Here is a 72,089-nt window from a genome sequence, read left to right as displayed (position 1 = left end):
GGCGTACTCTAAAATCGGTCTTATAAATGTCTTATAGGCGAGAAGCTTAATCGGGGTAGGAGCTAGTTTTAGGCATCTTTTAAGAAAAAATAACTTGCGTAGTGCTGCTGCGGTAATGTTATCGACGTGCTGGGTCCAATTAAGGTCTGCAGTAAGCGTCACACCTAAGTATTTATGGTCGTATACTCTAGTCAGTACGGTGCCGTCGACTGCATAAGCGAAGTGGGAAGGATCTTTTCTTTTAGTTGTCGTAATCACGGCGGATTTTTTTACGTTAATTGACATCTGCCATAGCTTACACCACTCGGATATTGTGTTAAGGGAAGCACTCAGAGTAAGGTGGTCTGCATAACTATTAATTTCCTGGTATATAACACAGTCGTCGGCAAAAAGTTTAATGTTAGAATTGATGTTCATTGCAATGTCGTTAATATAGATTAAGAATAGCAACGGTCCAAGAACTGACCCTTGTGGTACGCCTGATGACACAGAAACAGTTTTTGATGTAGCGTGTTCAAAGAATACAAACTGTTTTCGATTAAGCAAGAAGTCCTTAAGCCAACAGGTAAATGGACTGTTACCCAAGACGGCTTCTAATTTTGCGATTAATTTCTTATGACATACACTGTCAAATGCTTTTGAAAAATCTAACAGGACCATATCTGTTTGACTGCGGTTGTTGAGGCTATATGCAAGGTCATGTACAACTTCGGTCAATTGTGTAATAGTTGATAAACCGTTTCGAAATCCATGCTGGTTGGGAGAAAGAAAGTGTACTCCTTCAAGGAAAAGTGTGATGTGTTTAAAAATAATGTGTTCTAGCAGTTTACACGATGTACTTGTGAGCGATATAGGCCTATAATTGGATATCATACCTTTATCTCCTGATTTATGTATTGGTATGATTTTAGCTAATTTCCAGTCTGACGGTAATTTAGCGAGCTGGAAAGACTTCCTAAAAATTAGTCCGAGATATTTACTACTCCATTCCGCGTACCTTTTAAGAAATTCGTTCGGAATGTTATCGGGCCCACTAGATTTCTTGGGATCAATTTTTAACAGCAGGTTCATGATACCGGCATCTGTAATGATTAGGTCATCGATGCTTGTGGTAATGCGCGAACTGACCGAGGGTACATTTTTGTTTTCAACTGTGAATACTGATTGAAAAAAATCGTTAAAGGAATCAGCTTTCTGTTGTTTTTCTTCTGCAGATAGTTGTGCCACTGCCACTCTTCCACTGAAATGTTTCCAGAACCTACGAGGGTTATTTGCAAGGAAATTCGGTAGTGTTACGTTAAAGTAATGATCCTTTGCCGCTTTGGCCTTATCTCGGAGATCACATTTAGCGTACTGCAGTTTTAATGTTATCGACTCGCTTGGGTTATGTTTTGCTGTTTTACGAAGCCGATTCACGCGACGTTTTGAGTGAATAACTTCTCGCGTGATCCATGGGTTTGACCTCTGTTGTTTCCTAATTTTTCGGGGAACATATTTGTCGACACAAAAACATACAATTGATTTGAACGTAATCCAGAGAGTATCTATGTCACATGATGCGTCACACGCGAGTTGTGAAAAGTTGCTAAACTCGTAGTCTAAATGTGTTAGTATGCTGTTGTCATCCGCCTTTTGAAAGTCAGTTATCACTGATACTTCGCTACGATTTATTAGGGTGTTGCTAACTGGTAAAGTACATAACGGTATATCGTGGTCCGAAATGCCTTTAACAACACTCGATTTAATAGCACTGATCGGGAAGTGCTGGCTGAGGAGGATAAGATCCAGAATGTTTTTTACGGCACCTTGTGTGCGTGTAGGCTCATTCACGATTTGCTGAAGGTTAAATGCAAGCATAATATCTAACAGAGAGTCAGAAGCTGATGACGAGTGGTGCAAAGTATCCCAGTCTATGTCAGCAAGATTGAAATCAACCATCAGCAATATTCTCGAATTTCGCACGTTCTGTTGCATGAATTCTTGAATAGCGGATAGGTTTTCATGACCTGATGACGGGCTTCGATAAACACCACCCAATGAAAACAGTCCCTGAATTACACGCGAGTTTACAAAAGACGCTTCAGCTTCCAAATTGTGTGGCAGAACTTGGAAAGAAAAGCAATTCTTTATCAGCAGAGCAACTCCACCCCCCTCGCGTCGGACGGTCCTTGCGGATTACAGAATAACTTGGTGGCGCGATTTCAAAGGTCGTGGACGTCGGGGGTGAGCCATGTTCAGTGATAGCCACCACATCAGGATCATATCAAGCAACAGATTTTCGAGAGCTTCGATTTTGTTTAGAATACTTCTAGCATTTATATTCAGTACAGTTATTTCTTTGACTTCGCGTTTTGGCGAGTGTAAGGCCGCCCCTTCGTGTTCGTCCTTGTTTTGATAGAGGATAACTTTGTCATTTTTATCATCATTCCAAATGAAGGCTTGACCATTAATATAGAGTTGTCAAAAGCTAGTGACACCTTCTCGTGTTTTTGTCGGTTTTCTTTGCACTTTCCCAAAGCCTTTTTCTAACTTCCCGTATTTTACGCGAGAAGTCTTCACCAATCGACAAACCAGAGTTTTTCAATTTGTAACCCGTTTTTAGTATTGCATGTTTTTGCCTGGAGTCAAGTAGTTTAAAAATAACTGGCCTGATTTTATTGGCTGAGCATTTCCCAATCGGTGTATGCGTTCGATTGTAACTGGTTCAAGCTCCAGCTTTCCTTCAATAATACCTTTGTTCACTGCTTGTTCCAGGCGTTCACTTGTTCTCCCTCCTGTTCTGCTAAGCCGTACACAATAAGGTAGACCGGCGGCTTCGATTTTCAAGGTCATCTATTCTTTTTTGCATAGTTTCAATTACCTGTTTCATGCCTAGTATTTCATCTTGATAAGTTTCTGACTTTCTTTTCTAGTTCCGATATTGCGTCAAGCTTCTTATCAATGTCAGTCAAACGCTTCTCTTTTATCTCTTTAATGTCGGCAGCGATTTCTTTATCTGTTTCGCGATTTGGGTTAGCTCAGCGCCGGGGTTCGTTTCAATGTCACCCCCAAGGAGCAATAATTTCTTCACTATGTCTACACAGGTTGACACAATCCCATAAAACTGCTGCGGGCACGGCAGCACGAGCAAGAAACGGTTGTCCGATCGAACGCAAATTTCATATTCCTTCCTCACCTGCACGATGAAGACGAAAGGATTAAGCGTCCGCATCGCTTGAATGCTGCCGTGCCCACAGCCTGCGTTGCTCGGTGCGTGTGCTTTTGTAGTCGCGGTTATCCGTGGTGGCGCTGCATGCAGGTCGAGTACCATGGTTCCCTCGTAGTGACGCAGCCCAGATTCTACTGCCACGAAGGGCAGGATATCTGGCACGTGTAGGGTCGGTGAGTTGAATGCCTGCGCAGTCCATGTGTCCGTGGCCAAGATGGCATTTGCATCGTTGACAGAGCACAGCAAGCCCGTGAAGCGCTGTACAATCTGCACGATGAAGACTAAAGGATTAAGCGTCCGCATCGCTTGAATGCTGCCGTGCCCACAGCCTGCGTTGCTCGGTGCGTGTGCTTTTGTAGTCGCGGTTATCCGTGGTGGCGCTGCATGCAGGTCGAGTACCATGGTTCCCTCGTAGTGACGCAGCCCAGATTCTACTGCCACGAAGGGCAGGATATCTGGCACGTGTAGGGTCGGTGAGTTGAATGCCTGCGCAGTCCATGTGTCCGTGGCCAAGATGGCATTTGCATCGTTGACAGAGCACAGCAAGCCCGTGAAGCGCTGTACAATCTGCACGATGAAGACGAAAGGATTAAGCGTCCGCATCGCTTGAATGCTGCCGTGCCCAGTTAAGAAAGCGATGCGCGCGGGGCCCGATTACGCTATCGCGTTCTACTATTGGCAAGTTTTTAATACGGCTACTCACACGTGAGAAGCCGTATCAATTCCGGTAACGTCATTGACCATATTTAATGTTCCGTCTTAATGTTCCTTTAATCAAACCAAGAAAAGGGCGAAGGAAAACGAAGAGTCACGGTGCGTCTACGTCTGCGCTATAGTACTTGCTACTTTGTTATACCGTCACCACAACGTGAATGTTGAAGCCAACGCGACGCGACAATATTATGGTAGCATCTGCACTATGCGAATTGATTATTTTCAAAGTAAAAAAGCCGCAGTGCCCGTATATAACTTTCTAATGCAAAAGAAAAACAAATAATGCAACACGGAAACTTCTGAAGACTTTCTCTGCGTGCAAGGGATGGAAGTGAAGAATAAATTGCAATCCCTGACATCACACTGACGTTGTCTTCTCCAATGCTTTGACGCTGACTTAAAGAGTTGTATGACGTTGCGTTCGAGCTTTCTCGTCCATTGATCAATACCGGCAGTCGAGGAGGCAATCGGCGGTCTCTCTTCGGTCGTCTGGGGGACCTCTCCAGACTTGGTGGATCCGACTAAATTTGTTACTTGTTGCTGCAACTGCAGTGGCCTACTTTCTTTGTGTTCCTATTGTTTTTGTTACGCTGTGCGCTGTTACACACACACACACACACACACACACACACACACACACACACACACACACACCACACACACACACACACACACACACACACACACACACACACACACACACACACACACACACACCACACACACACACACACACACACACACACACACACACACACACACACACACACACACACACACACACACACACACACACACACACACACACACACACACACACACACACACACACACACACACACAAATGCACGAGCGCTTTTCCACGGAGACATAAGAGAGTTTCAGACTTGGGGATCCAAGAGTCTTGGAACCCCAGAAATTGGCACGAGCCGCCCGGGCTCTTGCGCTCGCGTTGGTTCAAGGCCCAAAAACTGAAAACTATAGCGTGGGTCCCCAAGGCGTCTTGGGTCGCCAGCGAGACGACGCAGGCACGAGCCACCCGGGCTCTTGCGCTCGCGTTGGTTCAAGGCCCAAAAACTGAAAACTATAGCGTGGGTCCCCAAGGCGTCTTGGGTCGCCAGCGAGACGACGCAGACACAGCGCGGGCCACGACGCAGTATGGCCCGCGTCTCGCGTAACTTTAATTTCCCCAATTGCGGCGTCCTTTGCGTTTGACCCAACTGAAACTCTGCTGTTCCTCCGAGCTCAAGAGCAGCCTAATAACGCTACTTGATGACCCAGCGTTCCCCATTTCTAAAACTAAATGCGGACGCTTATTCAAGAAACGCGCCTCCATGCCCGTCACCCCGCTCTGCCCAGTATATACTTCAAAATCAAACAAGCCCTTTTAAGCTTTGTCCACCGACATATAAAAAAGAACGAAATTGCAATTTGCAGCCACACGCCTTCGCCGACGAGCTTCCTGATTTTGCATTTTGAACGAATATTGATTTGAAGCTGATGCTGAGATATAGTTTATCTAAAGAGGGAAACTAGTTCGCTTTGCATGGACGAGCAGAGTAACTCAGTGCAATGGTTTCTTCCACCGTGGTCGTAGTCATTATGATAGGCATTCGTCTCGCCTGATCTCGTGCTCACCGTGCATCGTGAACGAAAAGTTGTATATGTAGGTCGGCAATGTAATTGGAGGTCACTCACTCAAGAAATGTATTTTGCTGTGAGGGCCCACTCAGACTGGCCAAAATTTTCCTCAGACGGACTTACTCGAACACAGGCTCGCTAAAGTTTTTCTCAACCGGTCTGAAACTCGCCAACATATTACACAGCCGGACTCGTGACTTCACTTAATTGAGCCTCAGTGAGTCGACTCATGAGTCCGTTAGCACAATTAGCTTTTTCGATCACGGTGTCAATGCTCTCACATAATCGGTGCTCTCCGATATGTCTGATCTTGTACCTTCCATAGGTCGGCAAAAAATGTGGAGATCACCTAGACTCACTCATGAAAATATATTTTGCCCACAGGGATCACTCGGACTCAGACTCACCAAAATTTTCCTCAAGCGGACTCACTCAAATTTATCACAGCCGAACTCACTCGGACTCAAATTCACTAAAGTGTAACTCACCCGGAATCACTCAGACTTAGATTCATGGCTCGATCTGAGTCTGTCTGAGTCTGGATGAGTGGACTCATGAGTGAGTTTTCCGACCTATGGTACCTTGAAATACGAGTTATCAGTGGTTTCAATCCAGTAAAGGCATTTTTATTAAATACGAGACTCACACGAGATATTTCTGTCAAGAACTTCCCGCGAAAGAGACTGCGGGAGAGGTCATGGCCCCCTTCCCGCAAGCTCCCACCCCTGATCAATAAATATTTGGGTGGCACATGAACGCTAGTGCGTTGAGATATGTGTGAATAGACTTGAGTGTAAACATAAACCGATACAAGGCTGATAGCAATGCTCAAGATGAGTAGTATGACTACAGGTCGGCAATAAAAGGTGGAGTTCACTAAGACTCACTCAAGAAATATATTTCGTGCTTGGAGATCACTCGGACTCAGACTCACCAATACTTTCCTCAGCCGGGCTCACTCGGACTCAGACTCACTCAAACTCGAACTTAAAGGGACACTAAAGGCAAATATTGAGTCGACGTTGATTGTTGAAATAGCGGTCCAGAAACCTCGTAGTGCTACTTTTGTGCCAAGGAAGTGCTTATTTTGAAATAAAATCACGTTTTAGTGGTCCGCATCGCATTAGCTCCCTTGAAATCACCCGCATGAAAGCGGTCTTTCTCACGTCAGTGTTGCCGTGCCCAACGTTTCCCGCCTTTACTGCGCGGCGGCGTGCACCATTCGGGCATCCGGCAACATCATATGCATACGGCCTTTTGTCGAACTTTCTGTTAGAGCGACTTTCACGAGCGCGCAAAAAACACGCGAGAGTACGCATACCGAAACTACCACTAAGACGCGACCGCGCAGTTCGGCGAACACGGAACCTTTGAACCACGCGCGCCGTTTCCCATGGCAACGCCAACGAGTTTCTTTTAGGGGCGAAGCTCCTTAAGGCGGCACCCGTTCGTTCCTCGTAGTCGTAGTAGTAGTCGTAGTAGTCGTAGTGCGTAACCAGTCTTACGCTTTGACCTCCAAGGTGGTGCGGGTGGGAGATTTTTCCTGTGCGTTGTTGAACAATAAAAAATTCGTAGCGTTTGCTAAAAGCCGACTTCTTCTGTCTCTCATTCCCATTAGCAGCCATTCTTTACCTCCAAGGTAGTGGCTGGTGAGATTTCTCCTGTGCGTGATTAAACAATAAAAATTTTGTTCAAAACGCCGTTGATTGATGAAATAAACCAACGAAAGACGCCAGATGTTTTGTAAAAGCAAAACGAAAGAACGCCAGATGTTTCTAAAGCAAAACGAAAAGACGCCAGCTGCTTAACGAAAGATGCCAGATGTTTTCTAAAGCAATGGTTTTCTAAACAATAAAAATTCACAGCGTACATGTAAAATTAAAGTGAGCTGCAAGTCGTCATAGCTCATCGAACCTTTAGTATAAACGCACCCGATCTCACGTCGGTGATGATGTGCTGGGCAGAATTCACGGAAGATTCACGGTTTACCGATGAACCTCCGCAGCTTCGCCCACTCATCATCATTCACTCCGTGGATATGCTGTGATTTTTTCCATGTATCAGGCAGAAACGAACAAGCAGCATTTTATTACGTCTCTTGATGCATGAAAGGTTCTCTTTATTGCAGCTAGTTTGATTACGAGTGATTAATTGTAGTCGGTCTCTTTCACGTCATCGGGACCATTTCCAAAATGTCCCACTCGTGGCGCTCATCGTGTGATACGTTGCATTTAGCTTAATTCCTCGGTAAGTAGGGCACTGCTGTTGGTAATATTGCCGTTTTAGACGTTGCCATACTCTGACATAAATTACAGTTAAACAGTTACGAGGGAGCGTTGCGCAATGCAAAAGAAAGAAAGAAAGAAAGAAAGAAGGAAAGAAAGAAAGAAAGAAGTGCGTCAGGCACACACACGTCACGTTTGGCTTGCGCCGATTTTCCCGATAGGGCAAGGTCACCTAAATTTTTTAGGGCAAATTTTTTTATACTTTTCCGCATGATAAAGTAATTGAATATAGAACCCCCGTGGAGCACTTAACGAAGGCCTTCTGATGTTTCTTCTGACAACCGCGTCTCTTGCCATTGCAAATGCGCGGGCACAGGTTGGCGAGCTTTTCCGGCGCCGAAAATACTAGCGAGACACCATGCCTTGCAGCCACCTTTTTAAGGTTGTGGGAGAGCTTATGCACGTACGGCATCACATGAAGCTTGGAACCCGAAGTGTCCCCAGCAGCTCCATCCCTTTGTGTTCCACTTTTCAGCTTCTGCAGAAGTGACTCGGCGACCGTGGTTATGACCGACGAAGGGAAGCCCGCCGCCTGCAATCGGCTGATCTGATCATTAACACTAGTGCGCATGTGGTGTGGGTACGACTTTGACAACGCAGATTCTAAGCAAAGCGAAGCGATCCCTCTTTTCACAATCTTAGAGTGCGCCGAATCAAATGGTAAGATTCCCTTCTTAACACGAGGGTGGTAAAGCCAACAGAAGTGATCAAAGTTCCACTGTAGCTGGAGTTCTAAGAACTGTAGACAGTTCTCTGTTGGTATACCTCAGCTGTGAATCGTAGTCCACGTCCATGTTGTTTAAAAGTACTAAAAACAGCATCACACCCAGAGCATCACACCCAGAACAGCATCGCCAACCTGTGCCCGCGCATTTGCAATGGCAAGAGACGCGGTTGCCAGAAGAAACATCAGAAGGCCTTCGTTAAGTGCTCCACGGGGTTTGTATATTCAATTCCTTTATCATGCGGAAAAGTGTACATCGGCCAAACCGAAAAAAGAAAGATGCCTTAATGACCGGCTAAGGGAGCATGCTCAAAAAAATTAAGAAAAAAGAGGATAAGTACGCCCATCTTGTGGCACATGCTGCCGCATGTGGTTGTGAACCACGGTTTACAGACACGCAGATTCTGGGAAGAAGTGTCAAATTATCCGCACGTGTATCTTTGGAAGCATATTTGATAGAAAAGAATAAGGATCGTTGTGTTAGCGAGCCGTCCGTGGTTTTGCATCAAAAAGAAATATCTTTTCTCGAGACAAGCTGTTGCTGCTAGCGGGTTATCTGCTTTCGTTTTTTTCGTTTTTCTACGTTGATGGGTGGTGGCTCGTTCCTGCATCGTTTATTGTTTTCTTGCTCATGCGCATCTTTGTTGGTCATTGCTTTCGCGCTTCAACGTGTACGTATATAAGCTGGTCTGTCATGCACAATAAACAGTTGGTAGTAAGCGCTGTGTGTGGTGTGTGATTCTCTGAGTGCTTTGTGGAAATTATAAATTGCGCTAAGTTTCTTTCTTACAATATGACGAGTTACCAACTAGCCAAACAACAAGTTTTAATAAGCTATAGTATAGGCTCGTGTGTTATCTTTCAATGGTTAGTTCTGAACGAGGAGGCGAACCGAAGGGACCAATTTTTGTTAGCCGCCGCCACATAGACGCTCCGCGTAGTTCTTGTCATTCACTGGATCTAATAACTGATCTGGATCTTATTGGGTGCATTGCGATGCTGGAGCCCTTGAAAAAAAAAAAAAGGTGAAATGAACCGTTACAAAACGTGGTCCTCAAGTACAACACCGCATGCGAGCAAGAAATTGAATAAATGGATGCAGAAAGAACAGAAGAAGAAAAAAAAGTGATGAGGTCAGCACCTGTTGTATTATTACCTCCATGGGGAGGCAATCAATGGGAAACCTCGGTCGACCCCGAGCTTCGTGCCCTCCTTCAACCGTGGACGCTGCTCGCTTTTCAAACACGCGGACTGTTTCGCGAGGCGTCAGTTCTTGAGGCCACGCCTTTCCGACACCCAACGCAGGAGCACTCGGGAAGCGGAAAACTGCAATTTACCTACGGAACCATTCATCTGCGTTCCTTTTCTTTTTGGCAGCTCTTTTGTGGTGCGCCGCCGCGCTGTAAGAGAGGGGGAGAGAGATGCGGAAAGAATCGGTCGTGGCGAGGAGGAAAGAGAGGCGCCAATCACTGCCGTCGAACACCGACAAAAGCCGCGTAACTGCAGTTGTTCAGACTCCATCGCCAAAGAAAGAGCCGAAGTCAATCAGTTGCAACCGCCACAAAATGGAAACGCGAAGCCGAGAATCGTAATAAAAATACATCATAATTAGCATTTTGCGAGGTACGTGAAGCGCTGCCAGAGAGTTGAAAGAAAGAAAGAAAGAAAGAAAGAAAGAAAGAAAGAAAGAAAGAAAGAAAGAAAGAAAGAAAGAAAGAAAGAAAGAAAGAAAGAAAGAAAGAAAGAAAGAAAGAAAGACATTGAATCGACGATGAAAGGGCAAGGCGTTGCGAACTTCGAACAGGTGGTGATGCGAGGCGCGAGGGCCGCAAACGAAGCGCCCTCTGGAAGTCACGTAACCGGGCCGACCTCCGTTGCGTGGCACAAAAGCAAACGGAAGCCCGGTGCCGCGCCAACATGACGTGGCCACTGGAACACGAAGAAGAGGCGCGAGAAGCCGTACATTGCAGCAGCTCAAACGTACGCAAGCGAAGAAAACAATCGCTCTCTCGCCGGGCACTGTTTGAAGGAAGAATAGACGAGATGCCCTCGCCAGCAGCCAACCGCCCTTCACGAATCCCGTTATTAGGGCTCTCGTGTCTTTGCCGTCTCGGGGCACAATCTCGGGCTCGCTTCTCTTGTGTCCGTGTTCGCACGCCTTGCCTTCTTTTATTATGAGCCCTATATTACGATTGCGCATATATAAGAAAAAGGCCAGCGTGTACCATCCTTATCGCAAGAAAGAAAGAAAGAGAGAAAGAAAGAAAGAAAGAAAGAGAGGAGCGATGAGCGCATGGAATGACAAGGTGTGATCGTCGAACCTCTGCGTATCGCAGCGTCCCTTTGCTTTCCGTGAAATATACTTCTTTCCCAGTCCCTCAATATTGCTCGTGAGGTAACAGCCGCTCTCCGCAGAAGAGGTGTGTGTGTGTGCGAGCCACATATGCCGTTTCCAGCAGTCTTTCAAAGAGACAGAAAAAACAAACAAAAAAAAACAAATGAAACAACGGTAATAGAACGATTTCACCCAGGCGAGATGACTGTACCTAGCGGGATAACAAGTCCCCGTTTCACGTGTCTTTTTCTATGCTTTCTTCGCGCCCTCACATTTTCCTCGAAATCTGTATTCCCTCCGTGCTACGCGGCACTGGCTGCTCGCGTGAGCCGGGATTGGGTTTTAGCGCCGGAGCCAAAATTTCCGTGCGTGAAGTCAATTTCCCGCCTTTAGGACGTGGCGCGCGCGCCAGCGTATGGCGCCGACAGATGGACAAGCCTTACGACGAACACCCGCTACAGATCGACTCGCACGAAAGAAACTCTCGGCGAAATCGTCAGAACGAAAACAAGCGAAGAAACGCAGAACGGGGCGCGTCTGGCTAAAGGAGAGAAGGAACCGCGGATTGCGACCGCGTGCAAGGACGCACTCACTGGCGCGAAACTTATCGCCGCTCCAGAAATGGGAGACGATCCGCATATAGCGGGATCGTGCGCTACGCCAGGGGCGCTCGCATCACGAGACGTGTCAGATGCCGCTGCTTGCCGTATGTTGTTCCTCCGGTGCCGGTGAACTCATGCGCGATGGTCTGCTGCGGTGGTACGTATATGGACACGGGCAAGTCGTCGTGGTCGATCCCCGCAGCACTGGCGCGTGCGCGTTCAGGCTAAGCCAAATGTCAGTGAGAGGCATTGTGTGTTGTTATACAGCTATCCTCTATGGTTAACTCTCATAGTAACGTGATAAGCCGCACGCGACGTAGCTGCAGTATGGGTGAACCAGTACAACCTGTGTTTTTACACATGTGAACACAATCAGCATCGCCGATACTATGCTGTCTTGAGTTGAAGAAGTATAAAGACTTGCGAAAACATTACTTACAAAACTTCTTTCGTGAATGTTGACATGGTCCTTCTCTTTGTGTCCCCTTTGTCATAATATAGTATTTTGTTTATCCTATATTTTCCATGTAAAAATGTTTTAATAACGTGTGTTTAAGTTGTCTCGTACAATAAGTACGCTCTTCTTATGTCTATTGGACCCCGAATTAGCCGCCAAGGCTATGGGTCCAAACAGTATTGTGTATTGTGTGCATGAAATGAAACAAATAAATAAAAAAATAAATAAATAAATAAATAAATAAATAAACAAGAAGAAGAAGAAGAAGAAGAAGAAGACATGCCTTCAGAACTCTTGTAGTGCTCCCCTAGATAACCTAGTGTTGCGGAGTTGTCACTCCGGAATTGGAATGACTCCGGAATCATTCCACATTTTCGCGACCCCGGAATGGAATGGGAATGGAATGAGGACAACGCTTGGAAGAATGGAATGGAATTAAGCGCTTTTTGCACGGAATGGAATGGGAATGGAATTAGGTCTTTCTCCGAAAATAGAGCACGTTTTCGTCTATGCGCTGTTTTTCAAACTTCAAAAATTATTAAGTCAGAGCCTCGAATTTAACAATAAAGCAGTATTTTCAAAATGACTTGGGGATTACAAGCATCGTACATTTATAAGCAACGCGCCTACCACAATTCTGTCCTTGTATAGACTGTGTTCCTCCGAAGTTTGTCTCTGTTCTTCGCGCAACCGCGTTTCTGTGCCGTTGGTATCCGTCGTGCGGAACTACGGCGGCGGTATCACTTGAACTTGGTAACGTGTTTTGCGTACTTTTCCAGTTCTTAATGCATCTGATGGCATCAGCTTTATGTTCATTCTTAACTCGATAAAACTATCAAGGTGCCTTTCCTACATTGAGGAATTACAGGAATGGAATTGAGCTGCTCGACCATTCCCGGAGTAAGAATGGGTTAAGTTTTTTTTTTCATTCCGAGGAATTGAAAGGAATGGAATAGTGGTAAGTTCTAATTCCCCGAAATGGAATTGGAGTGGAATGGAGGCGCCCATTCCGCAACACTGCTTTCCACTGCTCCAAACTATTTACAGTGCACTTACCCAAAAACCTTTTTAAATTATCTGTCTTTCTGTTGCATCCCTATGAGATGTAGCATGAAGTTGGCAAACCGACGCACCCCGGACAAGCGTCACAGTTGAATTGGAGCTGATAAAACACGCGCCAGAACGAGGATAAGTATATGGGGAGTTCTCAAAGTAAGGAACGTGACAACTCCAGCCTTCGCTACCTTGTGCGATGGGTTAAATTGAGCTTATAAACGCTCCTGTTAAAATGCTGCTGTAACGCTTCTAGGCTGGCAGCACTATGAATGTTAAACCATGACGACTTCTTGTGTTGCAGAGTTAACTCGCACCGCGGCCGTGCGTAAACGTGGCAACTGAAAGTATCGATTCATGGTTAATCAATTTTCTCATCAAGGGAGCGAGAGAGTGAACGTATTCTCAACAAAACTCTATGCATGCGTGCGGATAGAGCGAGCGTGTCATCTCGCCTAATCGCAACGTGGTGGGTCCCCCAGCTTGTCCTGTGACCTTAGCCTGAAAAAAATGGAGGAGGCGCTGCCTTAGCCGACCGTAGCGTCGTTATACGAGATCGAGATGATCCTTTGAGTCGGGGCTAGACAGCCCTAGCTCCAATTGTCGTGTAGTGGAGATCCCAATGCAAGTTTTGGTGGGCGTACGCATACATGTCCATACTATGTTTCGGACCATAACAGTTTAATTAGCAATCAGGCAACAATATAAATGGCTTGTATGCGAAAAATGAATTCTTTAGCACAAAAAAATATACGCTATATGTGGAGTCGGCAAGTGTTTCAGATGCAATACTAGGTGTGGTGTGTAGAATTTAAATCATGTCTTAAATAGCCGAGTTGCAGAGCTGTAAACTTCATAGTTTCGTTTTCTCAAATATTTTGCAATTTTGCAATTTTCAAGAGTTTCATGAAATAACCAATGACGGAAAGGAAAAGAAAAACGCCAGGCCTGTGCAGAACATGCAGGACAGTCACCGCGTAAGCCAGAGGAGCGATCCTTCTAGAGCCCGTTCTAAACTCTCTTTGGGCGACTATTGCGAGCAGAGCACTGCACGGGCCCGGGCCGTCCGAAGCGTTTTCCGGCGGGCCCGGGCTGGGCTCGGGCTTGAAAGTGAGGGCCTGGGCTTGAGGCTGCAGGCCGGGACGGACTCGGGCCGGCCTGCAGTAATTAGTGCAGCAATTATATTGTACGTGGCGATTACGTTTCCGTGACGACGTTAGAATATGAACGATTTATATTTCATCTGCTTTTGGTGGCTGTTCACCATATATAACTTTAACGCTTTTTATCTTGCTGCAATAAATTATTAATCAGGAGCCCCTCTTAAAAAGTTGTGTAATTAATGTTTCCAACGCGAGTGTAGAAAATAGCATTCCAGAAAATTTCCCGGGTTTGCTTCCATCCGCTTTTTTATGTTAGTCGTACATTTGTTTTAAATAAATTTTGTCGCTATTTTTTTATTTTCACTATACTGTTATTGTAATGACTTGCCATGTGCCATATAGGCAACATTTCATTTATACTCCTCGGTATTACGTGCCAGAACCACGATATAATTACGAGGCACGCCTTAGTGGCGACCAGATTAATTTCTACCAACTGGAGTTCTTTAACATGCACCTAATTAAAGATAAGTACACGGATTTTCTTGTATTTCGCCCCCATCGAAATGCGGCCGCCGGGGCCGCTGGAATCGCACCCGCGTCCTAGGACTTTACAGCAGCTTAACCGCTGAGCTACCACTGCGGGCAAAGCAACATTTCGATGCATGTACACGCCGGATCGATCCGATCGCCCGCTGCAAAGCGCAAGGCATCATTAATAATCATCATCAACAACTAATATCCTCTAGCGGGCCCGGGCCGGGCCTGGTCATGAACAAGCGCGCCCTGGATAAGTTTATTAATGAACGCCTGGGCCCGGGCCGGGCCCGGGCTTGGAACCACGGGCCCGGGCTGGGCTCGGGCTGGGTTTGGTCATGTACGCCCGGGCCAGGGCTTGGAACCACGGGCCCGGGCTGGGCTCGGGCTTCATAAAGTGGGCCCGGGCCGGGTCCGGGCGGAAAAATCAGGCCTGTGCAGTGCTCTAATTGCGAGTACAGTTACAAGTTAGCCACTGCGCCACAAATCGTCATCCTTTTGCGGAGCATGGAAGTACCCACTATGTCGTAATTCCTCATAGTGCGAACTAGTGAGGTGCCAACTACGCGTCTGTAGGGCGCTATGCACACCAACGCAGCTTCTCACTCTGTTGATGCTGTGGATGATGATGATGATGAATAATTATCGCTGAGCCCTTTGTGATCGGTGGTAAGCTTTTAAGTGGATGCTTGGGCGTGTTGGTACTACATAGCGGAAAGAAAACAGCGCAAAAGACGGAGCACAAGAGAAAAGGGACCATACAAACCTTTTCTCCGTCTGTGCTCCTGTGCTGTTTGCTTCGCGCTGTTTTCTTTCCGCCAGCTAAGGTTTACTCCACTCACTCGTTACGCAATTCACGTTGTGCGACGCCTGGCGTTGTTTTACCTTTCTGCAACGCAATATTGCATCTGTTAACGTGATTCCTCGCCCGACATGACGCCTGTATATTGTCTTTTTGTGAGGGAGTTTCAAGCACCGGCGTGGCTCTGTGGGTAGACGACGGACACGGAAGATAGCTGCGTAGGCGGCGGCTGGCAACTACGCCACCAAAATCGGCTGCTGTTGTGAGTTCATAACAGCTTGCGCTGTCAAAAAACCCTGCTTTCTGGAGTGGCTATGGTCGGGTGCAACTTTACAAAGCAGTGGCATGTCCGCCATGCACAAAAGTCAGCACCAATGAGCGCGCTCGGACTGACGTCATAAGCCGGACGGTCAATGACCCCCGCCGCGGGAGAACATCAATCAATCAATCAATCAATCAATCAATCAATCAATCAATCAATCAATCAATCAATCAATCAATCAATCAATCAATCAATCAATCAATCAATCAATCAATCAATCAATGCCTATGATCGATGCTTTATTAACGCGATAGCGTTAAAGAGATTGTTGGTTGTGAGCGAAAAATCAACATCTTGTCCGTGATCGAAAAATCGAGAAAGATGCAAATAAAATAAATAATAACAATCTTACGTTCGAGTGAGCATTGAACGCTGGCCGTCTACGTGGCAAGCAGGCGTTCTACCTCAGAGTCACGCCATTGCTTGAAATTGTTTTTAAAAAAATGCCATAATAATGTCATGCAGTGGAAGGAGTCTCCTTAACGCATGTAATATTGCGTGGCAGAAGCGTAGACTCGCGCCAGGCATCACAGCATGTGAATTGCGCAACGATTGGGCGTTTTAAAGGCCCACCCTTTACAAAGAACTCAGACATAATTAATCACCATCATCATCAGCAAAAGCATCAACGAAGTGAGCAGCCGCGTATAGGTTCGCGTGTTGCCTTACGGACGCGTAGTGGGCCCTTTTCTGATTCGCCAAAGGAAGAATTGTGGCGTAGTGGGCACTTCGCAACTGTACTTGCGATGGGCATTCTAGGATAGTTTGAAGCGGTCAATGTTACACGCACAGTCGTTCGTTTCCTTACGGCACTGTTGAGGCATGCACCGAGAACCGAAGGCAGGCTAGCAATTGAGAAGGTGGTGCGCGCGGTGCCCGATTGCGCTATCGCGTTCTACTCTTGAAGGCCAAGCTCAAGCGTCCTCCAAGTTTTGTACAATTGAGATGTCCCCGCTATTAACCGCTAGAAGGGGGAGGCCACTCTGTCGCTTTACACGATCGCTCTCTCAACTCGCCATCACTGCGCTTACTCATCCCCTCTTGGCCACACATCTCAACAATCATTTGCCTAAACTGGATTCGTGCTGGGGCCAGGGGAAAAAAAAAAAGAGGCAGCCAGCTTTTTTGATCTACAAATGCACCTTATTTAATTGTAGCCACAACTGCAATACTCGTGGGCGCTCCGCAGGTAACACCGCTACACACACAAAAAAAGAGAAAAAAATCCGTATCTTGCACTGGAGGCGCAATGCTAAAAAGACAGATGAGCTGAGGGGCACCCATGTAGTCCTCGCTTTTCCTGTTTTGTTAAGTTTTGCAAATTTTCTCTTTCTTTCTTCCTCTATTTGTTTCTTCTTTTCTCTTTGTTTTGCTATGTCTTTTCTTCTCTGTTTATTTCTATTTATTTGTTTCGCTCTCTGTTTCTTGCTCTTTCATCCCTTTCTTTCTCTCTTTCTTTCCCTTTCTCGCTTGGTTCCTCCTTCATTTTACCCTTTTCTCTCCCTATCTGCCACTCTATTTCTTTCTCTCTCTTTCTCTCTTTTCTTTCTGCATATCTTTCTCTATATTTCTCTTTTTTCTCATCCTTTCTATGATATGCTTTACTCTCTCCCCTCCTCCTTTACCTTCTCCTCATCATCACATCTGTCCTCATCATGCTCACTTCCCTTTCCCACCAGCAAAGCATTCATACGGTTCCCATAATGCTTGTATACACTCTGTAGTTGGGCTTGACCAATGCCTGTGGCGCATACCCGCGGACTGGTTTTTCCAGTCCACGAATCACATTTTACGCCCGGCTTTCACAGTTCCGCTGTTAAAAATGCAGCAATGTTACTAAACATCCGTGACGTGCAATTAGTTAATAGTACCAACATGTTCATGAGTAGCTCTAATAGCTTAGGAAGGGTAAAATGCTAGTCTGCTATATCGACTGCGCAATGTCTCAACGTTCGTCAAGGTAAAAGACAGCTTATGTAACGAGTCCCAAGAGTCCATCTTATCCTCGGGCCACGGTCTGGTGGCTCGGGTCGGAGCTGAGAGGCGCTTCTCGAAGTCGCGGCAGAATTCATACATGGGGTCCTCTCGGCCGTCGCGGCGGACTTCGCGCTCCAAGCGCCTAAGGACTTTTTCCTCTCATTTTTCAGGGGATCAAACGACCAGACTCCTCCAGTGGATCTCTCAAAGGCAACCAAAACAATGACGTCAATCTCTCCGTCGTGATGCTGCGGTCGCTTTTCGCGGGCCCCGACTCCGCCCGTCCCTTGCGCTTAATTACACGGTCCTTGCTTATTGTGCGACATATGTTCTTGTCGATCAACGCGTGTCGGCCTAAGAAACGCCTCCATAGCATACAATAGCGCAAAACCCCCTCTCAAAACAATGCAACCAACGCATAATAGAGAAAACTCGGCCTTTGGAGAGGGCAGCGGGCAAGCTGTTCGACGACACGTGATATATGGCCGGTCAGGAATTTCGACACTTAGACAAAGCGCGCCACCTAAAATGGTCAACGCGCAGTGTTTTCAGCGCTGCGCAGAAAAGCCTTTGACCCTTTCTCGCCGCCACAGTTTATCCATAGGGCCTGGCAACCAGATGTGTCACAGTCGGTCCTCAAGACCCGTTGGAAACCCCGCACCTTCCCTAGCCTCCCTTGAAGTCGCCGCAGCGTCAATTGAGACACCGCAGGCGGTCAAGCGCATACGACACGATAACAGCTTCCGGTAGCTGCGAAGGCAATGGTTCCTTTGCTAACGGGGTGTTTAGGCCTTCCACAGTACAGGGGTGGCGGCGGCTTTGCACAAATGAAGTCAAGGCGCTCCGCTGTCCCCACGCCACGGATCTGAAGGGCGCGTGCTGCGCTTCACCACTGGTGGCCACATATCCGAGGTCGCCGTCTTCGGATACACCGTGTCCGCGCGGCGGGCTTTACAAGGGTCGTCGGCAATAGTATCCAGGATACCCTTCGACGCCTCGGGGGTCGTCTGTGTTGGTTAGAGAAAAGGGAAGTAAACACTCTATACCACGTGTGGCATGCCGCATTCTCGTGGTTCACCAACAGCGTCTCTCCCAGGACGTCACACTATGTCCCGGAAAAAGAAAATGCACACAAAACTATTCGAACTAATAGTATTTTCCTCTAGTACCTTGTCCAACACAGAATGAGTATTGTCGGTAAGCAACGTGCCTCTTAAAAGATATACAGTTTAATCAGACCACTGAGCCACCGCGCTGAGTCGCGAATGAAAGTACACCTGTTATGTTATTTTTTGTATACAAAGGAAGAGGTGGAGTTTGCCGTGTCACGGGACGTATGCAGTGGATAACCTGTGTTTTGTCATGGTAACACAAAAAAATTAAGGCGCTTTCGCACAAATAGTGCCAAGCCTGAAGAAAGTGCGGAGCTAGGTGGCCTTCCTAGTTTCTTTTTCTCTTTCTTCCTATCTTTTTCTGTCGTTTATCTCTTTTTCTATGTGTTTTTGTCTCTGTTCATTTCTACTTCTTTGTTTCTTTCTCTTCTATTTCTTTCTCTCTCTCTATTACTCACTTCCTCTTTCTTTCTATCCCTTTCTTTCACTCTCTTTGTAGTCGTTCTCTCACTCATCAGAGTTATTGCATCCCACGCCGGACAAATCGGTGCACGTGTTCCGAAAGCGAAGCAGAAGATGAAGAAGAGGAAGAAGAGAGCGCGTGCTCATTCATGACGATGACAGTTTTTTTTTTTTTGCTCTGCACGGACTAACGGTCGCCTTAAGCAGCCCGGCTGTTAAAAAGTCGCAGGGTGCCTTATGCATTCGCCTAAGACTGCGACTCGAAGGCGAAAGCCATCTTCTTCACCTTTGTAATGTATTGATCCACATTGATTATTCAGTCTATTGGCTCCCACCCTCCCAAAGCTTTGTGCTCCAAACGTTGCTTTGCACTGCCTCCAAGATCGGAAGTATTGCAAGCTTTCTGCACCTAACCTGGTTTTGCACTGCCTCCGTGATAGGCCCACCTTTGACCAAGCGACGAAGCCACGTGATGACGTCATCCTGTGACGTCACGTTATGTTACGCTATGATGCCGTCACAAGTTTGTCGAGCTGTGGCGTCGTGTTGACGCCGTATGGTGACTTCTTCACTTGATTTTTTTTTTTTTTTTTTGCGTCACTCATGTCGACGCCGACGGTCAATTTTCGCATTTGATGAGGTATGTAAGGCTTTCCCTTTCATAAGTATACACGGCAAAGGAAAGGTTGTCGAGAGAAAAGTGTGGTGTGGTTCGCAAGGGACAGAAGTTATTGATATCGCTGAAAAGGGCCATCGTTATTAAGTGGGCGAAAGTTAGACAGATACCAACAATTATTTTGGAACAGTTATCACCGCAAGTGATATAAGCTACAATACACTGAGCGTATGCAGGATTCAACCAGATTTGCTCAAGACGCTAAGGTCGGCTGCACTTTCACGCCCAGACCACGTGCTCATACCTCCGACGTGAGTTATAACGGTTCATATCGGAAGTAGCCGAAGGCGGACTCGTGTCTATAGCTGAGGTTCCGGTTGCCGCGCTTTCACGTGAGAACTGCGAGAACCGCGCAGTCACTAACAAGCCTGGGAACGGCAGTTGTATATTCCAATACCGGGCAGCATGAACGACCACTCACGAGACAAGATGCGCATCATCGACACCGGCAAATCGGCTCGTTACAGGAAAATGCCCTCCAGGCTTCCGCGCTCAAGTTCGTACTGTTTTTTATCTTTCTGTCTGTTAGTCTCTCTTTTTTTGTAGTTCTACATTCTTTTGTTCTTCTAAATGTGACGTTCCTGTCGAGGGGGCGGCAGCGACCGCACCGATTTTCAGCTGCCTCGGGTCTCTCGCTCTTCGGGAGCGACACTCGCTGCGACCTCTGCGCCGACGTCTCTCGGAGCGGTGATCGGAGTACAGAGCGAGAATCACCTGCCTTCCTCAAAGAGCCTCACGGAGCGAATGCACGACGTGGCTGCGTGCGGAGCGCCGTGTGCAGGTGAAACTTCACGGTGCTCGGCCACGCGAAGGGCTGCTGGATCCTTCGGCCCGAGTGCGGCACCGCCGTTACCTGAATAAAGTTCTCTGTCTGTCTGTCTGTCTGTCTGTTGGCCCCCGAAACACGTATACGTTGCCGCGGTGGGCACCGTGCGAACGTTCGTAAACGCCCGTTTACTCGGGTGCGCATAGCGGAACGCCGATGCATAGCCGAACCGTTCGATTCGGTTAGAACCTCCTCCGATACGCTTTTTCCTTACACGCTCGCTTATTCTCCGATACGAAAGTGAACGGTTCCCACGACGGCGGAATCAGCGGGCGGAACGGCCATATTCCGCGCAGTCACCGGTCAGCGACTAGCGTCTATATATATGTGGGTGGGCATTGGGTCTTAACGGGATGAGGGTTTTCATCGTATTATTATTATTTGTTTCTTGCGACAGGACGTCCTATCGCGAATGGTCATCTAGGAGCAGCAGTACGTGGCGTATAAAACGGAACGGTTGACTGTGTGTGCGCATTGTGAGATTGCGCGGATTGATGCGCGCACCAATGCACTCCGATCTCTGTACGCATACACACAAAAGAGCCTTCCACGCGGCTGAGCTGCAAGCTTGCAGCATTTTGCACCTCCTTTCGCGCGCATGAGCTGACCTGTACACGTGGGTTACAGAGCACGCCGCAAAATGTTAGGGTAGAAGCGCATCTCGTGGCTTCATCATTGGGGCCGCAATGGAAAACTCTTCAGAATTGTGGCGATTGGGCCTGTTGGTTGTACATCAGAAACGATTTGTAGCGCAAAAGCAAAAAACACAGACGCAAAAGAAGCGATATAGCGCTTGTGCGTCGCCTCTTGTCTTCTTCAGCGTATGTTTCTTGTGCTACGAATCGTTTCCGAAAACGCTTGCAGCACGTCTTGCGGAATCGCCGCGAAATAGAAACTGCGTCACCCTGACGCAGTGTTGCACGCTCAGAGCTACGTGTATTTGGACTTTCCTTGCGTGCTGAGTCTCTAATGCACTGGTTATTCGATCATTAATAGCCATCTAGACCAACTTTCCTTCCTAGAATTTTCATATGTTTTAACCAATATTCTAACAAAAATCGCGTCACGGATTCCTTCTGTTCCAATTTCTGCGTATCGGCAATCAAAGGCATGTGGCACGGCCGCTACATTTTTTTTGTGTTGCGGCCGTGCATGTGGCATGTTCTGAATATAGTAACATTCATTCGTGCCGAAAAAAAAACGTTCTGCTTTCCAAGATTGCAGCGAGAAATTGATTGATTGATTGATTGAGTGATTATTTAATCAAGTAATCAAATAACTTTATTTATTTATTTATTTATTTATTTATTTATTTATTTATTTATTTATTTATTTATTTATTTATTTATTATTGAACTTTAACATTACGAAGCAATACAAGGCCTTTGTGACACGCGCCGCAATGGAGGGCTCCGTGCAAATTTTCATCACCAGAGTCATGCTTGTTAACATTCCCTTAACGTTCTGTGCACCAGCATTCGTGCATACATTGATCTCTCAATGGAATACAGTCCCCTTGGTTGTAAACCAAACCCGCGACTTCGGGTCACTGAGAATCTAATGCTTTCCTTTGTACCGGCGTTGAAAACAGGAAGATTAGTATGACATTGAGGTAATCCCTGACACCTTAACTACAGCAATTTTAGAGGCCGCAGTCACAGTTACAAGTAAAGCCACATTTCATGCATGCACGACTACACTCCTTTGATCCCACGTTAAGCCTTCGACTGCCATCAAGACTTCGCCGAGGTGACGCTACCGTTCTGTATAGATTATGGCTGGGCGTCGCGTTTACCCATGCATATGCATTCCGCATAGGGATGGCCGACACCACCGCCTATGAACACTGCGGCAACGAAGAAACAATTGGGCATGTTCTGTGTGACTGTCCGAAGTATAGCACACAGAGACAATCTCCATGCCGTGCTCTCGCCTCTCGACAAGATAGACGACCAGCCTCTATCTGAAGAAAGACTTTTACGACATCGTCCGGACATAACGTCGCAAAAGAAGGCTTTACATGCACTACTAGCCTTCCTGCGATCCACTGGCCTGTCAGAGCGCCTCTGAGCGGAACGCTCTTGTGTGTGTGTGGTTGTGATTGTTTTTTTTTTCTTATTATTTATTTTCTCTCTCTCGCTTTCAACCCCCTATTCCCCAACCCCAGTGCAGGGTAGCATACCGGATACAAACTTCTGGTTAACCTCCCTGCCTTCCTCTACCCTTTCTCTCTCTCTCTCAAAGCACAAAGACAAAAAAAAAAAGCCAGAACTTTTTAAGTAATAAAGGGTCTAATGAAGAAACGAATGTGAAAGTGTCTGCTCCAGAGACAAACAGAATGGATGAACTATCAGAACTGATCAGCAGTAAGAAATCAATTGATACTTAATATCATACCATTGGAAATATTGATGGAGTCGTAAAATATAGAGGCAGCATGAGATTGGGTTAGAAGAAAATGCGTCATCCGAAAGAACAGGATGCATGCGGCGAAATATAAGTAATGCCATATAATCAGAAATTTTTGCAATGCAGTAAAAACAGCATAAGACTTCTATGTACATACTCACGTATAGTACTGTACCCAAAGCAGCCGCGAAACTGTGGTTGAATGATGTGACGAGCGGGAGACGTAAGCTTCACGCGTGACAAGCGATGAGGTTGGAAGAGCTTTGCAAAAACATCTGTAAGAAATAAATCTGCACGAGGACATAGAATAGCAGCCGATTCGGTCAAAGATGGAGGAAATAATAAGCTCAGAAAAACGTGCGACCATTTATGCGCCATACCTCAACACCTCTAGTGTGCAAGAAAGTAGGAAAAATTTCAACGTCATATTAGTCCTTAAGAACGGATACATTAACGACTAAAGAATTATAGGTCCAATGGCTTGCTTTCGGTATTGTAGAAAATATTCACCATCCTTGGGCAACACATCACTTCCGTCAGCCCAGCAAAAATATTCTGGCATTAGGTAAATGTTTAAACAAAGAATCTCATCCTTCTCATCACCCAGGTAATTGAAAAATTGGCGAAACGCAAGCAACCGCTAGACAGTGGAATCTCATTGGTACGATTCTGCGTAATGTGTTTTTAGGCCTAATACGTTTCTCTTTTTACTCCCTGCGAACGTCCGTCAATTGGCAATAATGCACTTTCATGCGTTTAATACGATCGCATTTCTACCCAAGATTGGATGACATGACCACGAAAGTGGATCTTGACCGATATATCAAGGAATCCTACGTTTATTCTTCAGTGTACTAGCCTAAGCCGCGTTCCAAGAAATCACGATCTGCACGTTGCAGAGCCGCTGAGGCCGCGGCAGCGTCGGTTTTGCGGCGAAGACATCGCTACCAGGCGATCTTTTCGCCGCAAAAAGAAGAAAGTGCGGTTGAAAATGACCAGCGGGCAATGTCACTCAATAAAAGTGAGTTGCTGACGTAGTATGCGCATTTTCCTCCTGTTTTTAACCTCTTTGGTTAGTACGATCGTTGCATAATGTGTTTCATTTTCCTGTTTCCGTGAAAAACGTATCGACTGGATTCCACTCTACATGGTTTCTTTAGATTACGAAAGAGTGTTCGATTCATCAGAGATACCGGAAAGCCATGGAGTCATTGCGGCAAGGGGTACATGAAAGACGTGATACGTGAATGCGTGACTAGAAGAGATATTCTAGCTGGTAGAATGACCAAAATTAAGAGTAAGGAACCACGAGGAACGTGTGAGCATGCTGCGGTTTGCAGATAACGTATTCCTTTTCAGCAAAATGTTCTGGGATGTTAAATGAGGTACTTTAAAAATGTATTTTGGTCCTGAAGCCTAACCACGTACCCAACCATTTGTGGTTAGGCATGATAGTGTCCTTATCCCCAATGGTCTAGCAACATGCCAAGAAAGCGTCAATCCTATTTCGTGCTTTTAATTTTCTGATGTTTTCTCCAGTTATTAAGTTTCTCTGCTACTGTGCTACGCGTTTTGTCTAACGTATTTAACGGATACTTTTCTTTCTTTTTCTCCTCTACTCACATTGTTAAGTGTTGAGCAACGCATTGTCTAGAGTAATACCCCATGTGTTGATATACCGAATGTTTGCCATATGAAATGATATTATTGTATTCAGTGCCGTACGTGACACACCAGTTGCATTTCTTCAGTCAATTGCTTTGTTTGTATGTGAGCTCTCTCGTTCTTTCAATTGCATTTGTGCCAAAAATGTAAACCCCTGCACAACTGCTTATGGCCTAGAATTTCAGGCCAGCAATACCCGATAAATAATGAATCGGTATATAAATAAATAGATAAATAAATAAATAAATAAATAAATAAATAAATAAATAAATAAATAAATAAATAAATAAATAAATAAATAAATAAATAAATAAATAAATAAATAAATAAATAAATAAATAAATAAATAAATAAATAACAACGTAACATTATGAACCCGTTCTTTATTATCTCGCGTGTTAGAATATAATGTTTAATTTGACTTCTTTTGCAAAGTTCAACGATGATACCTGCGAAATGGTTGCAGAGAGAGGTAAGAGAAGGCATGGACGTCGATTGGGTGACTCATGGTTTGCCACCTTAAAGCCCTGCACTCGAGGAAAGAGAAGAGAAGAAAGGGGCAAGATGCTTGCGCACACAACGTTGTACATTCGAAAAACGTTCCTAATGCCATTCGTGCTTAAGAATCACACGTCGACTTTGGTATGTAGTACCTATAGTTGTTTTCTGGGCAAATTGCTAGCAAATCACGAGTTCATAGTATAGGTTAATAAAAGTTCATGGATGGGCACGCAGAGGTTGTTTTTGGTCATGCGAGAAAGGGTAGCGGCAAGGGGTGCATTCAAGGAGGCTCGAAAACTAACATGAAAGCACCCTGGTTAATTTCGTGCAAGGTCGCTTCGGGAGAAATGCCTGATGACAGCAAGCTTCGCTCTGCAGCTGGCGCTGTGCTGCCTTTTAGTTTCTACAGGGCCATTCCTCCCGTCGAAATGCTCGTTACAGGCCGAGCATGGGCCTGCCAGGCCACCTCTGAACACTTTCTCAGCTCTAAGCTGCCCTTTCTTTAAGACACTCAACGACAGTTCATATTATTTTGGCAATGCATCCTGACATGTACACTATAGGCGGATGTGTGTACTATAAACGTACTTTGAAAAAGTTGACGCTTGGACAAGTTGGTGTGGATTCATTTCCAAATGTTAACAGCGCATAGAAGGTTTGCCTCTGTTTGTATCGTCCCTTTCCAAACCTTCTATGCGCTGTTAACATTTAGAAATGTATGTACTATATAGTTAAGTGTTTATCACGCCTAAAAAGGTTCATTGACGAGGATACGAACTGGTGGTAATCGTACAAAACTGTGTCTCGGTACACAAACGTTCTCATTACATTTCCGGTATCTCATTATAAACCCTGAGAGACAGGCCGTCACTGCGACAAGTGTCATAATCCGAGACCGAAACAACGCGCATGATTGCGCCGCGTATGCAAATCAGGCCGCGCGCGCGCGCACTTCAGCTCGCTCGCGAGAACATGTTTCTCGCGCGGTGGAAAACGGTGAGCGGACGTAATCGCCCGCATCCGCTGTGCATGACGTGATAGGAATCTCGCTCGCCTGTCGACAGGTGCGTGGTCGGCTCGGGCAGCGAAGGCGATTTCGTAACCAGCGCGATCGTCATCGGACGCCCGGTGCGTGGCCGCTGCCGACGCGGGGGGCTAGGCATCCCCCCACTCCCCTCTATATACCTTCTCCGCAATGTTTAGTAGTCCCGCTACTCGGCTGCTGGGCCGGAACGACTTTTCATGCGCCAACGGACAAGGTTGGACCATCGCGTGCGCCTCCCACTTCGCTGCCGATTTCTGGCAAGGGTTCGCGCTTCCTGCGACCGCTCCTGATTTTTGGGGAGGTTGGCTGTACGAGCGGGCACGCACGCACGAACGCCTACGCAACAAGCTGGCGAGTTTAGCACACCGTATACAGGCAGAGGCTGACTGTTGTTTACTCTCAAGCTGACCTTGCCTTGCAGAGACGCGGAGACAAGACTTTGTAAACGCACAGCATACCTTTTTAAGCAGACGGACGTCAGGAATGTCGCTATTTCTCTGAAAACAATGCAATTACGACTGGCATTTCTGGAAGCTGAAATGCATTCATTTCTTCCTGTTAGGTTTCTAAAGCATACGCCTTTCAGCGACGCTCCTTTACATACTGCACATTAAAATAAAGGCAGATTAAAGAACTGTGGTCGCAGATCTTGAAAGCACCTCTTTTGAAGTCCAGGGGAGATTCGTCAGCAGGAACTCTGAATAAAAGTAAAGAATAAAAAAGAACAATGCTATTAATATAGTTTGTAAGCAAATGAAAATATTTGAGGGGTGACCTTGGTTTTTATGAAATGTTAATAATAAACTAATTCAATTTTTTTAAAGTATAGTCCGTTACGAATTTAAGTATGATATACAAATAGGCCCTATTTAATATTTCTTTGAAGAGAAAGAAATTTAAGACAAGGCTTGCATAATATTAACACGGCAGTCTATTTGATTCACCTATAAAATTAAATATGGCATCATATATGTGGAGACGATAGTCGCTTTTATTCTCACCATTTCCATCAACTTTGTATTGGAGGAAATAAAATTATTATTATTATTATTATTATTATTATTATTATTATTATTATTATTATTATTATTATTATTATTATTATTATTATTATTATTATTATTATTATTAGTAGTAGTAGTAGTAGTAGTAGTAGTAGTAGTAGTAGTAGTAGTACATGTCCTTTTCACAGGCACCCAGTGTCGACGCCTCCGGGAAGAGTAACACAGAGAGGCGCAGTCAGAAACCTTTTTCACAGGGGGTCCGACCTCGCATTATGCATGTTCATGCGTGTGTTTGTATGTATGAGCTTGTATACATGCACATACAAAATGTAAGTTGAACGCCCCTTGGTACGCCACTGGTAACACCAATAAGTCCAAGCTTTTGAAAAGGGCTCTGTAAATGTATTTTTCTTTAATTTTCACACCAGTGACGTTCTATAAAGCAATATTTTAGGCTTTCTGCCTGATTACAATAATAACAATGAGGGGAAGGAGCGAATGCAGACGTGTGCGAATAAATATTTAGTGGTGGTGTTACGCAGTGCAGTTTAGTTAATGGAACATCCAATTTCCTCGTGCAGCATGAGCTGTGCCCTGGAAACCTAACGTGTTGGAAATCCGCACTGTTAAGGATGGAAGATTTGGCATGCTCCTCTTGAATACAAAAGTTTTGAAATCGTGCGATAGAATTACATGAAAATGGCCTTAGAACCTTCCGGACTGGGCCTTCAGTTGATACGGCCGTCAGGCTGTCCGCCGCCCCGTTCAATGTAGAGTTACTGTATATGCTAGCAAGAGGCAGCGTATACGGTAACTCTCTTTATATAGGTATAGTTTAATGCTAGTCCAGAGTGGCCTGGCATCCAAACCAAAACGGACGAATAGCAGAACCAAATTTCTGCGTCTGCGTGCAACCTTTTTTAAAACAGATATTATACTTCGCTTTCTCTTTTTCTTTACTTCAGCGCACAAGTGCAAATCAGAGGTTTTGTTTCTCTCTTTCTTTCTTTTTAATTAGAGAGACTGCCCTTACGAGAGGCGTGTTACACAAACTTTTCTTAAGAAAGTCTCTTTCTGTGTTCGCGCGTTGGCACAGCGCGACACTTTATGTGCTATGCTGCATCATGTGCGAACTTTAGTGCTAAATCAGTGCTAAAACATCAGGGACAAAATTCACAAAACTTCTCTTTCGTAAGCGCATTTTTTCATTGGTGAACCGGCATCGGTAATGATATGCCCCGCATCGTGGTTGGCTGAAATATTCTCTTACGAAAATTTTTAGCGCGAGACGTTTTTGTGAGTACGGGCCCAGTTTTCTTGGTGCCGATCGTCACCAAAACTAACCAGATGCTCTTAACCAACCATACGAACCCTGTCGCCAGCCTGCAGGTATCATCCCGGTTAACGTGACCCTTCCATCTTCGTCCTAATCACGGCGGCAGGCACTTCGTATGCTTCTTCCGGCGCTTGAATTAGTGGCCGGTTCAAGGGCGATCGCGAGCTTCTGGGAAATTTTACCCCACGCTATGTGCAGGGGGTTGTTCGTATCCACAGGATGCCGGCATCGTTTCTCCACACCTGTTCTTTTTATACACTTTTCACGGAGCGATCTTATGCAAAAGGGATAGACAACTGTATGAGTGACATACCGCTATAATTTTAGAAATATATATAAAAAAAGGGAGATTACTTGGTACCATCTACGCGACTAAGCTGTTTGTTCAGGACCAATATAATATGATCTGATCTATTATAATGTTTTTATTTCCATCACTAATATCTTCCAGGAAAGTTATAAGCGAAATAAGAGAAATTAGCTAGGATATGTTCTCGCCAAACTGGCCACCAGTAATAAATAGAAAAACTCACAGGGTTTCCTATGCATTCGCCTAAGATGACTCGATAGCGAAGGCCATCTTCTTCTTTTTCTTCTCAATACATTGATCCTTCATCGCCACCCTCCAAAAGCGTGGTTTCGCACTACGTCCAGGATCGGAGGCATCGCAACCATTCTGCACATCACCTGATTTTGCATTGCCTCCGTGATCGGCTCACCTTTGACCAAGCGACGATTTCCTGTGGTGAGGTCATGATGACACCACGTATTTTGTCGCTCTGTAACGTCATGTCGACGTTATATATTGACTTCATCACTTGATTACTTTTCGCATCACTCATGTTGACGCCGCCAACGGTCAATTTTCGCATTTGATGAAGCATCTAAGGCCTTCGCCTTAATAAAGCAGTGATACACAAGAGGTGATTTGAACCTCTGCGATCGTACACTTTCATGTGATGTCATGGATTTCTGAGCAGGTATTGGTGCGGCGAGGTCGTTGATGTTTGAGAAAAAAACTCACATGCTCCCTTATGCATTCCCTAAGACGACTCGAAGGCGAAAGCCATCTTGTTTTTCTTCTCACTCGGTGTATTGATCCTGCCCCGCCACCCTCCGAAAGCTTTGTGCACGTAGCGTGGTTTTACATTGCCTCCAGGATTGGAGGGTACCTCACCTGGTTTTGCACTGCCTCCATGATCTGCCCACTTTGGACGGTGTCATGGGATGACGGCATCATTTGACGTCACGTAACGTGATGTGACGTAACGCCAAGATTTGTGACGTCATGATAACGTCACAAATTTTGGCGATCTGCGACGTCATATGGTGACGTCATCACGAGATGATATTTTTGCATCACTCGTGTTGTCAATGACGCCGCGGGACGCCGACGCCGATGGTCAACTTTCGCCTTTGATGAGGCATCTAAGGCTTTCGCTGTAAAAGAAGATCGTCCTCGGAACTCGCTAAGCAATGGTTTCGTTCGGAAGGCAACGCAATCACCATTTATTGCTACATTTCGTTTCTTGGTCTTCTTTCTCATGGGGGCTTGCGAAGAGTAATTACCGAAACTACGTCAAATAATAAATGAACATGTCCAAAAGCGAATCGTGTCAAATCAAATACTTATAGAATAATGCTGAGCCGTTTTCTTTTAACCTTCTTACAAAATGATTTTCATATCCTAGTATATTTAGAAGGTTAGCAAGTTTCTGTCATTACATAACAGGTGATGAGTTGTGTACAAAATTACAAATTAAGCAATATAAAAACAAACAAGCAGTCCGTTCACTTACTTAAGACCCATTAATCACAGCTAATGATAGTGGCTGAGCGGGGGAAGTCTCTTTCGCACAGCGATGAAACCTGACGTCCGTGTTTCATAAAGCCTCACTGTGGCTGCCAGGATGAAATTTATTGCTATTCCGCCGCTGTTTTACGCGTGATGGTGCAGATCTTTCGACATGAGATATTCAAGACTGTACTCGAAAAATGTTTGTACTTACGAACAGTGCAATACTCGGTCAGCTATTAGGGGCGAAGCACCTTAAGGCCGAAGCTTGTCCATCCGTTTGGCGTCCGTGCGCATGGCACAGCATCGCGTAAAATCGTAACATCAGGTTTAACAATGGACTAATATCAATCATAATTGTGACAAAACAATACAAAACACCTGCAAGTACAAACTCTTTATACTAGTCTGCGACTTCAACGTACACATTATGGACCTCAGGACCAAGCTTTGTCGTCGACTCTCACTGTCCGCTATCACGGTATATAGGAAACCGTTGCTATAGTCGAAACATATAGATGTGTGTATATGAATTAAAAAAAAAACGTTTACAATAGACGAACATCAATCATAGTTGTGACAGAACAATATAGAACACCTACAAGCACAAACCCTTTATACTAGTCGGCGACTTCAACGTAGACATTATGAACCTTAGGACCTAGCTTTGTAGTCGACTCTCACTGTCACTTTAGGTCACTCAATGTACATTATATTGGGCAACGCTCAGGTAACGTACGGTTACTCCCCCATACGATACCCAAAGCTTCGCCCACTCGTCATGATTCACTTCGTGGAGATGCATGTCTCTTTTTTTTTTTTTTTGAAGCTTCGAATATACGTGCACGCCTGCATTCCTGGCTCACCACCACTTCATTCGGGCTGGATTACAGTTCATGGTGCACCAGTGGTGTAATTTGTAAATGCAGCTTAACACCACTTTCACGTCCGTCTCGGAACGTATATAAGTTTTCTGAGAACGCTTGGGGAGATGGCCGAAGAGCCAAGGACGAATTGGCGCAAACTGTAGCCACCGCTGCCTAATTGCTGAAGCAGGAGATACCGACCAGACGCAGGAACGGTCGGTAAAACAGTTATCGGTCGTCTCAAAATCTTCCCTTTCGAAGCCGACGTAACGTTCTTGGGAAATTTTGGGAAACAATAGCGTATAAAAGAATTTTGACGAGGATGATGGCTCAGCGATGACAGGAAAATTAGAAGTAATGACAAAGAATTCCCGAAGAGAGCTGACTGGACTACTTTTGTGGTCTTGGTTAACCACAAAAGAAAGAAAGATATACAGGACAGAGCGCTGATTATTAACTGCGTCCGCGCGTAGTACATGTGCGCCCGAAACCTTCGTGGGCTTTGCTAAAACGAGGAATTTTGAAGTTGAACATGCCGAGTTCAAGATATCGTCTTTTTTATTCTATACTAACAACTAGGGTGGCCATCCCCCGAAAATGAGGACCACTCCTCCGGCTTTAAAAAATTCGGGATAAACAACCAGGGGAAACAGTCTGCGAAGAACGAACGACCGGATAAAGCGCAGGGCACTATTGATGAATGTTTTAGAGAGAGAGCAAGAAACTGAGAAAAAAATGTAACACTGATGTACTGGGCTGCTGGAGTTAAAGCCACGTGATTGTCATATGTATACCCTCGACGTGCGTAACTGGTGTGGTTTTTAAACGGTCGTTCTGCGCCCATTAACATTTCATTCTCGCCTGTTGAATGGAGAAGTCCTTCATTTCAAACACGACGAGCGCAACAGCTGGCGTATAGCGATCCCCCTGCCAAGTGCATATACTAATTCCATCTCGGCAGGGCCCTGCCTGTTTCCTGATACACCAACGCCTCCTCTAGATACACATTCACGCTTAAATGATTACCGTCGCGCAACGCCACGCTTAGCAAGCCTACTGTCTCTTCTCGTCAGTGAGGCCACGTGCCCGGGGCTTTCCCCTTCGCTTCGCCGGGTGTCATCCGTTTGCGCGGCGCGGGCCTTCTTTTACCGTCGAGGAGGTAGCGACGAGGAGAGGAAGGCGGCACCTCCTCTTCCACTGCCCCTGCCGGGCACAACACTCTCTCGCCCTTCCGTGAGTGGCTTCGGAGGAAGCTCTCGTGGAAGAAGAACCCGCCAGCCAATCACCTGCCCCTGGGCCATGCATCAGCATCACCATCACTTAACTGCCCTCCCCACATCCGAGCAGGCGGCCGGAGTGGCATCCTCGGCTGCAGCGGCCGGCTGCTCTCTAGATGACTCCGTGGCCCACGTACCCTGCAGCACCGCTTTCGTTTCGGCACCTTTCGCCCGCGGACACATTCGGCCGGTGCTCAGTCGGCTGGAGTGTCTCTCCTCGAGGCTCGTCTTCCAGCTCATAGTGCGAAAATAGAGCCTCCTTACTCGGCATTTGCTTTTCACTTGGATGTTTCTTGCGCGCCCTGTCAGCCGCCTGTGTCTAGTCTTCGAGCTTGGTATACGTACTTACCCCCTTTCGTCACCGTGGGACGTTTCGTGCTACGACAGAACCCTTTCACTCACGTGCCAGCGTCTTTCCCACTTCGTGCACTGAACCCGAACGTCTGTCTACACAGCCTTGCTTACCCTTCGTCAATACTTTAATAGGACATGCGATGCGAGAACTGTGTTTGTCCATCCTAAAAGAACTGGGACGAAGAAGGGTATTGCGAGTTTTAGGGAACCTCGGGCACTACTAGTTCTCAACGGTTGCACTGTATTCCTCTAAATGGGGCTGCCACTGTGTTAAGAATATACGTTGTGTGCCAGTGTCGCCTGCCTTTGAGAGTCTGCCACTCAAGGGAATCCTCCTTCGGCTCTACCGAGGAGACACATTTTGCTACATTTTGCTCAGGAATCGCCTGCACACCAGAACACGTTATTATGACTCTGTGAGAGCAAATTGTACTCGACGAATAGCAGTGACGAAAAGATGACGCCGTCCTTCCGCGTGGGGCCATGAGACAATGGAAGACGTGCTTCGAGTTTCGTGCCGCGGTTGTTTGAGCTGCGTGAGCCACACTCGCCTTGGAGGAGGATCCCGTCGTCATGGAAACGTGCGTGCTCATACCACCGGAGTTCAGCCTGGTGCTGAGCACTACGGAGGACTCTTCGAAGCTGGACAGCGACGAGGACGAGGCCACGTCCAAGACTCACCCGTACGACATGAAAGTGCGACTGTGGGCCAACCAGGCCATTCCCGTCGGCAAGATATTCTCTCCCGCCGAAGGTTCGGTGCGCCTCGATCGACTGGAAGTGTACAGCCTTTTGGATGACAATGACGTACGTAAGCGCACCTACAACTTGCATGCATGTACACCTATATCCACCGCGGTGGTCTAGTGGTTAGGGTGCTTGACTGCTCACCCTAAGGTCGCGGGACCGAATACCGGCCGAGGAGGCCGCATTTCGATGGATGCAAAATGCTAGAGGCCCGTATGCTTAGAATTAGGTGCACGTTAAAGTACGCCAATTGTCGAAATTTTCGGAGCCCTCCACTGCGGCGTCCCTCATAATCATATCGTGGTTTTGTGACGTAAAACCCCAGCACTTATTACGCATGTACACTCATTCACATAGTTAACCCGAACAGCTTTTAAAGGTACTCTCCGCATCTTCACTGGCATCTTCGCACTCAAAATATTCTGCGAAAGAGCAACACTAAATTACTTTACGGTGTTCTAATAGTCCATCAACTCTTTTTTTTTTTCTAATTTCGCAGTAAGTTGTTGAAGAGGTATTCACGGCCTGAAGTTTTACACTTCGTATTTCGCGCACAAACGCAGCCCCGGTGTATGTCAACTTGACGTCACAGATTCCAGTGCTCCCTAAACGTTAATACGTCGTTGTAATGCATTAAAAGTTCTAGAAACATACGAAGTTTAATCTTTGGGCTGTATTAGGATATAATATAGCCCTTCACCTGAAAAAAAAAAGAAGAAAATTAGTGAAATAAGCTATAAAGATCTTTAGGCCGATAAAACCTATGACGCGAAGGCTAGCTGGCCCGCGAACTTCAAAACAGCATCGCCACCTGTTTCCCGTTTGTGCGTCTTGTTTTGGCACAAGACTTCTGTCGCGGTAGGAATGCATCTTTTGGTGATAGGAGCAGTGTGCCAATACACTGCGACGTACTTTGTTTAGTGATCCTCTGAGCGCCTGTTTTATTTCTGCTGAAGAAGCATGGCGCAGTAGACATCTGGTTGGAGTGCGTTGAGTGCTTGCTTGCTGGTCTTTCTTCTGTCGCTTTTCTGTTTTAGGCAGATGGATGCGTCTAGACTATTTCGTGTCCAGACTGACAGTGGTGTTCACTAAATCGCGTCAGACTCACACACACGCATAAAAAAAGTTATTTGCGCTTATTCTGCTGCTGTGTATGTGTGCATTCACATACCCTGTGTGCCTATGTGAATGCGATCAAACGGTGAAACATAGCTACAGAACATCGTGCTACAGAAGCACAAAAGCCAAAAACTACATAATAATACGAAATCGAGCTTACGAAATCAAGCTTAAATCAATGTTGTGAATTTACTAACGAAGAAATAAAGTATACTAACGACACAATGTTCATTATAAGATTATTGGCTAATATATTCTGCAATTAAGTTGAAGTGAACAAGACGGTAAGCTTACGGTTTCTTGGTTTAGGTAGCTGAAAGTTATTCGGCGTACTCATAATAGGAACCGCACATCTCTGCGTATTCAAAATTCGCTACAGCAGAGATGTGCGGAAACTGACATAACTGAATATTAGCTATTGGTAAGGTTCTATTGAAGAATTAAGAATTGTGGAGTAAGGTACTCTGGACTACTTGTTTAATTTCGAGAGTTGTATGTCGAGAGAACGAACAAACAAGACAACGACTGTTAAAAGCAATGATTTGTGCGGCCTGATTTTGAAAGTATCGCGACGGGAATGAATTCGGGGAGTAAGTGTTGCTCTATGAGGAGAGATGAATCAATTTATGGAGTTTTACGTGCCAAAAGCACGATACGGTTATGAGGCAGGCCATTGTGGATGATTCTAGATTAATTTTGACCACCTGTGGCTCTTTAACGTGCTCCTAAATCTAAGTATACGGGTGTTTTCGAACTTAGCCCTCATCAAAATGCAGCCGCCATGGCTGGGAACCGAAACCGCTTCCTCTGGCTTAGCAGTCAGACACCTTAGCCGGTGAGGAGAGAGAGTGTAGGGCAGTGATTCTTAGCCATGGATGCTTCGGGGACGCCTTGCGGACCGGTGGAAGTGATGAGGGACTCCTGGCCGTGAGAAGAAAAAAAAAGGGGGGGGGGTCATAAATTAACACGACATGTAGCGTGAAATAGATGCATTCTATTTCTGCCTGGCAAAGAATAGTCAAACTAAAGCGCCACGCCAATTCGATCTCAACAGATAGTCAATAAGTTGTGCGACCTGCAGCCACATTCAAGCTGTTTCTTGATATGTTTGCTCTTCAAATATGCAAGCCTAGAAAAAGTATGCTGGCGTTCATACGTTATAGAAAACTGCCATAAAAGCTTTACAGCCGTCTCATGCAGAAGGAAAAACACAAGTCAGCTCCGCCGCAATGTAACGAAGTTACGTGGGAAGCCTACAGAAAAAAAAAGAAGGGACCCTTTCACGGGACATAGTGGACCTCCAATAGGCTCTTTCTCTCTCTCTCTCTCTCTCTTTTTTTTTTTTTGAGAATGGGTTTCGCAGACCCCCATTTGAGAACCACTGGAGTAGGACAGAAAAAAAATCTAGTTTCCCCCCAGTGTGAAATTTGCAGAAGCAGCGGTTCTCTTGTGTTTCCCTTATGATTTTCTGCGATGTTTCGTGAGTTTGTGTGGGTATCTCTGATCGAGTTATTTGTAGAGTAGAGACGCACGGAAAATGACGTGTGGCGGCCCCTGCCATACCCGCCCCGGCAGCAGTGACTTTAGGCCATATTCACGCTCGAGCTGCCCTTCCCCGTGACTGAGGCAGTTACGCCATCTGTGGTTGTATCTGGGAACCGAAGCGTAACATGCGGCGCGGACACTCATCTGTCGTCAGGCCCAGCCCTAGAACAACTACACTGTTAAAGGAGTACTGACACCAATTTTAATTATTTTCGGATTGTTGCTCTAAATGAAGACATTGGTGTCTCGGGAACCCCGAAAACAGTATCGTGGTGTCCGAGGATGCATTGAATACATTTTCAATACCGCTACCTTAAAACAAAACTTTCGGTTTCGATATCGAGGGGCCGGTTTCACATTGACGTGTAAACACAGTCTGACATCACGGGGAGACAAGAACTCGCGACGTGCGAGCAGCAGCTCTGTCATCTGCTGTCGGTCGCACGTGGCGCACGTATACAATGATAAATGAATTATCACCCAGTGACTCCGACACCGATTTCTTCGATTCAGGTTGTATGTAGGACTAAGAGTTCGCAAACCCTGTGAACTGCGTTGACTCGTCATGATAATTTCCATTGCGGTGGGGTTGGCTTGCAGATGCTGGGCGACGAAAACTTTAAAATCAAAGTAAAATATTTTATACGCATTTTCTGGCTCCGGTGTGTGGAGAGCGTTAACAGTGCATGCCAAGGAAGCGAAAAATGTCCCTTTTGCGACGCCTCAAAATCGTGTCAATACTTCCTTAATAAATATGAGGATGTAGAGCTTTCCAAACAAGTTCTTTAGTGGACAACAAATGAGTCGTTGCTTGAGAACATAACAGGAGCATAGGTCGTCAAATACATTGGAGCTCACTCAGACTCACTCAAAAATATATTTTGCTCTGAGGGCTCAGTCGAACTCAGACTCACCAAAAGTTTCCTCAACCATACTCTCTCGGACTCAGACTCAATAAACGTTTCTCAACCGGACTCACTTAGACTCAAACTTGCCAACATATTACTCAGCCGGACTCACTCAGACTCAGACTCACGGCTTGAGCTGAGTCTGAGTGAGCCTGAGTGAGTCGACTCATGAGTCTTTTAGCGTGAAATCAGCTTTTTCGATCATGGTGTCAATGCTCTTTAACGCCAATATCTCGCATAAATCGGGGCTCTACGATACGCCTTTTGAACTTTTACCTTGCAATACGAGTTATCAGTGGTTTCGATCCAGTAAGGACATTTTTATAAAATACGCGACTCACACGAGATATTTTCATCAAGAACTTCCCGTGAAAGAGTCTGCGGGGGGAGGTCATGGCACCGCTCCCCCCCCCCCCCCCATCTCACATTTCTGATCAATAAATATACTGAAGTAGCGCATGAACGCTGGTGTGTTGAGATATGTGCGAATAGACTTAAGTATAAACGTAAGCCGATATAAGGCTGATAGTAATGCTTAATATGAGCAGATAGGACCACAGGTCAGCAATAAAATATGGAGCTCACCCAGAATCACTCAAGAAATACAATTTGCGCTTAGGGTTCACTCGGACTCAGTCTCACCAAAGTTTTTCTCAACCGGACTCACTCAGACTCAGACTCACTAAAACTTTCCTCAACCGGACTCATTCGGACTCAAGCTCACCAAAATATTACTGATCCGGACTCACTCAGACTCTGACTCACGGCCCGATCTGCTGATTCTGAGTGACTCGATTAATGAGTAAGTTTGCTGACCCATGAACAGGAGTAACATAACAGGAGTAACATAACAGAAGAACATAACAGGAGCGCGTACTGCTAGGAGATTGTTAAACATTGCTTTAATTTTACATATTAAATTTTAGACGCACAATTCTGCCTTGCCTGTCCGATTCAGTAATCATGCTTCGAAGTTCGTCCCCTGAGTTACTCATGAAGGCAATCTCATCAGCGGATCGCAGGTCACTAAGGTACTCTCCACAAACTCTTATCTCGAACTGTTCTGTATCTAGAGCCCCGAAAAGTAAGCACGGGGTGAATAGCCTTCGGGAGAGCGTATCTCCCTGCCTTACGCCCTTGTTGGAATTTTGTCCCTTTCATTATGGAGGACCATGGTGGCTATTGAGCTGCTGCGGATGTTTTGCACTATTTTTATATATGGTTCCTCTACACTCCCATTCCGTAATACCTGCATTACTGCTGAGGTTTAGACCGAATCAAATGCTTTCTCGTAATCTATGAATAAGGCTACGTATCGGGGTTTTCGCGCATTTCTCTATCACCTGATTGATAGTCATTGATGATTGGCATTGCATTAGTGTCTCTTTTTTTGAGAAGGAAATTGACAGCCTCCAGTTTGAGGCACGAATCCACAATGATATCTAATTCCCTTTCTTAACAATTCCGCTACCTTGCGGGATTGCGCAGAAATGATATGCAATAATCTCCTTTTTTGCCAGTGTCAGTGGTTGGCGCGCGTCACTGGGGGGCCAGTTTAACCTACGCCGTGCCCCTTCGAAGTTCTCACTATGTTGCCAGCATCACTACCGCCAGAACCAGAGTGGACAGCGATGTGCCGCTCCAGATACGTCACACGTGACATTTCTCCTCGGGTCACGTGACTCTCTCGCGTGTGTCGTCGACCGGAAGTTCCACTATTGCGCTTTTTAGGGTACGGACACACGCAATTCCAACGCACACACCCAATTCCAACGCACATCAAGTATCAGTATAATCGTTATGACAATAATCAAGAAAGCGAATACTTCGCTTTTTGAGAAGAGAGATTTAGCTTGAGCGCGGCAATCTGGATACATGATGACTCGAAACTCTTTTATTTAAATTACCTCAACGGACTTGATGAGGTTCACTGAATTCGAAATAAAAAGAAACTAGAACTGTTGGAGCGGAACTTTTTTTAAATTTCGGGCAGTGAAATGTTTAATAGAAGACGCAGAAACTTGGAAACCTTCAAAAAAGAAACTATGAAGTTTCCAATGCCACTCCAGCAATGGAAAACAAATTCAGCATACTTCTGAAAACGGCACTTAACAATACACATAGGAGTGACAAGACTGAGATATTGTACATTCATTAAAAAATTTATGGGTAAGACTTTAGCGAAATCATTGCAAAACATTCTGACAAACTTGCGTAAGAGCTGTAAATTTATGCCAGACTTGTCCGCTCCATAGCTGGAATAACAGATGCAGCTCTCAGAACTATAATTTCTGTTTTTGTTGCAGAGCTACAAATTTCTCAGTTTAGTGCTTCTACTAGTTAACTTAGGATTTGCAGCAATTTTTGTAACAAATGTCACCTCATTAATCAAGATTCTGCTGTTGTAGTCTTTAGAGATTAACTTTTCCTATAATATAACAATTGCCCTTCCATCGAAGCAACGGTTGTCTCATAAAAAATGGCAGACAACTCAACTAGTGGATAGAAATCGAAGACAATGTTAGGGTAATAGCGCATAGACAAGGTGAGTCAGTATCAGCCGTAATTTAGCCAACATTAGCAAGTGTTAACGAGTTCTGGGTAGTATGCGAGTCAAAACGGTCGTTGAAGCCATATGAAACTTGATTCATGGCTTTGCTAAAAACACGGACAACAGAAGAGACGTACACAGGACGGGCGCAACTGGCCCAAATGAAAGCATTACTGAAGCCATGTGACTTTGTGAGAGGCATAGGCGCATAGGGCATATATGTGAGAGGCATAGGGCATATATGAAGTGCTGCTTCTGAAATAAAATTAGTTGCGAGTGTAGCGAGTGTCGTGTTTTTTGCTTCTTGTCCTCTTTGTCCCTGTCGAATTAGCGCGCGCAGTGTTCCCCATCGGGGGGGGGGGGGGGGGGGGGGGGGAGGTGCGAAAATTCATCCCTACTTAGTCAAGCTATGGGTCAGACATAGCGCCCCCCCCCCCCTCTCATGGCTAGGGGGGTGGGCGCCCTCCTGCCCCCCACCCCTGCGCACGCCTATGGTGAGAGGGACTGTTAGAATGCATTGCCTTCGGTATCGGCCATTTATTTTGTGAGAAATCGGATCTCTTACCGTTTACAAAATGTGGGTTGGGAGGCCAGTGAATGAATGAATGAATGAAGGAAACAAACTTTATTTAAAAAGAACCCTGCCTAAGCGCTGCGTACAGATTGTTTACCAGCGTAGCTGAAACGTGCTGTCCCGGTGTTTATTACGATCTGGAATCTATCGAAATCTCTTCTGTTATAGCTTTTGATTTCTCCATCGCCACGTTTAGGAGATGCGTTCCTCTAAATTTGCCTTTGGTGAAGTTCGCTTAGGGGATATTAAGAACAGCTAAATGATTTTATGAATAGTGATTCATGCTGCGGCGGGTATCATCCCTAGTTATATATGCTGACAGAACCTGAAGAGAAACTAATTCGAGTGCGGAGACCCTTCGCGGTAGCGCATGCTAGCATTGCTTCTTCGTTATAGTTTCTGCTCAGTCACGGACCGCCACATTTTCCCACCTCCTAGCCATGTACAGATTCGCTGTAACCTCTTCCTTTTCATTCTATTTCTCTCTCTCTACTGTGAAAGAAAATTAGGCGATGATGGCTGGGCCCTTAGTCCAGGGCTCTACTGGCACGACCGGCTCGCCGTACTTGATCCAGGAGGGCCGACTGGCCCTCCTTTCTCTCGTCCGCGGGCCATGCCCCTCACTGCCAGTTTACCATAATTGGCTGTGATAATATGTGCGGGCTATTAATATGTACAGGCTTCTCCGTGCACTGCCAAGTGATATTTTGTCGTGTGAGTTTGTCAGAACACCATAGGCAGACGTTCAGAAATAAGGAAGGCATTCGGGAGATTTAAAGCTAGGTACGCAGGCTTTCATTTTCTAGGGTACTTACAAAACAAAAATAAGGTCCGAAACACTAACCAAAGGAGTGGCTTGCTTTTAACGCACGCGCATTGTCGATTGGCGCTTGCGAACGCAAAGCTCCGGGTGCTCACTTATAAGGCTCTTCATTTCCTTCAACGGCGTTTATAAATTTCGCTCGGATTTGAACAGACACCACCGGAATTGGCCCCAAGCACATATTACAAGTGCGACGTGTGTATAACTGTGTATACAGGTTCGCCACTCGCTGGGCTGCTACGACGAGATCCGCGAGGTGGAGGAACGCCAGGTGCGCCACTGCAACTGGGTGCGCTTCGTGCGGATCGCCAAGCGGCTTTCGTCCTCGCGTCAACCTGGTGGCCAGTCGCACTTCGCCGCAGCAGAGGCAGGCGCCCGTGCTGTACCGCGTGCTGAGGCCCGTGCAGCCGAACACCGAACTGGTGGCCTTCTTCAACGACTCTGCCGAAGAGGTGCACCACATCATCACCACCTCGACGCCCAAGGCGGCCGTAGGACTGGAGCGCCGCCTGTTCCAGAGGACTCTGCAAGGTTACGGTTGCAAAAGCCTTCCTCATCTACACGTATTACTCAAGGAAGCTTTCATTCTAAGAGAACCTTAATAAGAGAGAGACAACTTTATTTAGTGAAATTTGATTTTTCACCGAGAGGTGACGTTCAGGCGGTGTCTGATGCCCAACTCCAGCTCTTTTCACTGCCCGGCGTTGCAGTAGGAATAGAATACAAGAATAGCACATCGTTTATAGTAAGTGTGCGTACTTTTGTGAATGCGGGCAAAAGAGTAAGAGAAGAAAGAAAGTTGTTTAGGAAATGGGAGAGAGATCCAGGGCGGTGGTGGATTAGACTGACGCTGTCGGTGAAAGAGGGAAGAAGTACCGTATTTACACGATTGTAGGTTGGCCAATATAATCTAAATTTGAAATCCGAAGTTGTGGGGTCGACTTACAATCGAAACCGAAGCTAGTGGTTGCAAGGTCGACTTACTACTGAAACTGAAACAAACGAGAAATCAGGCACGCTGTGGCATGGTTAAGACATTACATTTACATTCCGGCTCTACCTGCAACATATACCATATTTTCTCGTGTATAACCCGCACCCTCAGCAATGGTTCGCAGAAAATTTTCTAAAAATGATTTGCTGCGAAGCTAGCTTTTCTGCATACTTTACAGCGCTGCCGTGAAGCTACCTTTGCACACCGGAATTCGAGGGTTTTTTCAGCGTTATCGTAAATAAATATCCTTGATGAAAGCTCGTCCTCCCTGCGTGGAGGGAGCCTAATCATCTCTGCAGGCATTTTCATAAAGTTGTTCTGTCTCTCTCTCGATGAAATGCACTCGCGATTTTTTTATCTTGCCGAGCTATTCTAGGGGGGGTCGACCTACATTCGAGTCGACTTACAATCGTGTAAATGTGGTATGTTTTTGAGTGAATAAGATACGGAGTTACGAGGGTTATAGTTAGTGCGAAACTACCAACGTTACAAATAAAATCTGAAAGCGACTTAAGTGTCTGATAGTGGCACGCGCATGTCGGCGTTAGTGTGCCCTGGTGTATTTCGTGGGTTAACTTCGTGGTTCGCACGCCACCGAAGCGGATTTTAGAGGCCACGTAGAAAGAAGCGCGTGGTTGAGATCTGCACCGCCAAGTGCCACAACGATCTCAGCTGCTCATAAGAAAAGCGTCTGCTCTTTCTATGAACTCATTCAAATAATTTTCATTAATTATCCTGAGAGTTAGATTGCCCTTATCTTAAGTAAACTTATGTTCTGATGTCATATTGTGACGCGGTTCTGACGGTGAGGAAAGCGAAATGCAGCCGACAAAGATAAGACGTTTTATTGAGCGAACTTGTGCCCAGTAATAGCAGCGACACTCAAAATGCAGGGAAAGCTTCAAGCAGAGACGTCGGTCGCCGGTGATCTGATCGGTGGTAAGGCGGGTTGGCATTACATGTAGCATCGTTGGTGGCCACGTTAGTTCCAGAATCAACTCTATCGTTCGTGTTGTGCGCGCATAGTTATCGGACGATCCCAAAAAATTGTCGGCAACGTTCTGAAACATTCCGGCGCAACCTGCATAAGACAGTGGTTGCAGGCGTAACGTGCCGGTTACGTAGAAATAGAAAAAGAAGCGCGCGTGGCAATATTTATGCAATATAATTCTTAACTAGAGCCAGAACCATCTATTTCGTACTAGTTTGATTTTTTAAAACGAATTTTCTGAATATTCGGAAAACCGGAAGCGTAGTGCTCGACCGAAGGTGCTTGAAATAGAAACAAGAGTCTTACTCGTTGGCAGTGCCACTCAAAATATTCCCAAGTGAAAATGCAGGAATAGCATCAGTACTTAAGTTTTGCATATAAAGTCAATGCAATTTGGCAGTGAAGACGTATCACACAATATTACGCCCATCATGGGGGTTGATAAATACTGGATTGCGTGGATTTAACGAAGGACACGGGGAGAACACTGACGCACAGGGCAAGCGCTGAATTAGTAGTGACAAAGCAGGGACTAAAATTACAAGCGTGCCTTTCCGCGCGTGTATAAAGAAGTAATGATTTTAAGATCGTACCATTCGGACTTACATGTGGTGCTTGAAGTAATCCATCGCATGTCCCGGAATTGCACGAAGCATATCGTTGGAGCCACGCTGAGCGTCATACCTAAATATTCTTACTCAAACACGAAACACTTGATGTGTAGAATATAGCAGCGTTGTTACAAATTGGAGCGAGTTTTCAATTGTAAATAGCAGAAGAAATTAATGGATAACTGATTAATCAGTGTGTCAGTAGGTCTTTGCAGTATTACCGGAGGGCACACACAGCAGTTTTCACTGAATTAAAATTTTATTGCGTTTCGTGCACGCAAAATCTCCATGGCCAGAAAAAAAGTCTACACAAGTTCTAAGGTTTCTACATGCGAAACCTTGTTTGAATTATACGCATTAAGCAATGGGTAGTTACGTAAGGATGGGCGAATATTCGGGCGTTTCGAATATTCGAACGAATATTACAGTATTCGAATTCGCTTCGATACGAATTTAGATTATTAGAAATTTCGAAGTATTTGAAATGAACGAATATATGTTTACGTGGGAAGCAGCGCACTTAGACAAGGCACGACAAAGAACGAAGAAAGACAGGACGACCGCTTCGTTCCTTGTCGTGCCTTGTCTAGGTGCGCTGCTTCCCACGTAAACATGAACTATAACCACCTCGCCCAACTTTCAACTTTACGAATATATCTATGCATTTCACCGCACATAACACCTGTAAAAGTGGTTTCACTGCAGCGTTTTGTTGCTGTGCCGTGAAACAACCCATCCAAGGGAAATCTGCACTGCTGCGAAGCCACACTTCAAGGTTGAATGTACATATTTTTTAAAGTTTAAAAGCGTGGTATATGGGCTTATATGCGCGAAGTGTAGTAATTTTTAAATTGTAACGTATTGCACCACTAATAACTCTACTGCTATTCAAATCTTGATACTATTCAAGGCTGCTTCATTTCAAACCAAAAAAGTGACATTCACTCATACCTAGTTCCAATCCTTAAAAATATTGTACAAGGGTCATGACAAAAATGCTCATTTTTCTAAATAAAATGCGGTAAATACTATTCGAACTATTCGATTAGAAATTATTCGACCAAATCACTATTCGCTTCGGATTCGCGTCGAACCTCAAATTCACTATTCGCATACATGCCCTAAATTTTGGGCATGTATGCGCGATTCTGCACTTACGTATTTGTACTTAACTAGATTAATTATTTGCAGCAAGTGAAATGAAGGGGCAGAAAGACGTGAATTAAGCTAATATTGCTGAAGCCGCGCATGAAAGCAACAACGGAAATAAGAAACATGAACGCAAGTATAAGCGTTGAATCAGTTAGAAAGTATTACGTTGTTATCGTATGCTTAATTTTTCCTTGTTTCAGGGTGTTAAAAGGCAGCCCCCGTAACAGAGCCCCCTAACTTAAGTACTCATTCCTCGCTCAGACTTCCCGCTGGACCTGTCTCAGAACCTGCTGTCGCCGTCAACGTCGACTTCGGCGTCATCAGCGTCTTCGAGCTCGTGTCGCGCGTCGTCGTCGACGTCGTCGTCGTCTTCAGGCATTCTCCGGACGCCGGCCTCCATATCGTGCACGTCCACCTGTTCCTCTTCGTCACCGTCCACGTCGGAGGCCAACAACGAGAACATTCAGGTATACTGGACAGTCACGCCGCTTCGAAATCCCTTGACTATACAGGGAATTGTATGTTATGCACCCGCTGTGCTTACCCGTTTAGCCTGTCAAGTACCAAGCGTCTTAGCGCATTAAGTTTTACCTTTTGGCTTTGTGGAAGGGTAATTTACAAAGACGGCTATAATAACTTTTCATCTTAGTGTCTCTTTAACAGCGGCCCTTGACAACAGGTGGCTCTCTACCAGAAGGTACCACCAAACATATATATAGTCCCGTATGCAGTGCTGGGCAGTATCGAAGATATATGTATCTTAGATACTATCTTAGATACTCTAAGGGTATCTTGTATCTGTATCGCGATACGTCTCGAAAGACGAGCATCTGTATCTGTATTTCCGATACATTCGATAATGTATCGTGTATCTTAAGATACAAGATACTTCTATCGCAACACAACCGCGCGAAACAATAACTGCTGGCCAGGCTCCTCTTCTGAAGCTGGTACTGGTGCCACTAAGCCATCTGAATAAGTCTAAAGGCAGTGACGTTATTTTATTTTTACGCCAGAGTCATCGAGTAAGGGTAAAAGATCAGGAAGACAAACACGCGGACGTCTGCGCCCAGCCCACGTACCTTTTGTTTTCTCGATTTCTTTTCTTTGTTGCGCCAATTCCGCGACACTTGCTCTTAGCCACTGTCGTGCACCGCGTACTCCACTGCGTGCGGCGTATATCGCGCAAATTCTGATGTTGTTACAGTGCCGTTATTGAAGACTCTCTCGCGTCTTGCTCCGGAACGAAATGTGATGCGTGCAAGAATGGGGTTGCTTTGCGTCGCGTGGATTTTACATATCAGCGATTTGAAGGATCTCGTGGATGTAAGTTTGAATTGCATGCAATGAATTAACTGATATGCAAATAAGATTCTAAAAACTTTAGCACCACTGGTACTGATGCTAGATCTAATAGGGCAAGCGCTTACCTAACAGAAAATATTTTCGCGTAGCGTATTTTTCACTTCCATCTACATTTATTCAACGAATTTATGAAATCATAATTTGATTATTAGTACAAGTGCTTTCTTAGCTGTCATTTTGCATTACATACATTGCCTAGGTCTCTGCACTGTGCCCCGCCATGGTGGTCTAGTGGTTATTGCGCTCGACTACTGACCTGAAGGTCGCGGGAGCGAATCGCGGCCGCGGCGGCTGCACTTTCGATGGTGGCGAAAATGTTTGAGGCTCGTGTACTTAGATTTAGGTGCACGTCAAAGAACCCCAGGTGGTCGAAATTTCCGGAGCCCTCCACCACGGCGTCACTCATAATCATATCGCGGTTTTGGGACGTTAAACACCTAATATTATTGTTATTATTAGGTCTCTGCACTGTTTATCCGGTCTGGTCACTGCAGTATGTCTTTTGTAACGCGCTCCCAAACAAGATTTATGCTTTGTTCTTATGTCTGCTTTCTTTCTACTACTGTTTACACATTTACACGTTGCCAAGGAGATTTTGAAAACAAATATATTATGTTGGCGTGCCTTGAGTACACAGTACAAAATATTCTGCTTACCGCTTAAGAAAATAGCGAAATTGAGTTTGCATTATAATAATGGAAATCATTAGGAGCCATCTTAAAGATGTTAGGAAGGGGATTCGAGAAACCTTGTTTTACTGAATGCTCCGTTTTACTCATGAACGTCCAAAAGAGCCGTTTCAGGCAATTTTCCATAGGCACTGAATTTTCTATTGTCTGAACAGGTAAGTTGACGATACTTGATGCTCATGGCTATTAAGGGCACCGTCTGTATTGTCTTTCTGTACTCATTCAATGTGAATTTTTGATACACAACCACCTCTCTATTTTACCTATATTTGTATTGTTGTTTTAGGCCTTCCTAAATATTTTTCGTATTTCTAATCGCCACGTAATGGGAGCTATAAGCGGCAATAGCGCGAATAACGGCGGTGTCCTGCGACGCTTTGTGCAACTATACAATAGATCTGAGACATTTCTGTGTTGAGCATGTTCTCTCGTTGAAGAAAAATTGCTAAAATATTGCATGTTAGGGAGTATATCAACAAAGAATCTCTTACGCCAGCAACTAAGTAGAACATGGAAATTCATTGTAGTTTTACGTCATCTGCGTATACACCAGGGGTCTCAAACTCAGCTTATAGCCGGCGGGCCGCAGTCACGAAATTTAGTTCCAAGGGCCGGGACAGTGAAGATGGTGGGGTCGTAGAGAGTTTGAACAAAATGACGTTGCCATTTGAAAGGAAGCCTTTCCCATATCTCATATATAGGCTATTTCTGAAGGGTATTTGGAGTAAGGATTCGAGAAACATCGATACTGATGTACACAACGAGTGAAATCTGGACGCGGATTGAAATATAGAGTTTTTCTTCCACGGTTATGTTTCAGCACATGGTGACCACATGTTCCTCACGAAAGAAATGCTTGAAAGTTGAGACCAGTTATGTATGTGTAGCTCACGAACATACTCATTTAGAAAATGGCACGGAGACGGTCATGTGTGCCAGCCGGGCCACTAGCGAACGGTTTCAAACCCGGTATACACCATGCGTTCCACCCCCCCCCCCCCCCCCCCCCAAAAAAAAAAAAAAAGTCGCTGCTGCTGTACACCTGTCCGGATATACGGTATTGTGCAAACTGTCTTTTACGGACAAGGTAAAAGTCCACGCCGGTATTGGTGCCGTCGTGCGAAGGCTTCTTATTGACGTTATTGTGATTATATGGCAACCCGCTAGCTGGTCGGCAAGCTGGGCAGCGACTCCCATCAACTGCAAAAATGATAAGCAGAACCGCTGTCTGCGAAGAGTATAAAGAGTTGTCCTGTGAAGAAGCTAAAACAAGCCCCAATAAGTTGTTCTGGAAGGAAACGAATGTACTTTGAACAAGAAGGGCAAAACTTTTAAGATACTAACAGACATTTCATTCAAGTGAAACAAAATAGGTCACAGTGTGGAAATTTTCAAGCATACATTTTCGTGTATAAGCTTTTGCAGCTACATTATATGGATCTATAATAACAAATGTGAGAATGTATCGAAGTATCTTAAGATACAATTGCCAAGTATCGTATCGGATACAATTATTGCGGCAGTATCTTGTATCTGTATCTCCAATACTTTTTGCCTCAGTATCTTGTATCGTATCGCGATACAATTTCAAAGTATCTTTGCCCAGCCCTGCCCGTATGCATGTGCGATCTCTTCCTTCGCTGAACCAAAACGCATTTGTTTTTCAATTTCCTAGCCCCTTATTTTTACAGCATTGAAACAGATGAATGAGAAATATGCGATAATATATTTGATTCCTAAGAAATACGACTTAGCGGGAACAGTAAAAGAAAGACGTGCGAAAAAGGAGGAGAACGGAAAGGTCCTTGCGACAATTGCGATTCTGTTCTGCACGGACCCAAAGTCGGCGTTACAACAACTGCATCGCGGCCTACCGCAAGAAAAGTTCACAAGGCACTCTCTGGCTTTCATCAAACACCTGATCGGCAAGAGCGTTAATGTAAAGTTTCAGTGGATCCCATCCCACGTTGGAATTGAAGGCAATGAAAAGGCTGCCGCCCTTGCATGCGAAGCATGGACATGTCTTCCAAAAGTAAGAGCCCCTAAGACTTATCAGAACAACAAATATGCAGTACTCAATCACTTCAGGGTGACCCACAAGATTCCACATCAAGCATGTGTAATCCACGGAATTTCTCGAGAACAAGTGACGCAGTTGTGCCGCATAAAAAACGACTCCGCATACACTCTTGGTTATTCAAGACTGGCTTGGTCAGTCTTGGTCATTCAAGACTGGGCGATGCGTTTCCCCGTTCTGTGCCTCCTGCGGTGACATCGGCGACATTGAACATTTCGTTGGACTTTGACCACAGTTTGATAGGGAAAGAGCAGCGATGGTCCGCAGCTTGTAAACGATCTGTCATATATGCACCGGAAATTCGGAAATGTCGCTTTTCCTGAAGGGTTTGCGGCAACGGGGAGGAGCGTGCAACGAATTCTGATGGCCTTCCCGCGAGACACTGGGCTGTTTAACACGTGGTGACAGACCCAGTTCAGGAGATGTTCAGGCGGAACGACTGCCGGCCACGTAGGCCAGACTAACCTCACCTGCTGCAACATCCCAACGACCACCCACCTTCGTTTGCACATCTTTTACTGTTCGCGCTAACTTGCATTCCGTAGAAGTCAACCAAACTTGTCCAGCAACAAAATTTACTGAACTAGATTCCAAGGGATAAGAGCGCGTCGTTGATACGCCACAGTTGACAAGAGAGGATTAAGAATCTATTGAGTTTCTCGAATATCGAGATTTCGCGCTTGTCGGCTACACGCTGTTATCTCCGTTTGCGCAGTCGCAAACGCAGAAAATGTAGTGAAATCAGTTGATCGCGCACGATAGCCATGCGAGGCAAGGAAGAACGGATGGGCGGCTGCATGGCGAAGCAGTGCAGGAGACAATTACATCTGGTATTTCGCGTATATGAACCAATCGAGAGTATGTACTGTATAGACGTTACGGGAATCACTGTTCTGCATCACGAAGTGCGCCAGAAAGACGAGAAACGCCAGGAGGGAATATTGCGCTCGTTTTTTGTATTTTCAGAGGCTGGTAAGGGGCCCTTTAAAATCCCGACGCCTCCTTTTGTGCATGCGCTCTTTTCTCAGTTATTCGTTTTTAGATGTGAAGCATCTTATAGCGGAGTTCAATCCGGTGGTGGTGGTGGTGTGCGGCGTGACCACCCTTACTGCGCATGCGCAAGCCCTCTCCACACACCTCCTCTCCCTCTACACTCCCCCTTTCCCTCTCCCTCTCCACTTCGCATTACCCCCTGCCTTCCCCCTTCCCCTCTCCCATTTCCCTCCCCATTTTCCCTTTCCTCCCCCTTTCCCCTCCCCTTCTCCCTTTCCCCTCTCCCCTTTGCCTCTCTCCCCTCCCCTCTCCACTCCCCCTCTGAAACGCGCCGCGGCCGCCTGCATAGCCCCTCAGCTCAGCTCGGAACGACAGTGCCGCTTGCGATACTGTGCATCCTCAACAACAGCTGAGCTAGTCGGGCTCCAGCTGGCTGCAGACCTCCTGCGCAATTCGCCGGCCGTCTCTAGCGCAGCAATCTTCTGCGACTCGAAACCTGCCCTGCGCCAGCTCGCGAGGGAGGAACGGGGCCCCCTTCTTGCTCAGCGCGCCGCTCTCAGCCTGCTGGCCCTCCAGGAACGAGGCTGTGACGTGGTCCTTCAGTGGCTCCCTTCACACGTCGGCATCGCGGGCAACGAGGCTGCAGACGAGCTCGCAAAACGAGCACACTCCGCCGAGACTTCGCTGACAGATTACGCCAGCTCGTTCGACTCGGCACGCAACAACCTTCGCCGGGAGCTGGTGCGCGAGCATCCGGACGCACGGGTCGCCGCCGGACACCCCCCTCCTCCCATCCCAGCCACTGGTTTCACTCGCCGCGAGCGCGCGCTTCTTCTTGCCCTGAGGACCGGGTCAGTGTGGCCCGCGGAACGCAGGCATCGTCTTCGCGGCGCCGCTGCACCGAACTGCACCGATTGCGGCGCGATCGAAACCCTGTGCCACCTATTGTTTGACTGCCCTTCTCTCAACACCGCGCGGAAGCAGCTCGTCATGAAGTACCGACTCGTCGGACTGCCGTGTGCGACCCAACAGGACTTGCTCCATCCCACCGGCCACGTGCACCGTCGCCGATCAGCCCTTGCGGCCCTACTCGCTTTTCTCGAGGATGCCGGCCTAGTCCAACGAATTTTCTAGCCGCTCACCACGGTGACTCGGACGCCCGTTCTCCTGCCCCCCCCCCCTCACCTTTTTTTTTTCCACTCATACCTTTCTTTTTTTTTCTTCTTTTACCATCTCTTTTCACTCTCACTGTCCCTTCAATCCCCAGTCCCCCGTGAGTGTATCGGTTGAGGTGTCCTCACTTGAGAGACAGTTATCGTGCACTCTACACCCAATTTTCATTTTTATTTCCTTCTTCCTTTTAAGAATCACCCCCCCCCCCTACATGCCGAAACGCTGCCTCGCATCGCCTCAGGTCCCCTTTAGCGAAAGATGGTGTGATTTTTTTCACCTGTCCACTACCGCTAATGGTTCGGGACAGTAAACCAAAATGTTGCAAGGAAGCAGGTTGTTGGGAAATATAGCATGCAAGTGAGCATCGTTCTCTAGTTGTTCTTGGCGAAATAAGGTTACATTACTCCGCATCATCACTCCCGGTTACCCTCTTTAATACATTTATATATGTGCTTCGGGACGCCAGCTGGCAAAAAGAGAGTGTTCCACATTCGTTGCCGTGGCTGCTGGCTAACACTTCCCAGTTTACATGTACAGAAATAACCAATACAGTGGATGGGAGGACTACCGCCGCCGTAGCTCAATTAGTGGAGCATTGGATGCGTTATCCGAAGGTTGTAGGTTCGGTCCCTATACCGTCCCATTTAATTTCTTTACATTTATATCATGATTACTATGCTATACAGTTAAAAGACTACAAATAATGTCCTCAGCTTCGCTTCGTTGTCTGTTGGGTTCATTATGTTGTACATAACAAAGAAACCGAAACCTTGATCGATCCACCTTCTTCGTTCATTTATACAGCTGTGTAATTTGTGTCGCAGCCCAACCAGGCGAGGAAAAGCAAGGAGAAGAAAAGGCGGCAGAAGTGCATGCTCAGCTGCGAGTTCTGCACGAAGACCTTCGACCGGCCGTCCCTGCTGAGGCGACACATGCGGACGCACACGGGTAATTATACGCTCAGCGAGGCAGAGCTTAGCTTAATAAATGTTTTGGAAAAAAATTAATAAGAGACCCCCGGTCCAGGATCTCGCTTGATGCATTCGCGAGTGCTGATTCGATTAATGAGGCAATGAGTCTTTGATTTTCAGTCTTTCAGTCTTGAGTCATCCACCCGGCGTTGAAGTGTGGGGAGAGTTCAGTTTCTCAAGCCCGCACTGTGGGACTGAGTGTTATTGATAAATGTTTGGCTTTATAACGACCCAAAACCTCAATATGATTATGAGAGAAGCCGTGGTGGAGGGCTCCGGAAATTTCGACCAGCTGGGGTTCTTTAACGTCCACCTAAATCTAAGTACACGGGCTTCTTGCATTTCCGCCTCCATTGAAAACCGGCCACCGTGGCCGGGATTCGATTCCGTGACCTGCGGGTCAGGTGGCTCTGAGTGGTAACATTATGAAAGCTACAAGGGGACAAAAATGTGACTCAACAAGCGCTGGCTTCCAAATAACCACCTGTTATTTATATGGTAGACATATTTGCGTGTATAGTTAAGTGGTGACACTTGCAAGTTTAATTACAGTGACTGTAGGAATTGAGAAACAGTCTTTTAATAAATGCACTGATAAAAGTTACAGTCCCCTCTCATCATCTTCTTCATCATGATCCTGCAATACTTACTAGAGGGAATTCTGGCGCTAGTGTCTATGGGAGCTGCAACGCATGGCACCTCAGCCAGCATGGGAATTATGGGTAGTACACAAATTTGTCTAAACTTCGTTCTTTCGGCTCCGTTTGGCTGCGCATCGCCTGCATCCGCTTTGTCGCAAAACAAAGTTCAGCAAAAGTCAGCAGTTCCACTTAACCACTTTAACTCTTTTAGGCTCACAAAATCAAATCAGGTCACGAAGTTCCCAATGATCTATTCTTTTATCCCAAACGAACGCCAAAACACAGCCACAAGTACGTTTGAAGCCGCAAGCACGAAGACTAGGCAAATTTGTGTACTACCCATCATTCCCATAGTAGCTGAACGATCGCAGCGCCAGAGTGCCCTCTAGTTAATTTTAGGAAACTCTATGCCCTTAAGGACCTTTCACAAGGCAGTACATCGAAGGGGGGGGGGGGGGAGGAGTGACACGCCATGACACGAATGCCATATTTGACAAAACAGCTGAACACTGCAGAACATGATAATCTAATTCCTGTAAGTTATCGGTAGTAGTATCTCCAGGAGGAGTCGTATTCGCCGCTGTGTGCCTTGGCCGTAATCGGCGCTGGCTGGAACTCGATGTTAATCTCTCCCGCATAAACAAATATTATTGAAAATGAACAGGAGGATAGCGCCGTGTTGGCTTTTATTGGTAAGGCGACGAACACGTAATGTGGGACATGTGGGTTCCTCTACACCACATGCGGGCACATTACTTTTTAAAATTTTATTTTCAATACCAGTTGAATTCACTTATATCTGCGTTTAAGATAAATATAGCAACTAACCTCCCCTATTCTTTCTTCTCATTCAGTGTCTGATCGTAAACGGGTACGAGTTACAAAAAGTGTGGTCCCAATCGAACCCTTTCATTATTATCGTTCAAAAAGATTGGATAAAAAAATTTAAATACTGGGAGCATGGGCATGCCGTCTCACCTAATGCAAAACTCGTAATATGTTTGGCATGCACATTTATTTTTTATTTATTTATTTATTTATTTATTTATTTATTTATTTATTTATTTATTTATTTATTTATTGACGACTCAAAGTATTGAGTCTGCGGAGCGAGTGACACTCTGGTGGTTCATGTGACTTGTATACTGTCCTTCCCCTATAGATGTACTTGCTTGCTAATCGCTGTACTTTCGTTCATTCATGCACGCATTGCTGAAATGAACGTGTCCGCAGGCGAGAAGCCTCACGCGTGCGACGTGTGCGGCAAGGCGTTCAGCACCTCCAGCTCCCTGAACACGCACCGTCGCATCCACTCGGGGGAGAAGCCGCACCAGTGTCCTGTGTGCGGAAAGCGGTTCACGGCATCCTCCAACCTCTACTACCACCGCATGACGCACTCTAAGGCGAGCCCTCCTTACATTACGTCACAGTTTCTTTGTGTGAAAACTCGTACAGTGTTGACGGAAAGAAAACTTCTCCCATTTTACGAAATTTTCGTCCTGGTACGAGATACCATCCGATGACTAACGCTTCTCCAGGGCGGTCACTACTGCCTGAACTGACCAGAAAATCCCGGGACCTTGGCCTACGCTTTCATGCATGGATAAAGCTATAATGGCCCTGTTTCGCTGCCTGAAGTCGACTGGACTTCACGAACGTTTGTGAACTGCTAGCTCGCGTTTGTGTTTTGTGTTCACACTAACTGTTCATTTATTATTTTTTTCCTACTCTGCGTTTTGCTCCTTTGTCTTATCTATGTGACCAGCAAAACAAGTACTCAAAGTACAAGGAAGTAACATTCGAAGTACAATGATAGCGGCGAGCAAAGTCGTCGGTCGTCGATCATCTGATCGTCGGTGAAGCACGTCGTCTTTTATGCATGCGTGATCGAACGTTCCAGCGCTGTCGCTCTTGCTCGCCTCAGTTCTATAGAATGAACTATAGACTACTCGCGTCGTGCAGGCATCCTTATCAGAACATTCAAAAACTATCATGAATGTACCCACACATACCGGCGCGACCTGCGCAGTGCGGTGGTAACACGTGTAACAGTTTTTGTAAGTGAAGCCCGGTCACAAAGGAAGTAAAAAGAAAGAATAAAAGTGCGCGTAGCACTATAGTCTGCACGTATATACTACGATTGATATCGTGAGTGTGCATCTGACCCTGTTGTCGGACATGAAGTGTGGACAGACAAAAAAATGGCAGTATAGTTTCGGATTCGTGTTAAGGAATATGCGCAAGCTACCTAGCTAAACGCTTAACAACGTGAACGAAGGACAAACACAAGGGAAATGTCAGGACGTTTGCATGTTTTCGTTCGCGCTGTTTATTACCATGAATTATAACGGACAAGGCCAAACAATCAGTTTGTTTAGGAAGGATGTAGTTGAGTAGTGTGCCATGTTTTCTGTACGCAGGAGAAGCCTCACAAGTGTCCCGTGTGTGCCAAGTCGTTCCCGACGCCAGGTGACCTGAAGACGCATGCGTACGTGCACAGCGGGTCGTGGCCCTTCCGCTGCCACCTCTGTGACCGCGGGTTCAGCAAGCACACAAACCTCAGGAATCACCTGTTCCTGCACACCGGTCGGTATACTCTGTCTGAATCACACACACGCACACGCATAATCATGCACACGCACGCACAAATACTTAAGTACAGGCGCACACACGCACGCGTACACAAACGCACAAACACAGACGTACACATGCGCACGCCCGCACAGACATAAACACACGCACAAGCGTACAAACACAGACACTTGCACATGCACACAGAGACACATACACACGCGTACGTACACACACGCGCGCACCAACACAGACACACGCATGCACAAACACAAACGCACACGCACACGCACAAACACAGACGCACACACACTGACGAGCCTGATTACTTTAAACACAGATAAGTGCCACCGCAGCTGTATAACCGTGAAATAACCGCACTGACCACTGGGTGCTCCGTGTCCATATTCTTCCGATCCAGTGAGGGAGGCAGATACATGTCATTTAATGCGAACATGTTCGTGCTTGCGATTGGATCACTGTCATCTCCTACTGCAAGCCGACACCCGCTACGGTGCCACAACCAGCTGAGGCTATACAATACATGACAATAGATTCCACAAAGCGCTTCTTCCATTCATACACAGAACGGACCAGTGGCGTGGGCGGGGGAGGGAAGGGAGAAGGACCAGGCCCGTGTCCCCCCCCCCCCCCCGAAAATGTTTTTTGCTATGGCATAGAGCGCACAACATAACACTCGATCACATGTGCCTGCCCGACCCCCACTTCAGATCAAGGAGGTGCGCCCCCCCCCCCCCCCCGAAAAAAATTTCTGCCTACGCCCCCGGAACCGACCTAGCAGCGCACATTACACACATACACGCCATGCATTATACAAGTCTGTATCGCAACTAACTAGCTAGCTAGCTAATTAGCTAAATAACCAACTAACTAGCTAAATAACTTACTTAATTACTCACTCATTACTAGCTAACTTATCAACTTAATAAATTAATAAGCTCAATTCTGTCACCAGTGGACTTCTTTGTGCCCTCATCGTATAAAATGGTGCTTATTTCCGTGGTCTCCTGGCACTTCGTGAGAACCTTTTTCCTCGTTCTGTCTTGCTTCCTCAGGAGATCGGCCGCACACCTGCGACGTCTGCCACAAGACATTTGCCCTGGCCTGCAACCTGCGTGCGCACATGAAGACGCATCAAGAAGGTACGCACGCAGTAGCGCGCTTATCACAATGTGTTTTCTCGTTGTTTTGGTTAATAATAACGATAATTCCTATACGTGCCCAAACTATGATATGATTGTGAAGCACGCCGTAGTGGGTGACGCCAGGTTAATTTTGACCACCTGTGGTTCTTTGACGTGGACCTAAATATACCGTATTTACGCGATTGAAGGTCGACCCACTTTATCTAAATCTGAAATCCGAAGTTGGGGGTCGACTTACAATCGAAACCGGAAGTAGTATTAGCTGTAAGGTCGACTTATCACAGGAATGAACGTGAAATTAGGCACTCTGTTGCATAGTACGACATTATGTTTACGATCCGACTCTACCTGTAACACATACCGTATTTTCTCGTGTATAACCCGCACCCTCAGCAACGGTTCGCAGAAAATTTTCTAAAAATGATTCCCACCTGTGGCCGCGAAGCTAGCTTTTCTGCATGGCTTTGAAGCACTGCCATGAAGCCATCTTTGCATACCGGAATTCAAGTTTGTTTAAACACGATAGCGTTAAAGAGCTCGTATCGCAGAAATTCCGCCGTCGGCGTCGGTGTCGGTGTAGGCGTCGGCGTCGGCGCCGGCGCCGGCGCCGTTGGTTGTGAGCGAAAAATAACCATCTTGTCCGTGACCGAAAAATGGAGAAAGCTGCAAATAATAATAAAAATGTTGGGTCCGAGTGAGAATCGAACCCAGGTCATCTGCGTGGCAAGCAGGTGTTCTACCACACAGCCACTCCTCTGCTTGGAGCTGCACTGAAAGTAACTTTCATGCTTCCCAAAAATACGCGTCCTGTATACGGGTGTCACAGTACGAGATGTGCGTAATATCTCAGTAATATTGCGTGATACAAGCGTACATTGCCATCGGGCGTCACACCATGTCAATATCATAACGACTTGGTGGTTTAAAGACAGCCACCCATTACAAAAGGCACACACATTACTGCACGTATTCCCTTAAGACCACGTAGTGGGTGCATCGCAACTTCGAAAAAGTTTCTCGCGAATAATTGCTCCTGGCTTAAAGCATACTACCCATTACATAAGGCACGCATCTTAGCGCGCGTGTTCTGTTAAATACTCGTAGTGTTCGAAGTGCGCACTAGGGGCAGGATATCGCTATCGCGTTCAACTCTTAAAGGCGAAGCTTAAGCGTCCCCCAATTTTTATTCAGTGCGATCGTACATTAATTTCCTTTATGAAATGCGCTTGCGCTTTCCTTTTTCTTTTTGCCGTGCAATTTAGGGGGGTCGACTTATATTTGAGTCGACTTATTGAATTTCGGTGTTATCGAATTTCGCTCCCATCGATATGCAGCCGCCATGGCCAGGAATCGAACCTGCGCCCTCAAGCTTAGCAGCACCACACATCAGCCTACAAAGCTCAGCGGCTTTCTTCTTTTGATTCGTCATAGTAAGAAGATGGAGTTTTTGGGCTGTTTCTCAGTTTATGGAATAGTGGTGACAGCTGGATCTCAAGCTTCAGCCACGAACGGCATTATTTCCAACGCATTTAGCCCGTACGTTGGCACCACCCAGAGTAGGTCGCCGTCGAGTGGCGTAATTGAAGCTCAACGATACGAGAAACAGCGCGACACACGGGACAGTGAAAGAGACGGACCAAGCGCTGACTTACAACCAAGGTTTTATTCCGTACATGGGGGTATATATAGCACATACACCTTCCTTTCACGGTGCATGTGCTATATATACCCCCATCTACGGAATAAAACCTTGGTTGTAAGTCAGCGCTTGGTCCGTCTCTTTCACTGTCCCGTGTGTCGCGCTGTTTCTCGTATCGTTGAACATGTACCAACCGGCCCAAATACGCACCTTATTGTAATTGAAGCGACATCAAGAGCGCATAGAGTTTCGTAAAATAGTTCACCAAGGGAAATCTTGCACTAGTTTCTACGGGTGCTGCAGAGAGATGAGGAAATTGATCGTGGACGACAATATTGCCACGCGCGCTTCTTTTTCTATTTTCACGTAACCGACCCGTTACACGTGAAAGCATGCCTTGCACGTACCCCGCCGGAATGTCAAACATTCCCGATTATTTTAGACTGTTCTGATAAGTTTGAGCGCTCAACGCGAACAGTAGAGATTATTCTGAAACTAACGCGGCCACCAACGACAAGGCTGGAATCTCCGATGCCACGTGTATAAATGCCGACGCGCCTTACCGCTTGTCAGTTTACTAAAGGTCGACGACTGCGATTGCCGCTATCAGCGTACAGCGTCTATTGCTTGTACTTTCACTCTTGATTTCCTCCTGGGCACGAGTTCGCCCAATGAAGAGAATCGCCTTTAACAGCCCGACTGCTTCGTTCTTCACCGTCGCGACCACGTGACAATATTTAATCCAGTGTGTGGGTGGAGGTTAACGCAACATTGATTATTTTGATGCGCCTTTAAAGCATGATGCATTCCAACCATTCCTAATGGGTCGAGAATCGTTCACCTAAAAGATAAACCTGCCAGTATACAAGACTATTGTTCAAATTAAACGTGAGACATGGAAGTGCGGTTGGCTTCAAGAGCAAGTAAAAAAAAGATCAATGAATTTAACATATGCATTTTAAGATATGCATTTTAAGAACGACAGAACTGCATCGATTTTCCTGAATTTCGCTGTTATAATTTCAAACGCCTTCTTCGGCCGACGTGAACCCGAGTGACCGTCTATGCATAGTTGTAAGTGTAAGGGATAGATGTTAGCGTAAAAATGCTTTAAAAAAAGTAGGAAGCAGAAGGCCGGGCCGATTTTTTGCCTCCTACACTTTTTTTTTCTTCTCAAGCCTTTGTTTCTTCTTTGAGCTATGGCATGTGTCCATTAGATGTAAACCAACCCGCCGAGCAACAAGTCCTACTCAGCTGAAATTGTGCCAGAAGAAACGTCAGAGACCACTCGTTCGTCGCTGGGAAGGAGTATATATATAGTGTACACAACGCGCTACCATCGCGTAGGAGAAATTACGTCAACCGCTGTAATTACATCAGGTCAGCACAGGCTACACGTTACGCGTTGCGAAGACGGGCACGTCTCAACAAATTACGGTGACGGTTTTCTGTTTTCCAAACCGGGAACAATAACCAGCCAAGGTAACATGTGAGCGGGACTTTCCCAAAAAGGAACACGCTTCGTAATGTCAGCTGAAAAATAGACGGCAATGGTCACGTGGCTTTGGGATCACGTGCCTGCTGTCTTTTGAAGGTACAACAAACTTGTTTCGTTTGATCCCCGCCTGTTGACGCTTGAGTGGTATTGTATGTGTGAATTTGTGTGTGTTGTTTCTGTGAATTTATGTGTGTTTTGTTCGTGAAACTTCAGTTGAAAGTGAGCGCTTGTGTTGTGTCATTCTCTGTCTTCGTCTTCCGTGCGTTCTCCCCGTAAATCATGAATCCTTACCAACTAGCCATTGACGTAGCCAGGGGGGGGGGGTTCATGTTCCCCCGATTTTTTTTCAATTTTGCATGTGTTTATATACACACACATACAAACGCACGCATGAACGTACATGAAGTATGGCTGAACCCCCGTCCCCCCCCCCCCACCCCCCATAAAAAAAGAAAATTCTGTCTGCGCCCATGCAACTTGCCAGTTTTCTGCTATGTTGCTTTGTCGCCGCGATATACCTTAGCATGCTGCGATACTGCGCCGCTTTCCTCGTGGTTGCGGGTTCGATTCCCGGTCACGCGGCGCCTGCATTTTGATGAGGAAGGAGTGCAATAACACCCTTGCTGCCTAAATTTAGGGGCCGGTCAAAGACCCCCGGTGCTCGAAACTGATCCGGAGAGTGCCTCATAATCATATCATCATTTTCACACGTAAAACCCCAAAAGTTTTCATTGAACTTGCGTTGCATGTTCAGAGATACTCCCACGACACACAACAGTTACAAAACAATATTACATGTCTAGGAGACTATTTCCTCCTCCATACATCGAACTTAACAGGGCACAAGCAGTGACACTTAGACAACTACAAACACGTTCGTATCACTCAGCTGTACAATACAAGGAATGGCATAACATTCAATACATGAATACTATACCTGAAACATGCAAGGTAGATGATTGTACACTAGAACATTTGCTCTGGGAGTGTGGGTCGCTTGGCCCTGGCATTACTCGTGACAGCTTGGTGTTGGTGCTGATTCATCTTCAAAAGTGCGCTTAGTGAACACAGACACAAAAGAAAAAAATGCAGAATATAAGGCAACGAGCGCAATGCGCTCGTTGCCTTATATTCTGTATTTTTTTTCTCTCGTGTCTGTGTTCACTAAGCGCATTTTGAAGATGAATACACAACATGCATTTTATGTGTTTCACTCAGTCCTTGTCATTTAGTGCCTGCCCTGCTCAGTACATCTAAGTTACCAACACGCGCTAGCAACATCATTCTTTGTGCTATACGCTTACTCGCACGCACCCTGGTATGGCCAATAATAATAATTGATGGGATTTTACGTCCCAAAACCACGATATGATTACGAGAGATGCCGTAGTGGACGGCTCCGAAAATTTCGACTACCTGGGGTTCTTTAACGCGCACCTTAATCTTAGCAGACGTGCCTCTATCATTTTCCATCTATCATTTTGCCTCCATCGAAATGCGGCCGCCGCAGCCGGGATCCGATCCCGCGACCTTCGGGTCAGCATTTAAGCACCATAACCACTAGACCACCGCGGCGGGTTGGTATGGCCAGCCGCACTCGATCAGTGGCTCTTTGCGTTACTCAGTACGAGGAGGTGGGTTTAACTTCCGGTGGCGGCTGCATGATTATTATCATTAACGTAAACGCTCTTAGCACTGTTTATCCCTTGTATGATCGATACATTACCGTCCCGATCGTACGCAACACCTTCTTCAGTGGGCTCTGTCTGAGAGCTGTCGAATCAAGGAGCCGATTCAGCGTCTGCGACGGCAGTTTCAATTAGAACAAATAACAGCAGGAACTAAAGATAAAAGCAAAGATAAAGAACAAAATGAGTCTAAAGCGTCTTCATTGCGCGCTAAGAGAAGACGTCGTGTTACACGAGGTATGAGAAAATTATGCATTTCATGTCGTTAATCGCTAGGCAACAGCCCACAAAAAAGCAACGCAATTATTTATGGCTCTGCTCGCTGACTTCTCAGCTCTACGGGGATCGGACAAGAGGACGGCGATTAAAATGAGGAGCTTGAGGAGCTCAGAACAGAAAGTATGACGGTGTAAGGGGCAAATTCTACAAGTTGTTTAGAAGTAAGCTAATTTTTTCGGTATTTATGCATTAACAATAAGGAATGCTCGAGGTACTTTAATTATTCGTCGTTAAACTTGCAACATGGCAATTTTGGCCGCAGGCGGGGCCGGCCATAGTGAAATCGTACATAGGAAAAAAAAAGAAAGAAAAATCCAAGTAATCATCACACGAAGCATGTGGGTCTGCAGTAAAGTGAAAGAGGAGGAGGATAAGTGAAAGGCAGGGAGGTTAATCAGGACTGAGACCGGTTGGCTACCCTGCACTGGGGAAGGGGGAGGAATTGGAGAACGGTGCAAGCAGGCGAACGAAACGTAAAGTAATATTTATCAAGGCACAGTTGCAGGAGATATATTAAAGCACAGTTAGGTACAACTTTACGACACGGCAGGGTCTTAAATGGGACAGAGAAGAAAATAAAGGAAGCAAGAAATTCAGTTCCCCAATGTACGATTAAGTCGAATATTTTGTAAACAGACCGGCTTGTTATACATCCGTAAATAACAGATGACTCACGCCCATATTTCTCCTGCTTCGCTGTTGTCCGCTGCGAACGATGACCTTTGTCAAGTTTATAACTGTCGGAAACGCGGCCGCATGTTATGGTCTTGCTTTCAGGGAAAGTTCACGCCGTTAGAAAATATCGGTTAGTTGTTCCGTTTTTTTGTTCACCTGCACTTGATGCGACGGCAGCGCCGATCGTTTATTCCTACAGCCGCTATCATGCAGGGTTATATATTTTGGATTTGTTTAACGTTAAACCTTGGCTCTACGAAGCCGCCAAATTGCTTATGTGTAGTTAAACTTCCCAGCATGCACCAGGTCACCCACCTCTCGATTCTTCTAAGTTGAACAAGGTGATCAATGCCCTCATGACTACAAGGAGCCTTCGTTCACAAAACATGACGGAGTGTTCGCAAAACTTTAAATATTTTGCATTCTTCTCAACAACACCGCGCAAACGTTGCAGGGTAACTTTGCACGTCAAACAAGTACTTGAGCCAAATCGGATCAGCCGTCATAACTAGAAATATTTAGGTATTACAGATAGCGACCGTTCATAGGTGATGGATTAATCGTGAAAGGAAACTGAGTGTGCCTTATAAGCAGATGATCTCGTTCTATTGAGTCGGTGGCGCTACCATGAAAGACAGAAGAAACACTAATTAAGAGCCCGTACAAATACAGAGCAAAACGTAGGATCTTCTCCGCAAATCTTTGTAATAATAATTGTTGGTGTTCAACGTCCCAAAACCACGATATGATTATGAGGGACGCCGTAGTGGAGGGCTCCGGAAATTTCGACCACCTAGGGTTCTTTAACGTGCATTCTAAGTACACGGGCCTCAGGAATTTTCGCCTCCATCGAAAATGCAGCCGTCACGGCTGGGATTCGATCCAGCGACCTCCGGGTCAGCAGTCGAACGCCATACCCCCTAGACCACCGTGGCGGGATTGCATGCACGGTGACTCGCAGAAAATCTATCGCCTCGGATTTCCTCTCTCCTCGTCGCTTGGGGAAGTCTCAAGCTGTGTTTAATGTACCTTTTCTGCCCATGCCAACCACTTACTGTTTAACTGTATGTGGTGAATAAGCAAACTCAAGCGTATGCAATGCTGTCTCGCAGGTTGTCCCCACGTGCAGTGTCAGCGGTGCCGGGCCGAGTTCCCGGTATCCAGCCGCCTGGTGGTCAACGGTCTGTGCCAGCAGTGCACGCACCAGCCGACGCTGCTGCCGCCGCCGCTGACCGTGGCACATCAGCAGGACTTCTCCATCCGAAGGCTCGTCAGCCCCTAGTCACCCCGTTTACATCCACACGTAGTGAACATAGCTGCGTTCATACAGACGACAGCCAAGGACGTGGTTCTGCCTGTCCCATAGCAGTGCGCTGATGAGAGCAACGAGAAGACAATTCTCTCGACCCTCTTGCGTGATGCACACTCCGAACCTCTTTGAATGCGGCCACTCTTTGACATGTGTGAAAATGATGAATCAGTTATACGATAGTCCTCAATGTCATGGAAGGTTCGGGAGAGAGCGAAAGTGGTGTTTACCCGTCTGCAGCACGAAGCTACAAGGGAAGCCCATACGGATTTCTCAGAAAAGAAAGCTTTGCAGCTGAATAAAATTTGTCCAGGATTCCAACCTGTACCAGCACCTTTCCGAGGCTGTTGCAAGCCCCCCTGGTATGTTAACCAGGAGGCTTCCCGGTTAGTTCAGATATGTAGAGTGATCGGCATAGAAAACGTTTCGAATGTCAGACCGGAACATATTTTTCTTCAACTGCGAAGTAAATTTGCATCCCGCATAGACTTCCTTGTAGCTACGTGCTGCGAACGGATGGAGGACGATTCTTCCTTTTTATGAGTTACAATGTTCGGCAGAGAGAATGACTGTCTATCTATGCACTCAACTTTAAGTGCCTAGTACTATATATGGAACTTTATGCAGGACAGATAGGCGCTACACCTTTTTTTTTTGTTTTTCAATCCAAGTGGCCAAAGAGAAGACCAGAAAGCGACATGGGACGCTTGCTGGTGTCAGCATATTGCCGTTATTGTTTGGCAAATGTTAACACCCCTCTATTCACTGGCGACTGGGTGGGCATGGTTTTTACACTACACTCACAAGGAGGCAGCACCCGTAAGCTCGAGCATTTTAAGCTTAGCTACTCAAAGAGCAATTTAGACGACACCACAAAAGAAGAACACAGCACAAACGTTCAACAGATGCTTAATGCGAGGCAACACCCAATATATTAGGTGTCGACACTTGAAGAAAAAGAACAGCAGAAAAATCTGCTGTGTCCAGTGTTGCTCTTTTGTGTTGTTCTAAATTGCACCACGAGAAGCTATAGATTAGCACCAATTAGCCCGATCACAGCGTTTTCTAAGCGGTTCGAGAACCGGCAGTGCTGTGTAATCGCTCGTTAGGGACCTTTAGAAAGAGCGCACCGAAGCGTCTGTCGTACGTCCGAGGGTTCGCGTCCACAGAATTTGGGTGAGCGAAACCTAAAGCCGGATCTATCGACATTTACCAAAGCGCGAGACGAAAAGGTAGACTAAATAGCTATACAGCTACCTCACTTGTATAGCTTAAGCACCTTCTGTCACTTCGTTGTGAAGTATAATGGCAGCATGTAGTAACGATTGGACGCAGCCACCGCTTACACTGCATTTTTCTGAGTGACGCACGTACTGACTTCATGAAACAATGCACAACCGTAGAAGTAAAAAAAAAAAGAGTCGACGATTGAACTATATGCAAGTTCTAATGCGGTGCATCTTCAAATATTGTCAAAAATCTAGTCCCGTTAGTGGTTGCGTCTTTTACAATGCTTTAGATATGAGAATTGCAACAGAAGTTAACTATACAAGCGTTTTGACTACGAAACAATGAAAAGAGTGGTCGTTTTAATCTTCACTTGTAATCAGGTCTAACGTTTTACGTGCATAGAGTTTTTATAGCTTTAACTTTACCTTTGCACCAGCACTCTTGTAGGAACTATGACAACCACGGCATTGCTCTTCACGTGGCTATGTTAACAGGGTGTAAGTAGTGTATATGTATCTACCGCAGTGCTTAACTCCATACTAGCGAATCGAGTTGCACAGGTTAGCCCACTTTCAATGCGGGAGAAACGAAAGTTTAAACGTGCGCTATAAGTAATATATCCATAGCAGTTGCCATGACACGTAGTACTTGCCACGGTAGCCCAGCGGGATATATTTATGACGATGGGCTGCTGAAGTCACGGGTTCGACATCCGGGACCCGCTGCGGCTGCGTTGGAATACAAATAGGTTCGTGCACAGTACATTGAGAACGCGTTCAATTTGGGAGTACTACATGTGAACTGGGCTAGTTGGACCAGCGTTGTGCCCCGTCGTGTGTGCCTTACCTTTTTCCTCGTTCTTGCCGCGCTGTAACGTAATGAACGCGTTTAATAGGGTTGAAAGGCACTGAAAATTAATCCAGAGATCTCTAACAATGAATCATAATTAATCCACAGTGCTATAGTTTTAATTAGTCAAATTTTACAAGTTACCTCAATTCAAGATAAGCTGGATTGGTAAATTACATTTCCTAATTACAAAATCGTTGGCGTTACCATTAGTAGAAACTTGGTAATCCAGTCAATCAACACGCACAAAAAAAAAAAGCAAGAGAGAAAGGTGGCAATGCCACAGCGATATTCCCGCACAAGCTGGCCGTGACATATTAGATTCTGACAATGTTAGCTCAAGATTTTGTTGTTAAACAAAGACTGCAACACATTCTAATGTAATGGAAGGCTCAGGCTAATATAATTTGATGTTTTCTGCATAGTTAACGGAACAAACGCGCTTAAACGATTGTAATCCGTGTCGTCCACTCTTTATGCTCCAATTTTTCGATGGGGATCAACTGCTTCCAGGAGAGTAAATGTATATAGTGGCGTGAAAGAAACTTCATCACCTTAAACGGGTTTTCAGTTGTGTACTTTATTGTTACATCAGTGCGTGGGTGGTCCATTTTGTGATTAGTGGCATGATAGAAGTCAATGTGTGCTCGTATAAAAGGTGCGAAAATGCAAACGCAAGTGTTAAATCTTCCAGTATTTCTTTATTGCTGTTGCGAATGTCGGTGTCTCCAGGTTTAACTTTACTGAATCGACCACGTGTTTTCATTGAGCACTCATCCTGATAAGTTGCTGTCAGTCACGCTCAGACAACTCTGTGAAGGAGTGCACTCCCCATGGCAAGTATCTGTGGCACTGTCAAAAGCTTTCTTATACGACGTTTGGCGCACGTATGCCCGCCGATTTTCGTTGATGTCGCCTCTCCAACGCTTTCGTAATGGCCACATTGCAAGCCGCATGTATCGAAAAAGGAACAGATAAGATATAACATATAAGATATTTACAGCACACTGCTTCTTACTGAACGATCGTGAACACAGACGTAAAGCCCTCGTAAGCGTCTGCGCTCACTTCCACAGATCCGCCGTTTTGCACCGTGTTTTGTACATGATGCCATCTGTTGCTTGCTGGCGCACACTATTACGCCTCGTACGCACAATGCTTCTATTTTTTTAACGTGACACCACCTGCAACGCTCATAATCAACGTTCATCATCCTGAGCAGCCAATTGCAATTCCTCCGCAGCACCCTTTCTATGAAAATAAATATCGTTGTTGCCAGTTCCGTAACTAGAGGGGGGGGGGGGGGCGTTCAGGAGGTTCAGGGGGTTCTGACCAAGGAGGTTAAAATAAAATTTGCTGGAGTGGAGGAGGCGCCCCTCAGGTGAAGCCGCGCGCCGCCATATTGCCATAGGCAGAAGGCGCGCCTTCCGCAACGCATGCTGCAGCGGCCGCATAGATGTTCCAGATGTTCTCTGGTGTGGTGGCGTCCGGACGTTGTTGGGTATACCGTGCGTTGCGTACGGCTATATAAATCGAGCAAAAAGGTACTCGGGATGAAGTTTCAGTTGTAAGCAGAACATTTCGAGCTTGATGAAAACTTATCTATATGCCGGAACGCATGCTGACAGCTCGCAATCTGTCTCTAATTTCACGTCTGACGTTCTTTCTTTTTTCCTAACCGGTTTCTTAAGGAACCAAATGTTAGAAACACGTCGGGGCAGGCTGTTTGACGGGAAGTCTGGAAGCCAAAAGACGGCGATCACATATGTTAGAGAGAGGCACTGGAATAGTTTCGACCGGACTAGGCTGCGACCCGGTAGCTGTCCGACTGTGCTTGACGCATTTGTAAAACACTTGCAAAACCTAGTGATACACATTCTTGTGCTTGTTGATACCACTGGTGCGGAGCGCAAATAGGAAAAGGACGCACCGTTTGCTTTTCGTTGAAATTATATAAATAGGCGACTCCCCAGATTTCGTTATCGGTTGCCCTGTTGTGTTATAAAAGGGTAGCTCGCAACTACGAGGTTAAGTAACGTCATTTGGGCTATACACAAGGACCTGTTTTTTCTTACATTCGTGCCTTTTCTTTTGTTATTTGTATTTGTTTTATGCAGTGCAGCGAGTAAAACCAGTAGGTCTTAACTGTGCAATGCTCGTTTCGGCTGCAAATAAAGCGACCTAACCGAGGCCCCGGGGTACTCCGGCCGTTATATGTGTTCAAATTGAAAAAAGTTGTTGAAGATGTGACAGTTGCATCACCTACACGGCAGCATTACAAAGGAACGCTTCATGTTTCCTAAGGGGAGATAAACAGTTCAAGATCAAAATTTTGCAGTAGAAAAATTGCAGGCTGTCCAAAGAGAGCGAAGTTGGAGCCTCAAGCGATAATAAACGAGATGAAGGATCAAAAGCTCATGTCTGAGTAGGGCAGGGGGGTGTTCACTGCGGTCTTCTCCCATACATACAGCAACCCCTCCACAGGGCATGAAAAGACCAGAAAGGCACGTATCCATCCAAGCTGCGGGCGTTTGCGTTAACGCTGCACTTATTTTCTCCATCAGCTTATATGAGTATGTACATTCGAAGTTTAATCGAGCACTGTGGCAGAGCGCAATATACGAGAACGGTGTACAGAATTCCATCAAAGAAAATGCTGTCTTCACAGATGAGTCACTGTCTCGAAAAAGCTAGCCCAATGCAGCACAAAAACTCTACTGTACTTTGATTGTTGATGACAAATGAGGAAACATGTTGGGATTGTGGGCGACGAAGTGGTTAGATATGTGGACTTTGGGACTGGAATACATGATGACTCGAGACTGCATGTATATATGCTCGCTGGCTTAAACTTACGACAAATGATGCCACTTGGGCGTTTTTAATTGATTCATTGACAGGATAAGAGAGAGCCGGGCCAACGAAATAGTATCGAAAAGCTACATATCTATTGAAATATTGTCGACTGCAAGCTCAATGCCCTATTTGAAGCACGTCCATGCAAACTCAAAACTATTGGTTTTGGAGGTTATGAGCTGGTCTTGAAAAAATAAATGGCTTTCAAGCCTTGATGAACATATCCTTCTCGATGAATATGCTTCAGTGGGGAGCTTTGGGCACCCACAATTACATTCCGCTCAAAGAAATGGCCGAACTCCACATATGCGTAAGACTCCGTCACATGACGAATGAAATAAACAGGAAAATGAGTGCCAAGAAGTGAGGTGTGCTCTTACGAGGATGATTATTTTTAAAAACCAATCATACAGACCCTTCATCGGTGTGCATGCTTGCAAGGAAAACGCCAAAAGAATCGGAATAAAACTGACTGCATTCTTATCGGCCATTTGGCTTCTTATTCTTGACAACTTCTCCCTTAATGCTCGCCATAACCGTTAAAAACCACGGCAGAGAGACGCGATCAACGCGGCGGACGCGCTTTGGCTCCCGTTTCTTGCCTATGGCAAGATGGCCGCCGCGCGCGCAGCGCGGCTTCACTGCGGCCCATTGGCAAGTATAGGCGGCCTCCACTCCAGCAAGTTTTACTTAAACCTCCTTGGTTCTGACAACCCCCAAAATATTTTCATGCTTTACCTTTTCGCGTGACACTGAAATTTCCTTTTCGGGTGACACGCCTTCACAACGACCACCAGTTGCCAAAATTAGCCGTTCTACGCACAAACACCCCCCGAAAAAAAAATCGTGGTTACGGCCCTGGTTGCCTATTTCTATTCAATATGTCTTAAAAATACCACGAACCCTTAAGTCATGTATGCATCTACCGAAGGATGGTAAATGGTATCAGGGGCGTAGCCAAGGAGGGGTTGAGGGGGTTCAACACCCCCCGCTCCCCCCCTCCCAATTTTCGATTTTGCTTGCGTATATGCACGCACACATACAAACGCACGCACGAGCATACATAAAGTATGGTTGAACCCCCCCCCCCCCTCGAAAAAAAGTTCTGGCTACGCCCCTGATGGGTATTCTTTGGGACGCTTGAGTAAATTGCTTATTTGTAATGGCAGAACTCTTACACTGAGATGAGGTTCGTTGACCAACAAGAAAACACGAAAACGAGGGCCATCGTGGTGACGCCGTCCTAAATCACTAGCGCAAATCGCCGAAACGTCTCAGATCATCACAGCGCGTCTCCACCAGTTTGTGAACTGCTTATCGGTAAAAAAAAAAAAAGAAAAAGGGGAAAAAAGAGAAAAAAGGAAAAAAACTGCATTCAGTTCTATGGAAACTTCAACTTTGCAACTTTCCATATCTCTCGCTGCATCAAAGCCCACTAAATGCGAGACGGTTCTTCGAAATCCATGACTTCACAGTAAACATCGGCGCTCACGACTCGGATCGAAACTGAGCTTTACTTTGTTCGGTATACAAGTCGCCCTTTTCATACGAAACGAATTAAGGGTTTAAAAAATCCTCTCAGCTCACTCTCAGGCAACTACGCTGCGGCCTAAATAACTATAGCAACTTTGTGCGTTCATAGAAAATCTGCACTCTGGCCTAATAACGCCGAAGTACAACTGAGCATTCTTACGACTGATATGTCACCATTTTGTCGGTGCCCTTAACAACGGCGCTCTCATTAAACGATGCCCTTGTGTTAAAGCTGTCGTTAATACTTTCCGTGTCTATGTCACTATCACGTTTCTCACGCACCTTTGAGGGTAATAAGGTTTCCTGATGAATGACGCCAGGAAACGATAGCCGTCACTTTCATGCAGGGTTTTCAGACCAAAAGAGTCGCATGCAGCTTTCTGAACCAAAGAACCACTTGCCTGGCAAATGATTAGAGCCAGCACCGGCGTCCAATGCCTCGCGCTTTGGCCAAACAAATCAACGAAGCTTATGATTATATAGTTTCTTGTTTGTGTGTGTACGTGTTATCGTGACTGTTATGATTGTGACGTGAAATTTGTTTCGCCGTAAGTAGGTAACCTTAAGTCTAGCGGGAAAGCAAGTTTTGTACAAATAGTAGTTATATAGTACAGCCCAGCCGCACCTTCCTGGTCACGACTCACTGTTGGCGCCGTGTGACTGTGAATAAAAAAGTACAAAATAATTTTTTTCTTCTGTGTATATGTTCTGCATGCACACCCAGAAATACGTAGCGCGTGGTAGCGCACGTGCTACATCTGCGTGCCAGCCTGATGCCCGGCCCATATAATACTGAGCTGCTGCCGCAGGGAACCTGCAATTTCGTGCCGAAAATCGCTTGCTATCTTATCGGCAATGTCATCACCAACTACGCAGCAAGCGGGCGCGACAGGTAATGGCTGATTTCACGGCAGCAAAGCTATATTCATCTTGCGCCAGCGTGAAGGCCCGTCTGCTAGTCCAGACTCGTGGTCCAGGACCCCTGTTGCCTGAGCAGTTTGACGGACCCGCCGCCGTACTGTGCGCTGGTCACACGGGTCCAAGCTGGGTATTGCGATGATAGGTGTGTCGAGTGTGCGAGGATATCCCGACATTTTTCGTACCATGTAAAACTGACTGCATCCTATATAGATCATTTTTCGAGACAAATATTTTCTTGTCATTAGGGCTCTACGCGCCGCAGAACTATACAAGGCAACACGGGCGAATTGTGCACCTTAGCTTGTAAAATCTACTGACCTCATGCAGTGACCGTCTGATAAGCGTGATTTTGGAGAGCACAGTGGGTTTCCACGCGCTGCTAACCTACCTTCCTCGTATTTTTCTCGTCTCTTGACCAAATCTCTGGTTGACATGTTCGGGGGCTAGTTGGTTAGTGCTGTGCAAAAGGTTATGACGCAACGCAACGCAAGGCGATGAAACAAGGAATTTACGCTCTTTCTTGCATGACGTTCTTTCCCGCACCTCTTGTCTCTGCCTTGCATTGTGCACTGGCTGACTTCCCTTCCTTTCCCATGTTCTTCTTTCAGTTACAATACAGATCGTTTCAGTGAGAAAGGCTGAAGGTCGGCTTCGTTTTCGTTAATAGCAGGACGCATTGGTAGCCTTATTCTTGTTCACAAATTCATCGTAATGTGAAACCTCCTATCCAACCGAAAACGAGTGTCACCAAGAGAAGAGGTTACACCCCCCCCCCCCTTTTCCCCATTTTTTTTTCGATTTTGCATGCGTTTATATACATGCACACACTCAAATGCACGCGCGAACACACATAAGGCATTGCT

At 46.0% G+C, this 72,089-nt stretch overlaps 1 protein-coding gene across 1 annotated transcript; it reads left to right on the top strand.

Annotated features, from left to right (window-relative positions):
- Nucleotides 1–33,273: 33,273 nt before the first annotated feature.
- On the top strand, nucleotides 33,274–63,810 carry LOC119393006 (zinc finger protein 225-like). Its single transcript, XM_049416079.1, is given in 9 exon segments — nucleotides 33,274–33,895; nucleotides 41,573–41,671; nucleotides 41,673–41,886; nucleotides 45,365–45,570; nucleotides 52,225–52,348; nucleotides 54,246–54,451; nucleotides 55,433–55,598; nucleotides 56,660–56,746; nucleotides 63,641–63,810. Coding segments are annotated over 9 exon segments (1,506 nt in total). The 5' UTR covers nucleotides 33,274–33,661.
- The last annotated feature ends 8,279 nt before the right edge of the window (nucleotides 63,811–72,089 follow it).

This window comes from Rhipicephalus sanguineus, chromosome 5 (assembly GCF_013339695.2).
Source record: "Rhipicephalus sanguineus isolate Rsan-2018 chromosome 5, BIME_Rsan_1.4, whole genome shotgun sequence".
Classification (NCBI taxonomy): Eukaryota; Metazoa; Arthropoda; class Arachnida; order Ixodida; family Ixodidae; genus Rhipicephalus; species Rhipicephalus sanguineus.
Note: the sequence above shows the minus strand (reverse complement) of the source record. Positions and strands in the feature narration are given on the sequence as shown.